This window comes from Vicia villosa, unplaced genomic scaffold (assembly GCF_029867415.1).
Source record: "Vicia villosa cultivar HV-30 ecotype Madison, WI unplaced genomic scaffold, Vvil1.0 ctg.003228F_1_1, whole genome shotgun sequence".
NCBI lineage: Eukaryota > Viridiplantae > Streptophyta > Magnoliopsida > Fabales > Fabaceae > Vicia > Vicia villosa.
This window is the reverse complement of record NW_026706146.1, coordinates 82,257-154,345: the sequence shown is the minus strand read 5'-3', so window position 1 is coordinate 154,345 and position 72,089 is coordinate 82,257. Positions and strand designations below refer to the sequence as shown.

At 33.8% G+C, this 72,089-nt stretch overlaps 1 long non-coding RNA gene across 1 annotated transcript; it reads left to right on the top strand.

The window, feature by feature from the left end:
- The first annotated feature begins 18,124 nt into the window (after nt 1–18,124).
- On the top strand, nt 18,125–56,281 carry LOC131640611 (uncharacterized). Its single transcript, XR_009295288.1, has 3 exons — nt 18,125–18,529; nt 18,858–19,092; nt 50,342–56,281. It is a non-coding gene; the product is annotated as an uncharacterized LOC131640611 (long non-coding RNA).
- The last annotated feature ends 15,808 nt before the right edge of the window (nt 56,282–72,089 follow it).

Below are 72,089 nucleotides of genomic sequence, written 5' to 3'. Positions count from 1 at the left end.
TTGTTTTTGTATAGATTTTAAAGAGATAAGTTTTTTATTAGATTTATTAGGTATATTCTTTAATAGATTTATTAGGTATGTTTGTTGAAATAGATTATTTTTGTATGTTTGTTGATATTTTTGTATGTTTGTTGAAGTAGATTATTTTTGTATGTTGAAATAGATTTATTTGATATGTTTGTTGAAATCTATATATGTTTGTTGAAATAGATTTAACTAATTTTTTATTTAATATTTTACAATATATAAAATAGATTATTATAAATATTAATATAATTTTAAAACGAATATAATAGTTATATATATTATAAAGTTTTCATTTTTAAGAATATAATATGGATATATATTATAAAGTTCTCAGTTTAAAAAATAGATTATTATAACTTAAACAAATTTAATATATTCAAAACTAATATAATAGTTATATATATTATAAAGTTTTCATTTTAAATTTTTATCATATATATTATTTATTATAATGAGTAATATTATACTATATTATAAAAAAAATAGAATATATATTATATTTATATATTTTTAAAAGAATTTTTGCATATATAGAAATTAAATTTTTTATGTTTATAATAAAAAGATAATAATTTTATATTATGAATTATGAAAATAAAATATTAAAAAGAGAATATTTTTATACATATAAGTTATGAATTTTTTATGTTTATATAAAATAAGTTATTTTTTTGAAAAGTAGAAATATAAACAAACTATAATTAAAAATACATCATTTTTGTATATATTTGATAAAAATAGTTTTATTAAAAAAATTCTAATAGAATATGTTTTATATGTAATATATATTATATTTAAAATAGTATAGAAGTTATGTTTACAAAATGTTATTAATATTTAATGAATGTTGAAGTTATGTTTACAAAATATTAAAAATATTTAATCTTAATGAATGTAGAAGTTATGTTTACAAACTATAATTAAAACTATACATATTAAAAATAATATACATATTAATCTTAATGAATGTAGAAGTTATGTTTACAAAATATTATTAATATTTAAAATAGTAAATATTTAATAGTAGTATTTTTATATGTTACATATTTAATATGAGTAGTACTTTTTAATATGTAATATATATTTATATGGTACATGTTTAATAGTTGAATCAAAAATAAGATTTTTAATAATAGTAAATATTTAATAGTAGTATTTTTATTAAATAATATTTTCAATATGTGTAGTTTAAAATGTGTAGTTACTAAAATAGTAACTTTATGGTTAACATATATTCAATATAACATATGTTATATTAACTAGTATACGTCTAAGAATAATATTAAGTTGATTAATATTACTAACTCAAAATGACAATGATTGTATAAATATGCAGTATGAAATATTATCGGTATTATCGTAGTTGGATGTACGATAGAACATTTCCAGGAAGAATGGGACTTAAACCCAATTTTATAGTTGGAGTTGAAGGGTTTATCAGTTGGGCGTTTGCTCAGGAATTATGTCGAAGCGAAAGAGGAGTTAGGTGTCCCTGTCTTAAATGTGAATGTAGACCAATAATTAGTGACCCACAGGAAATAACATCTCATTTGCATAGAAGGGGTTTCATTGCAAATTATTGAGTTTGAACGTTTAACGGTGAAGAACTGCCTAGTAACGTACCAGAGATTAGCAACTCTCATGCTTCAAGTAGTCGGTCGCCTATGGAATATGAGGAAAACTTTAATCTGATTGGTGACATGGTTGAGGATGCTTTTGGTGTGAACGTGACCTATGATGAACCTGAAGATTTTGGTGGGGAAGAGTTGCCGAATGAGGAAGCGCAAAAATTTTATCAGTTGTTGAATGAGATGAATACGCCGTTGTTTGATGGATCGTCTGACTCAAAGTTATCAATGTGTGTGAGATTGTTGGCCGCCAAGGCAAATTGGAATGTTCCTGATCAGTGTTTGGAATTCTTCGTAAAAATGATGTTGGACTCAACTGCAATGAAAGACAACTTGCCTACAACATTTTATGAAGCAAAGAAGTTGGTGTCGAAGTTGGGCTTAAGAGTAAGAAAGATTGATTGTTGCATTAATGGTTGTATGTTGTTTTACGACAATGAGTTTGGTACTCAAGATGGGTTGTTGGAGGAATGTAAGTTTTGTATGAGTCCAAGATATAAAGTTCCCAGTAGAGCCGTTAACACTAATCAAGACCGTGTAGCAGTAAAGTCCATGTTTTATCTTCCGATAATACCAAGGTTAAAAAGAATGTTTGCTTCAATGCACAGTGCAAGTCAAATGACATGGCATCACACAAATAAAACAAGTCCAGGCACTATGCGGCATCCATCTGATGGCGAGGCATGGAAGCATTTTGATCGAATACCGCAGAACCTAGAAATGTCAGGCTTGGATTATGCTCAGATAGTTTTACTCCTTATGTTCAAGCGTCGGGAAGTATGTATTCTTGTTGGCCAGTTATTGTAACCCCTTACAACCTCCCTCCTGAGATGTGCATGACAAAACCATACATGTTTTTGACGTGCGTCATTCCAGGACCTTCGAGTCCAAAAGCAAGAATTGATGTGTATTTACAACCTTTAATTGATGATTTGAAGAGATTGTGGATTGGAGAATGGACTTATGATATATCACGTAAAGAAAACTTTACAATGCGAGCTTCCTTGATGTGGACCATCAACGACTTTCCAGCATATGGCATGTTGTCTGGTTGGGGTACGCATGGCAAAATGGGTTGTTCGCATTGCATGGGAAACAACAAAGGGTTCACGTTGGATAAAGGTGGGAAAAGCTCGTGGTTTGACTGCCACCGCAGATTCCTACCACGAAATCACTCCTATAGAAGAAACATGACAAACTTTAAAAAAGATGTACGAGTGAAAGATTTGCCTCCGCCTCGATTGTCACCATGGGCTATACGGGAACAAGTTAGTGAGCTACCAAAATTTACAGATACTGGCAAAGAATTCCGAATTGAAGGATACGGAGTCACGCACAATTGGACAAAAAGAAGTATATTTTGGGACCTCCCATATTGGAAAGATAACTTATTGCGCCATAATCTAGATGTTATGCATATTGAGAAGAAATTTTTTTGATAATGTATTTAACACAGTGATGGATGTGAAAGGCAAAACAAAAGATAATGAAAAGGCCAGACAAGACATGGAAAAATGGTGTAACAGAAGAGAGTTGGAGTTGAAGCCTCTACCGAATGGAAAGTTATTAAAACCCAAGACTTGTTTCACTCTGACTTCCCAAGAAGCTAAAGCTGTTTGTTGATGGCTAAAAGATTTGAGAATGCCCGATGGATATTCATCAAATTTATCAAGGTGTGCTGACCCTAACACTGGGAAGTTGCATGGAATGAAAAGTCACGATTGTCACATTTTTATGGAACAATTGTTACCAATTGCATTTGGCTCGCTACCCAAACATGTTCTTGATCCACTAACTGAAATTAGTCAGTTTTTTAGAGATATTTGTGCGTCAGCTTTAAAAAAGGAAGACATCATGAAGTTGGACCAAAACATTGCAATCATTCTTTGTAAGTTGGAGCAAGTATTTCCGCCTGGTTTCTTTGACTCCATGGAACATTTACCTGTGCATCTTGCATATGAAGCTTTTCTTGGTGGACCAGTTCAATATAGGTGGATGTATCCGTTTGAAAGGTTCATGGGTGATTCAAAGCGGTCAGTGAAAAATAAAGTAAGTTGAAGGTTCTATATGTGCACATTACCTGCATCGAGAAACATCACATTTTTGCAGTCATTATTTCAATCACTTGATGTTAACTCCTAGAACCATACGGAATCCGGTAAATGTCAACCAGAGGAGTCAATTCACCTTATCAGTATTCGGTCTTCCAGGTCGACCTTCTGGAAAGAAGAGTGTGCATTGGTTGACCCTGAAAGAAATGCAATCCGCACATAGAGGGCATTATGAAGAAGCAAGCTGAGATGGAGGAGCAGATGAGACGGTTTATGCAAGGAGGTGGAAATTACAGTAACGCTCCTGCTCAAGAGCCGGAGGATGACGGAGTGACTGATGATTTTAATCCGGATAATTATTTTCCGGATGATGCCTCTTAAAAACATTTTGTATTTTATTTGTTTTTAATTTATTTTTATGTAAATTATTCTACATTTTAATTCATTAAAATATTAGTTTTAAATTTTTAGTTTTATTTAATTGAATTTATTATATAAAGTTTATTATATGAATTTATTTTTTAAAATTTTATTATATAAATTTTATTATATAAATTATATTTTATAGACTTTATTATATAAATTTTATTTTATAGATTTAATTATATAAATTTTATTATATAAATTTTATTATATAAATTTTATTATATATATTTTATTATATATTAATTAATTATATAAAACCAATAAAACAAATCACATCCTGCGTGATTAAATTTAAAAAAAAAGCATTTAATGTAGCGAAGTGGAAACCACGTCGCTACATTGGTCAACTTCACACTTTTCCACACCTGCCACACCTGTTGTGTGTGCAGGTAGCTGTTTCTCATGTAATCCTGTTGCGACGTTGGAGTCACGTCGCTACTTTCTGACGTGGTCTCCACGTCGCTACATAGTTGTCACTTTAGCTCCTGCGACATGTTGGCCCACGTCGCTATTTTTTTGTTGCCACGTGATGTTGCATGTTGCGACGTGCTATCCATGTCGCTGCAGAGCATTTTTTTTGTAGTGAATTAAATAGTAAAAAAAATCATATAACACGAAAAGCTAAATAATAAAATAATTATTTCAATTTTCATTTTTAAAAAAACATTGAATGCATGTGCACAATCTTTTATCTATTAATTTAATAAAAATGATTAATATAATTTGTCAATTTCATAATATTTAATACATTTGAATTATATATTATATTTATTCGTAAAATTACTCATATAAAAGCTTTAAACATATTTCATATTAGTGTAACCTTTTAAATTTTATATATTTTTATTTATTAGAACTTGTAATAATAACTCATTTGACTATTTAGTAGATATTTGATTCATAATACATATAAGAAGAGATTAGTTAACATTTAAAATCTCCACTTATTGTTTAGTCTATAATTTAGATAAATAAAAAAATAACTTTAATTTATATGATGAATATCACTTACAAATTATACTGTCAATTCAAAACAAAACAAAACATAGGCTTTTCTTTTTATGTTTTTCATTTATTGTAAGATACTATTCTATTGTTTTTTAATACGTATTTATTTATATATGCAACAGTTGCACGTGTCCTTTATCTTTTTATTGTGGTAATATATTATGCATTTATAAATTTAAAATGAGAGTAGAAGCTAATTAGTTTTCATCAATTAAAAATAAAACGAATTACTAATTAAAAATATTAATTAAGATAGTTAAATGGGAAATAAAAACCTATTTTAAAATAATTAAGTATTCTTCCAATTAGTAATGATGTTTTAAAATAATTAAGCATTATTATATTGTTTAAATAATACATAATGAACATTATGATATTAACCATCCATCAGCCTCAATTGTTTTCTCTTTTGTAAATAAAAATTAAAAAACTTAACTCAATTTTTAAAATTTATAAATATTGTATACAAAATTAAATATAATTAAAATTGATATTTTAAGCTGTTATTCAACCACAATATTAATTTTATTAATGAATTATATATGTATTTTCTTAAAAGTAGTCTATCATTCTAACTTTGTACTCAATAAATTTTTTTGGTATATAAACACTCAATAATAAAAATTGTAAATGATTAATTTATTAGTTAAAATTTTCTTAATATAATTAATGAGCTAATAATGTTAAATTGGGTATGCTGAAATTGACAAGTGGTATCCTTGATGAGATTAGAGTGAGTCAGCAATCTGATTTTGGTTTAGTCGATCGATTGACTTTGATCAACCAAGGCAAAAGAGGTGACTTCCGAATTGATGAGAACTGTATAATGAAGTTTGGTGATCGAGTCTATGTTCCTGATGTTACTGAGCTTAGGAAGAGTATTCATTCTTGAATAAGGACACCGTAATGGATTAAGTATTCATCCTGGAGCTACCAAGATGTATCACGATTTGAAAAAGTTGTTTTGGTGGCCAGGAATGAAGAAGGAAATTGTTGAGTTTGCTTATTCTTGTTTGACTTGCCAGAAGTCAAAGATCGAGCATCAGAAGCCATATGGAGTTATGCAACCGTTGTTTATTCCTGAGTGGAAATGGGACAACATATCTATGGATTTTGTTTCTGGTTTACCGATGACAGTAAAGTTTTGTGAAGCTATTTGGGTTATTGTGGACAGGTTGACAAAGTTTGCTCACTTTATACCGATGAGAATGGATTATCCGATGGAGAAGTTAGTTCAGTTGTATATTGAGAAGATAGTTAGTCTACATGGTATTCCTTCGAGTATTGTGTCCGATAGAGATTCAAGATTTACATCTAAGTTCTGGGAAGATTTCCAGAAGGCTTTGGGTACTAAGTTGAGATTGAGTTCTACTTATCATCCGCAGACTGATGGTTAGACAGAGAGGACAATTCAGTCGTTAGAAGATCTATTGCATGCGTGTGTGTTAGAGAAAGGTGGTGCTTGGGATAGTTATCTACCTTTAATTGAGTTTAATTGCAATAATAGTTTTGATTCGAGTATTGGTATGGCTCCGTTTGAGGCTTTGTATGGTAGGAGGTGTAGGACGTCATTATGCTGGAATGAATCTGGTAGTGTTGTGATTGGACAGGAGATTGTTCAACGAACTACATAAAATATTAAGATGATTCAAGAAAAGATGAAAGCTTCTCAGAGTCGTTAGAAGAGTTACTATGATAAGAGGAGGAGAACACTTGATTTTCGAGAGGGAGATCATGTGTTTCTGCAAGTTACTTCTATAACTGGTGTTGATGTCAAAGAAGTTGACGCCGCATTTTATTGGTCCGTTTCAGATTACGGAAAGAGTAGGAGAGGTGGCATATCGTATTGCTTTATCGTCGACGCTTGCGAATTTGCACGATGTGTTTCATGTGTCAGTTGAGGAAATACATTGCGGATCCTTCTCATGTAATCCAAGTGGATGATGTACATGTGAGAGACAACCTGATGGTTGAGACAATGCCCCTGAGGATTGAAGATCGGGAGTTGAAGCAGCTGCAGGGTAAAGAGATAGCATTGGTCAAGGTAGCATGGGGAGGACCTGTAACAACCCGAATTTTATTAATTGGCTAATTAAATTAAATAAGGATTTATTTACTTAATTTGGACGAAGTTTGATAATTAATTAGATCATCGATGTTATTGAGAAACGTGTTCGGATTATTAAGTGAAGTTGGAATTTATTCGGTTAATCGAAGAATTAATAAAGTGGAATATGTAGAGAAATAATATTAGAAATAATATTATTATTGGATTTTTATTTATTTGAGATAAAGTCGGATTTAATTGGGTTAATCAGAAAGTAATACTAAGGGTAATAATATTATTTGTTGGAGCATAATTATTTATTTGACTACTCTATTTTATCAATTGGGCCTAATTAGTTAGGAAGTAGAATTATATGGGTTAAGCCCAATATGAATAATATAGTAAGGGTTTGGGAAGAGTAGAGGTATCATAACTTTGGCTCATTTTGGAGAGGAGGAAGAGGAAGAAAGGGGAAGAACAACAAGGGGCAAAAGCTAGGGTTTGAAGCACATTGAAGAGGTAAGGGGGAGAATCCCTATTATTATGGGCTAGTATGATGGGTTAATGGGTAGATTAACATGTTTAGGTTTATTGTTTTGTTGAATCTATAAAAATGTTAGTTTGATTTTCGTAGTATACTGTGTTCATAAATTTGGAAATTGATTTTGGTTTGAAATATAAATTATCGACGGTACCACCCAGGCCTTGACGGCCGTCACCATGCCCATTTGAAGGAATTGTCGAATGACAATGGGTGAGGGGAGGCAAGTGCCGATCGGCACACCCCATTGATTCTATATAGTTGCATTTTTAGCACTGAGCACCGTTTTGCTTCGCTTCTGTTCCACGTATATACGTATATTGTGACATGCTATGATGGAAATGAAACAACTACTTGAGTCACTATTTTTGTTCACATGCTGTTGCAATTGTGTCCTGTTTTCTTGTTTTCATCTGCTGTGTGATATTCTATTTTCATGTCTCTTAATATTACTTAAGGAACATATATAATTTTCATGTCTCTTAAAATTACTTAGGGATCATATATAATTCCATATTAACATGAATATGAACCATAAATTATGAGATGATAAATTGGAAATAGTAAGGTAATGAATCTTGGCATCTTACGTATTTAAACAGTAGGATATTATAATTCATAAATGTAATTCGAAATGGTCTCGTTTGTCCGAATAGCGGAATTAAGCAATATAATTAATTGTCCGGAATTTAATGCAAATTTATATGGTAGCTAAATTTAATTAGTAGATTAACATGATAGTGTTATTTTGTTGAAATGATGATGTTTTACGAACCGACCAAAATTAGGTAAATTTGAATATTGCTTATATTAAATATTGGTTTTGTAATAGAAAATAATAGAGTAAATAGGAACTAATGTAATATAATTATTAATTAGTTGATTTAATTAATAGTTGAATTAATTTCAATGAGTTTAATTGATTGGAATAAATTTGGAATTAGATCAATTATTCGGTTTTGTCGGTAGAATACGGTATCTTGAGAATTTATACCGTAATTGTATTTTTGGCCAAATACTAATGAATTGATACTTGGTTTGGAAGTATATTCTTATATTTTGTTGGAAATATGAATTAACATGAGATAGTATGAGTTACTAGGGTTAATTGTATTTTGTGAATTAAAAATTGAATATTGTTTCTATTATGTGGATTAATATCAATGTGTTGTGAATGTTGTGTACAATTTGATATATAATTCATAGAGTTGAATTATTATGGGTATGCGGTAAGTTAAGATTGATGAGATAATCTTAATTGCATAGTTGGTTGGTAATTGTACATTCATTCATGGCATAGTCGGCTTTATTGTGAAAGCGGTGAAACTGTGGGTTCACATGGTAATAGACGGTGATCCTTGAATGGAAATAGACGTAGAATACGTTTATCCTTAATTGGAAACATACGTGGTGGCTTTGATCTTGTCCGGATCGGAAGCGTGGCTTGGATTCTAGATATTGAATCGGAAAGCGGTGAAACGTTGGGTTCACATTGCGGTACCACATGCATAGCGTCACATATCTTGCATTGAGTCACATTAGAATTATGCGATAATTGAATATGTGAAGTTGATGTAGTTCTGATATGTGTATGAGCTTGATAATCGAAATGAGTGTTGTTTGAATACATATTTGATTAAATGTCTGAATATGTGATAATTATGGTTGTGTGCGTAATTGAGAATATAATATTGGAATTGAAATATTATACTCTTTATACTTGTTATATACTTGATAACATGTGAAATATAGATCGATTATTATTATCTACATGGTTATACATAGTGATTAATTACTTGAATTGTTGATTTAACCATTGTATCTTATTATACTTCCTTCATGATGATTCGTATTCTCACCTTTCTGTTTTAATGTTGCCCTCGTTTGGCGACATGCAGGTTCTATCGTTAGTAACTAATGCGTGATCTAACCGGAGTTTTATTCCGTGTTTGTTGAAGATTAGGTAGTGAGTCGATGCTCTGGTCATGTAACACTGGGTAGACTAGTTATTTGAACTCATGTTTCTATTCAGTTATGTATTATGTTTGATTTAAGAACTTGTTATTTTTCTACTTACTGTTTGAGAGGCTTTAAGCCCAATATTCTGTATTATGTTTTAGTTTATGTTGAGATGATTATTGAGACTTGATCATGGTATGGGACATGAATCATTTTATGAAACACATGAGTATTAAGTAGTTTCCGCTGTGAATGCATATTCTGGATAAAGTATGATTAATTGAGAGGTGTTATTTTAAAAAACTTTTAGTTTTTGAAAACGTCGATGTAACGCCCTTTTGTATATATGCATGCTTATTCTCTGATTATATGCTTATTTATTTTGGGGTATAAAAGGGGTGTTACAGGACCAGCAGGTGATAATGTTACCTGAGAGGTGGACAGTCAAATGAATGACTCTTATCCTGAGCTCTTTACTTGAGGTATGTTTTCGAGGACGAAAACTCTTTTAGTGGGGGGATTGTAACACCTCATAATTTCCATTATTTGACTTAATTGGAATTTAAATTATTAATTGGATTATTTGGAAGTTTTAGTGATTTATTAGAAAATTATGAAAAATAAAGTAATTGGGCCAGTGTGATAGTTAGTAAAGGAGGGGTGTATGAAGGATAGAAAAACACTTAGAAAGGGGGGGGGGGGGGTTGAATAAGTGTATCTTTAAAACTCTTAAGATAAAAACAATTTGCACAATGATTTTTATCCTGGTTCGTTGTTAACTAAACTACTCCAGTCCACCCCCTTGGAGTGATTTACCTCACCTGAGGATTTAATCCACTAATCACACAAGAATACAATGGTTTTCCACTTAGATAACCTCTAAGTCTTCTAGAGTATTCTGATTACAACCTGATCACTCTAGGAACACAATGCTTAGATACCCTCTAAGACTATCTAGAGAATCCGATCACAACTTGATCTCCTCTAGTTCTTTACAAATGAATGTAAACAAATTCTTACAAGAGTATTACAACGCTTCTTAAAAGCTATAATCACAACTGTGATATTTCTCTTAAAGTTTAAGCTTAATCTCACTAAGATATTACGACAGTAATGAAGTGAGGTTGAAGATGAAGTTTGAGAGCTTTTTGAATTTGACAGCGTTTCTGTATGTTTGCGCAAAGTGTTGTATTCAGCTTCTCATCAGAACTTCTATTTATAGGCGTTTGAGAAGATGACCGTTGGGAGCATTTAATGCGTTGTGTGATCCGTACAGCATTGCATTTAATGTTTCACTCTTTTGTTAACTACCTCGAGCCTTGCTTATCTTGCTTTAACTGACGTTGCCTTTAATAGCTTCTAACGTTCCTTTTGTCAGTCAGCGTAGCCTGCCATCTTGTACTTGCTTCTGATCTGATGTTTGTATAAACAACGTTTGAATATAATCAGAGTCAAACAGCTTGGTGCAGAGCATCTTCTTGTCTTCTGACCTTGAAGTGCTTCTAGCGTGATACCATGAGAACTTCAGTGCTTTTGCTTCTGATCTCAAGTTCTTCTGATGCTTCAATAGACCATGTTCTGATTCTGCTTGACCATCTTCTGATGTCTTGCGAGAGCATGTTCTGATGTTGCATACTTGAACCTTCTGAGTCAGTGCTTCTTGCGCTGATTTTGTGCATACTCTTTATATATTTCCTGAAATGAAAATTGCATAGGATTAGAGTACCACATTATCTCAAGCAAAATTCATATACATTGTTATCATCAAAACTAAGAATATTGATCAGAACAAATCTTGTTCCAACAGTGTAAACTAGAATTCTTACCAAGATTGTTATCAAGATGACATGTGGCTAGGGTTGCCATCATGACTTATTTGAATCTATATTAAGTAGATTATTATTATTATTAGCTATATATTATATTATTATTATTATTATTATTATTAGTGGTGGTTCAATATTATTATATTATTATTATTATTTATTTTAATATAGAGTTTGTATAATTAGGAGTTGTAATTAAATTTTTTATCAAGATGACATGTGGCTAGGATTGTTATCAAGATGACATGTGGCTAGGATTGCCATCATGACTTCTTTAGATTTATATTAAAGTAGATAGATTAAGGGTGTGTTTGGAATGGCGGTGGTCAGAATTGATTCTAAGAAAATTGAGTTTGGTAGAATTGATTTTAACAGAATTGAGTTTAGAAGAATTGATTTATGTTTGGATACAATGATATAGAAGTGATTGTTATCGATCAATGTTGTTTGGATAGTTTTAACAAAATTGATTTTGACTTGTATAAATACCAAAATGGTAATGAATTCTAGTAGAAATAAAAAAGAAAAGAAATAATTGATGAAAATTAAAGAGGATAAAGTAGGAAAATTTAAAAGAGTTGTAATAAATAATATATAATAAATGTAGAATTGATTCTACTAAACTTAAAAGCTAGGAATTGTAGCTTCTACTAGAATTGCTTTTGGAGGAAGAGAATTGATTTTGAAAAAGTATCCAAACAAGAAAAAAAACCAATTTTCTAAGTTAAAGTAGATTAGAAGTGCTTTTGGGATTTGTAGAAGCCAATCCAAACATGCACTAAGACTAAGATTAAATAAGAATTTTTTGATCTCCCTCCGGTGCCCTTTGTGCCTATATGGGAAGTTACCGTAGAAACATCTACCAGAGGGACTTACGCATAAAAATATCAATAAATATCGAATCAGTTAAATGTGTGTTTTAGCTATAATTAATTATACCACAACCAACGGCAGATAGCTAAGTAAAATAGAGAATTGACCAAGAACTTCAGTGATATAGAAAAATGAACAAAAATGAAATCTCGATTTTCATGGTATGTATGTATATTATTATTATTCCTACCTAACAAAAGTTAAATTCTCTAACGAAGTTTTAAAGATTAATTATTGTTTTTAACTTCTGTAAGATGAACAAAATTAAAAGTACACATATTATATTTTTTAAGAACTTTAATATTTTTTAGTCAAGTTATAATCTGTTTCTAACAATCTCAGAAGTACTTATACTGAAAAATGGTTTATGATACAATCTGTTTTCAGCAACACTCGACAACACTTTAGTAAGATATCAAGCGAAAGCACAAGTATACACTCAAAATTAAGAACTATTTTTCGTAATCCATCTTTTATTAACAAAAGAGTTATAAGTTTGTGACATTTCACTTCTAGCTTCTTACATGTTTATTTTCTTGCAGAGTAACAGAATATTGGAAATTCGGAGAGATAGGAGAATTGTACGCAGTTTCAAAGGATCTTGCTACATATATTTCAACAAACAATTAACCATTTTTCCTCTAACTTATGTTATAAAAAGTAAAATTGCAGTGAAACTAATATTTTTTGAGTTTATCTTGAAGTTGTGCCAATTCTACCATAGTTGCAAGTCATCCAAAACACCAAGATCTCTTAAAAATATGTTTCTGTCTGTTGCTTTTACTTTACTATCTTTTAATTGTTTGAAATTGTGTGTAGTTAATTTTGAAATTCAACTTTCACATTGCTGAATCATTCACAACACCAAGATCTCCTTTGTTTTGATGCTCATAATGAAATAGTTATAGCTGACATGGTATCAAAAATAGTATTGAAAACCCGTACAACCGGCGAGGAAAAAATTGCTGAAAGAACCCGTGCAACGTTTAACAGTGATTTACAATTTGTTGTCTCAGAAGTACTTATACCAGAAAATGGTTTATGTTACAATCTGTTTTCAACGAAACTTTAGTAAGACATAAAGCGAAACCACGAGTATACCTCCGATGCATGAAATCTGGACCTGTTCTTTCTCAAAAGTATGAACTATTTTCCTAAGTCCATCTTTTCTTTAACAGAAGAGTTGTCAGTTTTTTCTTTCATATGTAACTTTGAAATTCTTCAAAGCACATCATGCATTTTCGTACTTGAATTAATTTCTCATGACACTTAAATGTTGTGGACATTGGTGCTCAATTGGTAAATATACTCTAAGTTGGTCATGGCTTCCAGCTGAAGGGTATTGATTTCTCATGGCACTGGAATGTTAGAGAGAATGTTACTCATTTGGTAACTCAACTCGAAGTTGGTCATGGCTTCTAGAAGATGAGTATTGGGTTTTTATATCACTTAAATGATGTGGCAAGCTTGTAACAGATTGGTGTTGAAGTTTAGGCTCAGCTATACTAGAATATTGTGACAAAGAATGTTCATACTGAGTCTTTATTTCACTTGTGGCAAGCTTGTAACAGATTGGTGCGAAAGTTTAGGCGCAGCTACACTAGAATATTGTGGCAAAGATTGCTCATGAATGGTTTTAAAAGGGTGTTATGGTATATGTCCAGTTGGGAATACTGTTTTAAATTGAACATGGCTACCAGTAGAAGAGTATACAGATTCTACTGCGCCAGAATATGGTGGCAGATGTGTGTAATGGCTTGTAGCAGAAGGGTATCGAGATTCCGGTGGTAGATATTGGCCATGGCATGTGACAGAAGAGTATTAAAATTTAGGCTCAGTTGGTAGCAAGTTTGATGTAATTTTTGTTGCATTGGAATATTCAAGTAAACTTTGGTCATGACTTGTTTCAAAATGGTGTTAGAGTTTTATGTTCAGTTGATAGTAAGTAGTAACTGTGTTGTCAAATGAACTTGGCATGTAACAGAACTTTACTCATACACATATTCTCCAAAGTCACAATATTCATATAGTCTTTAATTATCTATGGAAACTTTCATGATATATAGGAATTTCAAAATCTATTTTCTAGCCTCTATAATTTTCTCTATGTAGTTTGTATTTATGATTTTTCCTTTAATACTTTATTATATAGCGTTTGCTTTTTTGTCTGCATGGATGGGAATGAAGAGACTAGAATAATTGAATTTGTAATTTTATATCTATAAATTTAATTTTAAATATTATACTAAAATTAATCATTTAAGATATTGAATTAAGTGTATGGTAAAATACAAAATGGAATTTATAAGTGAAAAGCATGGGAGTGAAATAACCTGTATTGTGGTGACTTGGTTTAGTTGGTTTTAATCTTGTTAGAAATAAATCACATAATAATGTAATTGTAATTGGCCAAATAGTCTAATAATCATTTCCTTTCCATTTATAGAGTAATACACTAATATTTTATCTTTTCATCTCACTCAGTACATAACCTACTTTTTTTAATAAATGAATATTTTTTATTTGAGAAATCAAATTCTTATCTTTTAAAAATCAAAATTTTCTTTTTTACTCAATCTTGCATGTTCTTTTTTTTTATCATAATTTTTTTTATATTTATTTAATAATTAAATAATTCATTTTAAATTTTTATTTTTATGTGTGTTTATATATATGTTTTATACCGTAATAAATTAGATAATACTCATTAATTGTACAGACAATTAACTTTCTATTTTACGGGTCACTATCAGTACAATACATATTTAACATAATTGAATTTATATGATTATTTTATAGATTTCCATCCTACATATTTTTTTATTTATTTTGTATGATTATTTAACATAATTGAATTTTTATGATTATTGTAATTTTACCAACTCCTGCGAATTTTATCACTGAAACTCAATATTTTCACAAGTCACTATCACTATAATACCTTTTTTATTTTAATCAACAAACTATTTGTAAATACTCCCTCCATTCCTTGTTATTAGCACAATTTCACTTTTTAGATACATTGAATAATTAATCTATCTAGACTATATATAGTCATAATACATCAATTATTCAATGTATATAAAAAGTGAAGTTTTGCTTATAATAAGAAATGGAGAGAGTATTTAATGTTATTAGTGATATTAATAAATATTTATAGTTATTAGATATATTGAATTTATCAGGTTGGTGATTTGTTACATATTCATTTTTAAATATTTTTAATTATTAGTGATTTTATAATAACAATTATATATCAACAACAATTAAGTCTTATCAAATGATATAAGTTATGAATGAGTGCGGACGCATGGGTCTTCTACTAGTTCATGGTATGTATGTATATTATTATTATTCCTACCTAACAAAAGTCAAATTCTCTAACGAAGTTTTAAAAATTAATTATTGTTTTTAACTTCTGTAAGATGAACAAAATTAAAAGTACACATATTATATTTTTTAAGAACTAAAAAATTGTATTATTTTAGATACTAAGTTACCAACAATGGAAATACACTTCACATAAAACTAAAACTAAATTTCTATGCAATAACATATAAACTAATCTTCTCAACTCTTAAACAAAATAATCACAATAAAAAATGGTATTGATCGTGTGTAACACGGTGGGAGAATTGATTTTTTGAAATGTTGCGGATAGCAAGAGTCGCCACCGACTTTTATTTTATCCAATTTAATAAAAAGGCTAAAAGAACAGAAAAAGACCTTTTAAAGAAACTTTGAGTTTGGGGGTAAGTTATACAAAGGGAAGGTTTAAAGCACCCTTTGTATCCATGGTTATCCATGGGGTCTTAACTGCTTAGCTCACTTGTTTGTTTGAATTGTTTATAATGTGAATAAGAAAAGATTTTGAAGAAGAACTTTAGCTTGTAAATAAGCGTAGTCTTTTTGAATTTGATTTTGAAAAGAGTGGGAAAAAGATTTTGAATTTAGAGCAAGCAATTAGTAGCAACTACCCTAAGTTCTGAAATTTGTTCTTTTAGCTTTTCAAGGCGAAAGGGTCTATCCATACCATGAGAGGGCAGGAAGTCTTTCAATTGGATGTTAAGGGTCATCGAGGTTTATCGTTCGCCCCAAAACTGTCCCTGCCATAAAGAGGGTAGGTATTCTAAGTGAAGGATATAATAGTCATTTAATATTTTTAGGCATCATGCGAGGATACCTTAGCAATTGGGACAATCATGTTTTACCGAGGCAACTTCGAGGGACTAGACGATTTTCAATCTCTTTAGGAAACTTTGCTTTAGGTATCCTCGGAATCGAGGGACTTGACTATTATTTAGTATAATTAGAGGCAACAAAATCATAAGGCAATAGGCAACAAAGGCAACAAGGCAACAAGAGGAATTACCCTAAAGGTGTGTGTGTGGCACAATCAAGTGATTCAATTCAGTTATATTATCTTGTAACTAGTTATCCTAATTCAATTCAAGGTTGCACTCCCTAGAATTACTAACCACGCAGTTATAATGTAAAGCAATACAATTTAAGTGCCTTTAAGGCCAAGCAATACAAACCAGGAGCAGTTACAAAATATATAGCCATGTGGAAGGGGTAGAAGCAATAATATAACCCAAATAAAACAATAGGTTAAACACAAGTAATAATATCGGAAGAATGAGTTTAGGGTTACCGAAGGTTTGAGCTTTAATTCGGTTGATCAACCCTGAAAATTAATGAAGGAAAAAATAACAAGGGGTGAGTGTATGAGAGATTCATTGACTATTTGAGACAAACCCTATCTTTAGGCAAAAAGGCAAAGTAAAATAAAAATGATATTTAAACAAGAAAAGAACTAGAAACTTAGCTTTTCGATTGGTATGGCGCGTGGCTGAAGGATCTTTGACTAACCCTGAAAATTTGCACAAAGAAAGGAAATTTTTAGTGTATGGATGATCTAACGACAAACCTCGCAAACCCTGATTTAGGGCACAAGTTAACCATGGTTAATAAAATAATAAAAACCAAATTAATTAATTATTGGTTTTCAACCTAATTAATTAAATCGGCAAAAATAAATTTTCGATTAAATTGTCTAACCCTAATAAGTATTTTAATCAATTAATAAAAATATTAACCTAATTAAATATTTAAACAATTAATTTAGTCATTTAATCAAATAAAAGATATTATTAAATCAAATTAATTATTTAATTATAAAATAAATATTTTCAAAATAAATGATTTTATGAAAAAAAGAAAATTATTAGTATAATAAAAATAAAATAAATAAAAACTATAATAGAAAAAAGAAATAACAAAAAAAATAGAAGCATTTGTGTAATTAAATAAATAAAAAAATTTGGAAGACTTAGCGTATAATCTGGTGTGGGCAAGCGCTGGAGGTCCTTGGTACACCTACATGCTGAAGAGCGTAGGATCTGGAGGTTTGATGATCTAACGATGGAGAGAAGCAAGTGTACCGTACGCGTGTATTGATCTGGGACATTGAATCTGTGTGTCATACCCCAAAATTTGCCCGATCAAATCCACATCTTTTAATTCATCAGAGGGCAAAATTAAGAGTCATGGGGTTTGACGTTCCTATTGTCAAACCCACCCTCTTATAAAATACCCTGAGTTAAAAGGAGGTGAAATTAACAGGTATCCTAGGCCCAGTCATTTGGCCCATCTATCTTTTTTGGGGATTTTAGTCGTTATAATTTATTTTTATATTTACTCATTTTATTCAACTTACCATTTACTTTTTTATCATTATTATTAGAATTATTAGTTTTGTAATTTTACTAACTATTGTTATTCATTTTGGTTATTAGTAATCGGGTTATTATTCAATTAAGGGTATTGGGTTTAATTAATTATTTAGAATTATTTTTATTAATATTAGGATTATTAGATTTAGTTATTAGTTATTTAGGTAATAAGCCCATTAGGTGTAGAAAACCCTGATTCAACTAATATAAATAGACAATTTTCATACGTATTAGGAGAGGCCAACTCCATTCACAAAACCCTACTTTCAGCCTTTCATTCTCACGCACATAATTTCTTAGTTTTGTACATACAACTAACGAATCCTAACTAACCTATTGATTTTCTCTATTCATGATACATTGTGAATAAGCTATAGAGATTAATTCCACAGTTTTCTACTCTCTCACGTAAACACCCTCCTTTCATATGTACATACACACACCACCACCATACACCATCAACGTTTTTTTACTAATACATTCTCCCCTCTCACGTTGTTTCCTGAAGAATGAAAACTAGTAATATCTACAACATTTTCATCACTACACAAATAAACCAAACTTCATACCCTTTTTTTTTCACAAATCCATTAAAGGCCTAACACTAACAAATTCACAGTAACAAAAACAATAACAAATTGTACAAATCTATACCATTGACACTAATCCAAACAAATTCAATAGTTGTCATCACTTTTTAAAGCAACAAATATTTTCTATTATTCTTGTTTTACAGGTTGAGAAAAGAACAAAGAAGAAGATCCATATCCAACAACAACAACAACTCGGCTTCCGTTTTCAACCCGTTCAGAATCCATCCCGGCACCGATCTAGATCCGAAGTTTAACGAGGTTTCTGATCGCACCAACCACGATCCCAACCATCTCCGCGAACAGTGCTGCTACCGCTCGCAAATCTCCACCATCGATCACCACACGGCCGCAATCCGACGCACATCACGACTTTAATCGGTAATTTTTCCATTGTTGTTTGACTTTGATGGTTTCAAATGTGAGCTTTTTTTTTATATATATAATGTTCATTGCTATGGTGAGATTGGTTTTGTTTCAAACTGAGATTTTTGAGAGAGGAAGAGATTTGCCTGTTGCTGTTATTTCACGTGTGAAGAGAAACAAGTCTCACTGGTGTTAAGACCATATATTTTGTTAATTTCTTTTTTTTTGTTTTATTCAACGCCACGTGTCACCACCGTAGTGGTTTATAGGGTTAGATTTAGTTAAGAGGAAGATGGGAGGACCGAATCATGTTGCTGTATCTATACTTATTCACCATTTTTTTATTTTTGTTTTAAGAAAAAACTATCAATTATTTAATTAATTATTCAAATAGGGTTAGGATAATTAAATTAGGATTAGGGCTATATTAGGTTTTAGGATTTATTTTCCGATTATTCCGATTACTCGATTTAATTTAGTTTAATCATTTTTAATTATAAAATCACAAAAAATCTAGGAAGATTATCAATGCATTAGGGTTTGCCCAATCCCAATACCATTTGGCAAAGAAAACATTAACATTAATTCTCTCCTCGACCCGACTAAAGCTATTAGTCGCATTAGAGGAGAGATAAACAAATATATAATTTAAAATACAGTTAATTTGCTGCCCACGATGATTGAATTTATCGATCTCAGTAACCAGCAATGCCCCATTAATCCGTTAACTATAATGATCAAACCTATTGATCACTGCAACTAACGGTGCCATATCAAATCAGGGTTGTACGCCCAAAACATCTAAAAAAACACTAAACCACGATACTACGGATTTTCATCCTTTTCCATCAGGCAATTCAAAATGCCTTTCAAATCACAACTTCCAAAACTACGACAGGCCATTCAAAAAGCCTTCAAACCTCAATTCAAATTCAAAGGCGTACAACTCTGTGCCCGAACTACGTTGACTCTGATTCTCCCTAAGGAGATACGTAGGCACTTGGATAACCAAGGCGAGTCCCCCTCCCTAAAATCTCAAATTTTCCCTATTCAATTCCTCAGCTATTAACCTTAACTTTTAACCATAAAACTTGACCCTTAGACTCAAAGCCAATAGGAAAGGGTTGAGGGTGCCTAACACCTTCCCTCAACCTGATTATAATAACTTACCCAGATCTTTATACTGCGTAGGGTTTCCTATTCGCCCTTCAGAATAGGTGACAACTCTAAACCTTTTAAATTTTTAGGCAGGTTGCTACAGCTGGCGACTCTGCTGGGGATTTCTATAATGGTGAACTATTATGCTCCTATAGGTTTTGGAAGGGTTTAGGTTTGACAAATTATTTAGGTTTGTAGTTAGCTATTAGGGTTTGACAAATTTGTCAAAATTAGGGTTTTGGAGTAGGGTTTAGGTTTTATTTCTTTTCTTTTTATATTTAAATATTTAAATATTTATTTATATATTTATTTGCAATTTCTAGGATTTAGGGTTTTTTCTTTTATATTTAAATTTTTAAATTTTTGTTTATATATTTATTTGCAATGTCCAGGGTTTATGGTTTATATAAATATTTAAATTTTTAATTTTATTTATTTATTTATTTGCAATTTAATTTATTTATAGCAATTTAATTAATGTTTGATTATGTGAATAATTGCGGTTTTATTGCATTTCGGGTTATATAAATTGTATTAAACCTAAGCGTGGGGATTATATTTAAGACCAGAGGGGGATTACATCGCCTACGAGTCTTATTATAATTCCACTCAGAGTGGGTTGAATATCCGGGAATGTATGATACGAGGCTTGACCTTGTTGAGGGCTGGACTTGGTATTTGGCTGATCTCTCTGGGAACCTACCCCTAAAACTCGAACCTCATGGATAAATGAGTTGTTCTAAAATCCAAAGAGACAAAAAGTCTCGGCGGCTACGAACGACCCCATGAGACCTTCTAGAACATACCAATGGGAAGGGTAGGCACCCTAAGCCGTTACGTCGAACCTATGAACCTAGGGCATATGTGCTTACGTGCTTATTATATATGTGCAATTTATATACTACGAATGCCTTGCGTTTTAATTTTTGCAGGTATTCCTACGCGTTCCCTGGCCTGCAGGGACTCTATTTCTAAGACCATGTCCTTCCTACGAAGGACACTTTTGTTTATGCACGTTGATTGGCCTCTCGATGGCCATGAGACTTAGTGACTGTCATGAACGGTCACTCCACGCTTGCATCTACGCACTCCCTAACCTGTAGGGAGTTTCATTTTATATCTTTGTACTCTTACAACTATGTGTCCTTCCCACGAAGGACATATTCGTTTACGCACGTCAATTGGCCTCTCGATGGCCATGCGATCTAGTGATTGTCTTAAACGGTCACCCTGTGCTTACATCTTCGTGTTCCCAAGCCTATAGGGATTATATTTCTAAAATCTCATCCTTCGTATGAAGGACATCTTTGTTAGCATACGTCAATTGGCCTCTTGATGGCCATGCGATCTAGTGACTGTCCTGAACGGTCACCCTGTGCTTACATCTACGCGCTCCCTAGCCTGTAGGGACTTTCCTTTTATATCTTTGTTTTTTTACAACTACGAGTCCTTCCCACGAAGGACATCTTCATTTACGCACGTCAATTGGCCTCTCGATGGCCATGCGATTCAGTGAATGTCTAGAACGGTCACCTCGTGCTTGCTCCTACGAACGCCCTAGCCTGTAGGGATTTCCTTCTATGTCCATTTGTTTTTACAATGACTTCGTCCTTCCCCTGAAGGACACCTCATTAACGCACGTCTATTGGCCTCTCGATGGCCATGAGATCTAGTGATTGTCTTGAACGGTCATCCCGTGCTTACTCCTACATACTCCCTAGCCTGTAGGGATTTTCTTTTACATCCATGTGTTTTCACAACGACGCGTCCTTCCCCGAAGGACAACTTCATTAGCATGCGTTCGATTGGCCTCTCGATGGCTATGAGATCTAGTGATTGTCCTGAACGGTCACTCCATGCTTGTTTCCGTCACCCTCTAACTTGTAGGGTTTAGATTCCCATCTCTACGTCTTTCATCCCTAGCCTGTAGGGATTTCACTTCATCCGATATCGTCCTTATATAGGTTGTGTTCCGCATAGAGAACCTTCCCACCAAGGACAACTTCATTGACACACGTCGAACGGCCTCTCGATGGCCATGAGATTTGGTGACTGTCATGAACGGTCACCAGCCGCTACCTTCTGCATACTCCCTAATCTAAGGGATTTCCATTGGCGTGTCATAACATCTATCTTGCAAGGATTCCACGAGGGTCTTATGTCATCCCTAAATCCACATAGGCTATCCTTAAGGTTATATCTGTCACGCGTCTACATTGCATACAAGGAGTTATAATACAAGGAGTCTCTCGCATATCCATGCATTCGCATTTTCATGCAGTTATACATTCGCATTTACATTTGCATTTCTATCTTCACCCGTATCCGCACCTACCACGCTAGCCGATTTCTTGAGACTCACAAAAAAAATCAAAAGGATCATAAACTATGGAGAAAGGAGGATAAGATATCGAGAATGATCTTAGTCTTGCTAAGGAAAAGAGGATGTCTTTCACTATGCCAGCCGCATGTCCATGCCTTGTCGTAACAGGATCATAAATACAACAAAGGTCATCGTCGAGCAAGGATTAGTTCAACAAAAGAGTTCCCTCATAGATACACACAAGGGGTATCTAGTCATAAGGGGGTTCATCTGTGAACATAGCAAAACTTACATGGACGCTCTACGATAACCTGGGGGCGAGGGTTTGTCCAACTTGGGCAATACCCTAAACAAAGATGCCCATTTACAATGGAGGAAGACGTGTGTTAACTCCACACCAAGGGGCAAAAGGGTCATAGTTTCTCTCTATCAATCTACAAACCCTCGAGATTGCAAATGGTGTGATACTATCCTCGGGAAAAGCAAAAGAGGTTCAGTCTAAGGAAACTCATGAAGTTCCGAAACGACGAAAACCCAACGCTAACAATTTATTCCCGACAACTTTGACGTGCCCAAGGAGAATTCGAGGTTGCCCTTGCTTCTACAAGTCTAAGGAGCTAAGGAGTAAAACAAGGTCAAACGGATCTACAAAGGAGATTGTCCCTAGGATTAACAGGTTTTGACATGCTCAGAATTTCAACCCCTACGATCGCTAAGTGTTTCTCAGGATAAAAGTTGTACCTTCGGATTAGCAATTCTAATGGGATGACCATGCAGGTTTTGGAGTCAATACATTCGCTCACTACTACGACTCTCAATTTCAAATTTAGGGTTATTAACAAACTTAAGGGAGAATGACGAATACAAATAACTAAGTCCAGCTAAACATATGCTTTCAAGGTAAGACCGAACCGACGATGTACAGGCATTGTTTCAATCCCCAAACAGTGGAGATATAAGGATGTTAATCCCTTGTCACCCCCTCGAGCCAGGAGTTGGAGCTTGTTTCTACTTTTCAAAAAAACCCTTGATTTTAACCGGGGGCATGGTAGATTTCAATTAATTCAACGGTGTATTTTGGTTGTCAAGAGAATCAGTCAATCCAAGCAAGGATTCAAGCACAAGGGTCAAACAAAAGTTGAAGCAAAGGTTCAAGCATAAGGATCGAGCAAAGGTTCAAGCATATTTTCTTCCTCGTGTTCATCCAAGATTGAGGAAGCGATGGAGATAATATTCACAACATCTTCTTCCTCAACACACCATTCAAAGATCGAGGAAGTATCAAAGTCGAAGCTTACAAATCAAAGTCAACATTACAGTCACAACATTCAATATCCAAAGATCAAATTCCAAAAGGAGCTTTCAAAAGAAAAACGTCCGCTAAGTCAAAATGGAAAATTCCATAAAAGAAAACAAAAAAGACTTAGGCAAAATTTAGGGCATCCCGATGGATCAAATTCAAAGGAATTGGTTCATGCAAAAATAAGGGATACGAAATACCAAGGATAATCTAGTGACTGCTAATTCATCGAAGCTTACCATCAACGCTTGAATCTCTACATTTTTTATCTATGCTTGGATTCTTTGCAATATTTTTACCATCAATGCTTGGATCTCTACTAAGGCTTCTGCTCAAACATCGAAACTGAAACGATTCTCTTGCAAAACAAAGCACATTCATTGGATTAGGCGAACTTTTAGGATCTGGATAACATCAAGGAGAAAGGGGTGGGATAAATAAAATTTTGAGCCTTATATCCATTGTTTCTTAAACCACGAACCAGGCCAAGTTACAACTTTTAAAAGTCCTAATTGAGGCAAGGTTAACTAAGAAAGCATATAAGCAGGATCTTGTTATACGGACTCCTAAAGTTTGTTAAAACTATTTCTAATCACTACGCTTCTTCAAACATTCATTTCTAATCATCCAGTCCTAATCCATAACAGACTACGATTTCAAAACTTGCATACGCATTGCGTTGGAGTTACTTCTCAAAGGGTACAACATCATTTACGAACAAACCCTTAGCACTCAAGGAGATCTCGAAATTGGTTTAACCGAAGGCGATCATGTCTGACAAAGGCTCTTGAATGGGGTAACCGCGTCCAGAGGGTTTTCCTAAACAGGGGCAGACAATCAAACATCCTATTAACTAGGGGCATTCATCCTAAGGTTCAGTCGACCTGGGTCACATCTCGAAGCAATCTCAATCAGGGGCATGTCGAACATGGGAGAAATTAAAAAAAAAGGATAGAACATAATGGATAACCCTCCATATCCTGGAAATCAAGGGCATACCCTTCAATCTAAACGTCGAAGCATATGACAAGGTTATTTCCTGGGGCACTTCCCTCATAAGCATCTGTTTCCATGAAAATATTAGGGCAATGGATATCAAATCCATAAAATGCATAGCAAAAGGAAAAGGCGTCTTCATACTTTACAACCTCGAATCAATCTTCCTCCTAACTACGATCTTCAAAGTTCAAAGAAAACAGGTATTGGGAAATCGCGCTAACATCCAACAACCTTACAATATTAGCAAACTATATACGCCTTGGTTATCAACAACCTATCATTGGGGCATCATGCAAATACATATAAACCATGCATTACATACATTGGTTGATACATTACACCATGCCTTGTTGGGTAGTCTTCTTTAAGACGCTATTCTCTAAGAACCTTTTCATATAGTCTTCTTTAAGACGATCATCGTCATTTCCAAGAACCTTTTCATGTAGTCTTCTTCAAGATATTTCTTTTTCTAAGTACCTTTTCAGGTAGTCTTCTTCAAGACATTTCTTTTTCTAAGTACCTTTTCAGGTAGTCTTCTTCGAGACATTCTTGTTCTAAGTACCTTTTTAGGTAGTCTTTTTCAAAACAATTTGGCATCCTTTTCAGGAATCCCTTCAGGTAGTCTTCTCTAAGACATTCTACGAACCTTCCTAAGTAGTCCTTTCTAAGACATCCGTTATCCTTTCCAAGAACCTTGTTAGGTAGACTTTTAAGACATTTTTCCAGCCTTTTCAGGTAGTCACCCTTAAGACATTCCTCTTTCTTTAAAACCTTTTTAAGGTAGTCTTCTTTAAGACAAATGTTCATATCCATTCCAGAAACCTTTTCAGGTAGTCTCATAGAAGACATTACTTCGTTCCACTCGCCACATCAATCAAAACATCCAAGTCATCATAAATCATTGTCATGCATTAATCATGTCACTTCACTCCAGCATCAAACCACGCATATCATCTGGGGCATTCACATACTACATATCACAGAGGTCCAATTTTCATTAGCACTCCAAATCATTTCAAAGTCCAGTTCTTGTCCTGGCAAGTCATTTAAACGTCCAGTTCCCGTCCTGGAAAATCATTTCAAAGTGCAATTCTTGCCCTAAAAAGTCACATCAAAGTCCAGTTCTCGTCCTGGCAAATCATTACAAAGTCCAGTTCTCGTCCTGGCAAATCATTACAAAATCCAATTCTCGTTTGGTAGTCAGTTTCCGTCTGACTGTTACATCAAATCCAATTCTCGTTTGGTAGTCAGTTCCCGTCTGACTGTTACATTAAATCCAATTCTCGTTTGGTAGTCAGTTCCTGTCTGACTGTTACATTAAATCCAGTTCCCGTCTGACTGTTACAATAAATCCAATTCTCGTTTGGTAGTCAGTTCCCGTCTGACTATTACATCAAATCCAATTCTCGTTGGTAGTCAGTTCCCGTCTGACTGTTACATTAAATCCAATTCTCGTTTGGTAGTCAGTTCCTGTCTGACTGTTACATTAAATCCAGTTCCCGTCTGGTAGTCAGTTCCCGTCTGGTAGTCAGTTCCCGTCTGGTAGTCAGTTCCCGGCTGCCTGTTACATCAAAATCCAAATCCTATTCCAATTCCTATTCCAAATCCCAATTCAAATCCTATTCCAAATCCTATTTCAAATCCTATTTCCCAACTCCTATTTTTCAAATCCTGTTTGAAATCCTATTCCAATCCTATTTCAATTTCAATCCAAATCGTGACCTATTGCGTTACGTCTTATCACGCTAGTCCCTTGGTAGTGATATGGCACCGAGTTCTTTGGTACGTTAGTCCCTTGTCAGTAACCAAGACTCATTTCAATTTCAATTTTAATCCAAATCGTGACCTATTGCGTTACGTCTTATCACGCTAGTCCCTTGGCAGTGATATGGCACCGAGTTCTTTGGTACGTTAGTCCCTTGGCAGTAACCAAAACTCATTTCAATTTCAATTTCAATTTCAATCCAAATCATGACTTATTGCGTTAGTCCATGAGCAGCAATAAGTTATGTCTTATCACGTTAGTCCCTTGGCAGTGATATGACACTAAGTCTATTTGGTACGTTAGTCCCTTGGCAGTAACCGAGACTCAATCGTATTTCAAATCCTATTCCAATTCAAATCATGACTTATTGCGTTAGTCCCTGAGCAGCAATAAGTTATGTCTTATTACGTTAGTCCCTTGGCAGTGATATGACGCTACGTTTCTTTGGTACATTAGTCCCCCGGTGTAAACTCGGTTTTTTGAGGCGAACTGACTCCTTGCTCTTTTTTGTCTTTGATATTTTTTTATTTTTTTGCAAGAGTCGCCACCGACTTTTATTTTATCCAACATTTAGGAAAGGCATAAAAGAACAGGAAAGACCTTTTGACAGATTTTGGGTTCGGGGGGTTGGTTATACAAAGGGAAGGTTTTAAGCACCCTTTGTATCCATGGGCTCTTAATTGCTTAGCTCACTTTTGTTTAAATGCTTTATTGATTTGAAAATAGAAGAAGTGAAGATGGACAATAGGTCAAGTGGACAAAGAAAAAATAACAGAAATATAAATAATATGTCCAAGTGGACAAAGAAAAAATAACAGAAATATAAATAATATGTCCAAATGGACAAAGAAAAAATAACAGAAACATAAATAATATGTCCAAGTGGACAAAGAAAAAATAACAGAAATATAAATAATATGTCCAAATGGACAAAGAAAAAATAACAGAAACATAAATAATATGTCCAAATGGACAAAGAAAAAATAACAGAAATATAAATAATATGTCCAAGTGGACAAAGAAAAAATAACAGAAATATAAATAATATGTCCAAATGGACAAAGAAAAAATAACAGAAACATAAATAATAAATAATAAAATAAAGCATAAAGCAAGAAATATAAAGGACAATATAATAAAATGCGGAAATTAAAGTCAATTGTTAGTATGTTAGCACGTGAATCATCTTGAAGCTAGTCAAGTATATTCACGATGTTAGTGAAGATCGATGGTGAGTGAATGATGATCTCGGATTTAAAGTTAATGAAAATTTATCAGAAGCTTGATAGAATCATAGCGACTACACGATAAATTTCCAAAAAAAAGTCTTAAATCAACTGCATACAATCTCTGTCATATTTGATCTTTTATTCTGATTCGGGACAAAGGAAAAAGATAAGAAATAATATCAAATAATATACAAAAATAAATATAAAACAAATTAAACTTAACTCATTCTTTTTGTGATTTTTTTGGAATTGATTTTACGTTAATTAACAAGCTAATTAAACATATAATTATATAAATAATTAAACTTAACAAGAAAAATAAATCCAGTTATGTATAAAATTAGTATATGATATATAAACCTAAATTAACAAAATAAAATATTTTTTTTTCGAATTTTTTGATAGGTTAGAAATAATTAACAAAAAGCAAATATATACATAATTACTAATTAATTAAGCAAAATAAATTAACTATGAATAAAAATAAAATATTTTTATGTCAAATATAAGATTATAAAAATATAAACCTAAATCTAAAAGGAAAATATTTTTGGAGTTTTTGGATTGGTTGAAAATAATTAAAAAGCAATATTTACATAATTACTAATTAATTAAGCAAAATAAATTAATTATGAAAAGAAATAAAATATTTTTATGTTAAAAATTAAATAAACATTTTATCAACTTAAAACTAAAATTAAAACATTTTTTTTGAGAAATTGAAAATATGCATAAATATGGAGTTTTTAATTCATGAACTCCTAACACTACTACATATTAAAAATTACATTGTACTTACTCTATGATGTCCCAAGAGTGGAATAGAGTGATTGAAATTGATTGAAAGTGGCTATTTGAATGAGCCTTGATTTTTACAAGTTTCTTGAAACTTTTGCAAAAATATAAACTTAAGCTATGACTTTGTGGTGATTGTTGTTGTTCTTTGTGTTCCTCCCCCTTTTTTTCCTCTTCTTGAATGAAGAAAATGAAGTTCTATTTATAAGCAAATGATTTGATATGGAAGCCTTGTAGAGAATTGAATTTCCTTGAGAATGAGCTTTGGTTGGAATTTTTCTGATAAATTATGAGAGAGTTATGGTCGGTCAAAGTTTAGTTGACTTTTAGGTAAAAAACTCTAATTTTGCAATTTTGAGTTTTATCGATTTCTGAACTTTTCTTGATGAATTATGATCAACCATTGATCACATGATGAATCTTTTGACAAAATATGGATGTTGACAAAAAATTGAATTTTTGACTGTCTGTTGACTTTTTGGTCAAACTGGTCGTCTGTTGACTGTTTGAGCTGTTGACTGTGCGTCCGAGCGAATCGAAGTTTGAAAATTTGTCTGGTGGTACTTTGAGACATATGGAGATCCATGAAATCCATTTGAGGTATCAAAAACTCGTTCTCCTAAAAAAAAACAAAAAACCTAGTTAGGGACTGTTTGTGTAGGAGACAGTTAGGCGTACCTGATTTTTGTGCAGTGTTGAGTCTCTGTTGATCACGTGATTATCAGAAGACTTCTAGAACAAAATCTTGGAAATTTGAAGTGCGAAAAATTGATTTGACTGATGGTACAAACACGGAGAATTGCGCTGATAGCGGGTTTGACTGGTAACTAGCTGTTCGGGTATTAACGTAACAGTTAAAGTGAAAACTTAACAGTTAAAGTCAATTTTTTCTTTTTGTTTTTTGTTGTGTTAATGGTGAGAAATTATTTACATGATTTGTTAGAAAAACACAAATATAATAAATAACTAAAATACACTGTACGCGAACAAAATTACCGTCAATAATAAGATTGAAAGGGATTTAATGCATAGAAAAATAAATATTTAACTAGCAATAAACACACATAATATTATCTTACTAGTTAAACGACGGTATAATAAATAGTGTAATAATTAATACTGACAGTACAAATATTACCTAAACAAAACGTAGCGAACAGTACGGTAAACATAAAGAACGGTACATTCTAAAAAACAAACGATACGACAAACTTTACATATGACGATTAATAATCCATGCTATGAACAACAGAAAATAGATGATCGGAAGTGTAACCATCGCAGGTCCGCATTTTTCAGGACTATGCAGACAGACGAAGGACATGATCACCGTAAAAATAGTGATGACTATAAGAAAAAGTGTATCCATCCACTTTGCCATGTTTGCCGGGGAAGAAGAGAAAATAATTATGAGATAGAAGTTTGAGAAATTTGGGAGATGAGTGAAATTTGATGTGAGAATTTATGGAAAAAATGAGGAGTATTTATAGAGTGAAAAGAGAGAGATAGAGACGTTGGGAATGGAGTGGTACTGTAACACCCTTCTAAACCCCCGAGAAAATTATAATAAAATCAGAGTAATAACACATCAAGGATGCTACAATTATTAAAATGAATCAAAATACCAATGTCGTTCGTCATGCTTTATTAAGATTAAACCAAACTCCAAACATGTGTTCATCACAGCGGAAACTTATTTTTAACAATGCAAGGAACATATCCAAACAGTTCAACAATACATAATCCATAATCAAAATAGCAACAATCTCAAGTAACGCTAAGACTAATCGATCCCAGTGTTACAATCAGAGCATGACTCGACACGAACTACGGGCTAGCCTACAAGCTATCTTCACCCAAACAAGACGCCGCTACATCCTTAATCTGAAATCATCAAAGTAAGGGTGAGTTTCATTCGAATTAATAACCATTATACAATCATAAGAAATAAAATATCATAGCAATTATCATCCACTCCAACATACATGTAAGTGGAATTTATCACAACAAGCAAGCATCAGTACACAAGTATCATCTCACATACCATACAATTATTCAGTTATAAAATAGTATAATGCAATGAATGGACTGACACTAATGCATGTGGTACCATCCATGGGATAAACCCATCCAACTGATCTTTTCATCACCGAGATACAGTTTTAACCAGCACAAATTCCACACAATGGGAATTATGCCCACCAATTTGATCCATTTCATCACCGGGATCCATCACCGAAAATGTATGCCAATGAATGCAACATATAACATGCTTACAACATCACCAAATCCGATGTAACACATTGTTTCATTATCATCACCAAATCATCACCGATAAGCATGTATATATTCTTAGCATTCAATACAAACATATCAACCGCATACACGAAAGTCATCACCCAATAAATAACATAATCACAAATAAACAAATTGGACTTTACGTCCATACCACCTATTCATTATATAGGCCATTAACTCAGCTTCACAATGCTCAAAACGGCACATAAATCGGATACTCTGATCAAAAGTTATGGGATTTTAAAGATAAAACATTTTCAGAAAAATGCTGCAGAACCCGGGTTGTCCCTACATGGGAACCGGTTCCTGGCAGCTTAAAAAATCCCGTCTCTGGTTTTTACTATGGGGAACCGGGTTGTCCCTACATGGGAACCGGTTCCCAGAAACCCAGAATTCACACTTCTCTGTTTTTATAAGGGGGAACCGGTTCGTCCCACATGGGAACCGGTTCCTACGTACCTGCACAGCAAAATTCATCATTTTGACAGCATTTGCCCTATCCCATTTCCCCAATTTCAGGTACATACGAACATACACACAATTATCATTGATTTTCACACAATTACACATTTCAAACAAGTTATTGACATGTATTAACATCATATATCACAAGTATCAACAGAATCATGTCAATTCATACTAGATTATCAAAACCTAACAAAATTCCCAACCCGACACGTACGATTGAATTACACAATAATCCTAATCAACCTTACCACCTACAACCGCATAAGGATCACTAACCCGAAGAATCCCCCCTTACCTCAGAGTCGAATCTTCGAAGTTCTCCTTCCCTTCAGGCTCTTCTCACTTTCACGTGTTCTTCAGTTCCAAAATCTGCTTCTACTGCTTCTCCTTCTTTTTCCCCAATTTCTTTATTTTATGAAAAATAAAATAAAATATTCTTAATGGGCTTGCTTAGTTAACACCCCCCCTTCTACTAACTATCACACTCAGCCCAACACCATATTTTATCATTTTTTTCCAAATAATTCCCACAAATTACTAATTCTTATAATTTAATTAAAGAAAAATAATTAAATTAATAACAAGAATTAACGGGGTGTTACAGGTACCGTTTGAATAGTAGTAGGATTTGAAAAAAAGTATGGTAGGTTTTGAAAAGAAAAGGGGTATAGAATAAAGCTAGGATTTGATTTGAAAGAAAGAGATTTGAAAAGAAAGGAAGATATTTGAAAAGAAAGAAAGAGATTTTGAAAAAAAATAATATAGTATAAAAAATAAAAATTAGTGGGAAATAAAACCAATAATAATTTAATTGTTACTAGTATAATCTGAAACCCGGACTCCGCGCCTGCAAAATTTTAATTCTGTACCAACTGCGTCAGCATTATTTATCTGAAAATAAATCTGAAATAAATAGTGTATGAAGTGATAAACAGTATTTGGCGTTTATGTAAGAATAAATTTAACAGCGAACCAAAATACTGTATAGAAAATTCTAAAAATTGAGTATTCATAAAATCAGGATATTTATGAAATAAAAATCCAAGATTGTATAAAACTCCAAATTTTTAGACAGAAGTCTGTTGACTTCTCTTTGAAAAAAAACGCGGGCAAAATTTGGGGTATAACAATAATGATCATAACACTTAGAAAATGATGGGATCTCAGAGGTCAAAAATTGGGGTGCAACAGATGCCCCTATTTAAGTTTCTTCTATCCGGAGATGTGAAGATTGTAAATCTTCGTTTCGACGTTATTGAAGAGACTTAAATATATATAAAAACACATTTTTTGAACCTGAGATGCAATGTAATGCTTATGATTATGAATGTATATGATTTCCACGAAATGGAAACAGGACATCACAGGGGAGAAGTAAACAGACTCCATTGGGGAAAAGGTATAAGTCATCCAGGAATAGAATCGGACTTCACAAAAGAAAGAAACAGTCGACAGAAGCTTTCACGAGTAAAACGTGAAAGGAACTTTGGACAGGAAATTAACAGAGACGTTCAGAAAGAAAAATCTCTGGAACCCACATCAGAAATAATTCAAGAGTAAAACATGAATGAATTTGGAAAGGAGTATAAATTGACAGAGGAATTCAAGAGTAAAACATGATTGAACATCATCACAGGCAATCAAGACTAAAACATGATTGAATAGTATCAAAAGCAATCAAGAGTAAACCATGATTGGATAACATCATAGGCAATCAAGACTAAAACATGATTGAATAGTATCAAAAGCAATCAAGAGTAAACCATGATTGGATAACATCATAGGCAATCAAGACTAAAACATGATTGAACTTCATCAAAGACAATCAAGAGTAAAACATGATTGGACAATATCAAAGGTCATCAAGAGTAAAACATGATTGAACAACATCAAGGGTAAAACATGATTGAGACACCAACCGAGAGTAAAGCACGATCAAACAACATCAAGAGTAAAACATGATTGAATATAAATAAAGATCAATCAAGAGTAAAGCGTGATTGAATAATATTAAAGGTCAATGCCAAGTAAGTTGGACTTTGATCTCAAGGTAAGATGTTGATAACAACAAGACTTGGAAAAATATAAATGAGCATGAATTTGTTTCTATGCATGATGTTGAATTTTTTTCTGTGCATGATGAATGCTCAATGCAATGTAGTTATTTATGACAACTGGGATTGACTCTTTTGTGAGGCAAGATTGGAGCTTTGATTCCTCAACACGGGAATTCTACCAACTCTGCTTCGGAAGATGCTTGAATAAACTTCTTGTCACACTGATAACTGTATTAAACAAATGATCCTTTGAGAAGGACTGATAAACTATGCTTGAGGATTGCTGAAGAAGATTGCCCCTGATTGAATAATTGTTGCAAGTTAACTGATCATGGCTTCAATTGAACTATGTTAGGGATGAACTGATCACATATTCAATTCTTGAAATGAATGTTGGGAAGACTTGCCATAGTATACATATTGAAGAGGATATTCTGATCAACAAATCTTGATTAAACATATGAACAACAGGATCTTAAAGTAACGTGCCCCTGACAGGATCACTGACCAAGTTTCTCGACTGTTTGAACTTCCTAGAAGATGAGTGCTTACTTGCAAATAAAATGTTCATTCAAGAATGGTAATTTTAATGCAATGCTCAAAATATATTTTTGAAATCAAAGTCACTTTGTAAAGAAAATGGAATCACTGTTCAAAACATAAAGGTTAAAACAATCAACGTGAAAGATAAAGCAAAGATATGGTATCAACATAAATGATTGGTAAATCTCTTGGGAGTCAGCTTACGCAACCTTGTTGTAGTATGCTTTCAAAATAAACCTTGCTTCAATTAGGGCTTTTGAAGGTTGTAACGTGGTCAGGTTCACGGTTTAAAAAATAAAAGGTATAAGGCTCAAAATTTTTGTAACCCACCCCATCTTCGTGATGATCTTCAGTCTTAAACTCAGTTAATTCAAAATATGCATTCAGGTTCTAAGAGACTTCTGTAATTTTATCTAATGTAATGATGATAGTTCACAAGCCAAGAAAACTTAGTGATGGCAGTAACTTCTTCCTTTTGATAGTCACAACATTTTGTGGTTCAAGAATTTATTGACTTATCTCCATTTTCTTTCTTTTGATATCCTTAACTTTTGCCTGAACTGTTTATTTTGAACTTACAGTCAGCGGGATGCCTTAATTTTTGCCTAAGTCATTTTTTTGATTTTGACTTAGCAGGCTTTTCTTTGATTTTCTTTTTTTGATACTTTTTTTGAAAGATAGTGACTATCCTGCTTAATGATTATAATGAACCATTATCAGCTTTTGATTGGCATCTCCAGCACTTCTTTGATGTATGCAGAGGAAAGCTTGTGATTAAAACACTTGTTGAAAGGTGCATTGAATGGTTCTCTTAAAATAGAATGCACAACCAAATTAACTGGGAACTACCCTGCCCCGGGTTAAAATGTGGGTTATTTCGTACAGAAAGAAACACCAACTTCTAGGCTCAAAGGGGTTGACGAGGGATTAACTTCCTTATTTCTCTAGTGTTTGGGAATTGAAACAATGCCTGTACATCGTCAGCAAAGTTTTATTTGAAAGCATACAGTTCAACAACCTGGGTATTTCGTTGTCATCATCCTCCCTCCAATCTTTGCATAAAACACAAGTTTGATAGAGAAAGCAAAATAGAATTTTTTTTTTTGTAAAAGAAGCATAAACAAAGACATAGTAGATGAAAATGAATTCAAACATACGATGCTCATTTCATTAAAACTAACATTCAGGAATGAAAAAATTTTAAAAGCAAACAATACAACTGAGGAAATGCAAACAGTAGGGAAACATCTTCTAAATCATGGCCCGCTGCCCCTTGACGGAAAGGACAATAAAGATCAGACCGAAAACCTTCTGGAAGAGGATTCCGAGGAGGTAGAATCAGCTTGATGGCAGACAGATAACTTCGAAGATGGAGACAGACAAGGATAAGTTACATGGATAACTTGGATGTATGTATGCAAAAGATGCAATTGTTGTTTATATTTTTTTTTTTAGTTTCAAAAAACTTAAGATATTAATTTGCAAACATTCAAGCATTGGATTAAAGCATTGATCAAGTTATCATCAAAATCAATCATCCATTTTGGTGGATTAGAGTTTTCACCCCATCAACACCCAAGATCCATTGAGTTTGATGAAACTTACGATGTTTACAAAAAAATACCTCTGAGTTCATTGGAAATCAAAGGAAAAGATTTTTATGAATGTATGAATGCATGAATGCCACATATACAGAAATGGTAACACAAACATGGTGCACATAAGGTAGGTTCCAAAGTTCAACGTCACGAGCATGAGGTTAAAGAACCAAACATGGGATAGTACTAAGGGTTAATCACCTGCACAACATGTTCTACTGATACGTCAGAGTCCACATTCTTCTTTCGGATATTACCGGCTTGCACAACTGAACTTGTGAGCTAGCAATATTCTCAAGAAAAACTCGTCTGAGTGTGGCTCTCCGCATGACAACTAATCCAAGTCTTCACCTGAATAGTTTCTGCGCCACAACCTAATAAGGCCAGGATGGGTTGGGGTTCTACGGCCAACTCAGCTTCTACAGTTCAATGAAAGCAATAATGTCTTCGCTACGAAACATGCTAAACATATATTACCAACAAGGAACCTCCACTGAGCGGAAGGATTCTCATGCCAGCTTTTTAAGGACTGAACTCCTTGTATGCCATACATGACTATACCCTCCACCTAATTCTTATGTGTACTTAATCCGGGTTAGGATTTGTCCATAATGTATCTCAAGTGACGGAACCACACATATATCAAGAATAGCATGAAATAACAAGTATGTACAAAATAACCAAGTATAAGCAAATATTAAAGTGATCAAAAACTCTAAGGTAACCCCTCTTTTAAAAGATTTTTCAAATCCCCAACAGAGTCGCCAGTTCTGTAAACTCGGTTTTTTGAGGCGAACTGACTCCTTGCTCTTTTTTGTCTTTGATATTTTTTTATTTTTTTTGCAAGAGTCGCCACCGAATTTTATTTTATCCAACATTTAGGAAAGGCATAAAAGAACAAGAAAGACCTTTTGACAGATTTTGGGTTCGGGGGGTTGGTTATACAAAGGGAAGGTTTTAAGCACCCTTTGTATTCATGGTTATCCATGGGCTCTTAATTGCTTAGCTCACTTTTGATTTAAAAATAGAAGAAGTGAAGATGACGGAAACATAAACAATGCGTCCAAATGGACAAAGAAAAAATAGCGGAAGCATAAATAATATGTCCAAATGGACAAAGAGAAAATAGCGGAAACATAAATAATATGTCCAAATGGACAAAGAAAAAATAGCGGAAACATAAATAATATGTCCAAATGGACAAAGAGAAAATAGCGGAAACATAAATAATATGTCCTAATGGACAAAGAAAAAATAGCAGAAATATAAATAATATGTCCAAATGGACAAAGAAAAAATAGCAGAAATATAAATAATATGTCCAAATGAACAAAGAAAAAAAGCAGAAATATAAATAATATGTCCAAATGGACAAAGAAAAAATGACATAAACATAAATAATATGTCCAAATGGACAAAGAAAAAATAACAGAAATATAAATAATATGTCCAAGTGGACAAAGAAAAACTAACAGAAATATAAATAATATGTCCAAATGGACAAAGAAAAAATAACAGAAACATAAATAATATGTCCAAGTGGACAAAGAAAAAATAACAGAAATATAAATAATATGTCCAAATGGACAAAGAAAAAATAACAGAAACATAAATAATATGTCCAAATGGACAAAGAAAAAATAACAGAAATATAAATAATATGTCCAAGTGGACAAAGAAAAAATAAAAGAAATATAAATAATATGTCCAAATGGACAAAGAAAAAATAACAGAAACATAAATAATAAATAATAAAATAAAGCATAAAGCAAGAAATATAAAGGACAATATAATAAAATGCGGAAATTAAAGTCAATTGTTAGTATGTTAGCACGTGAATCATCTTGAAGCTAGTCAAGTATATTCACGATGTAAGTGAAGATCGATGGTGACTGAATGATGATCTCGGATTTAAAGTTAATGAAAATTTATCAGAAGCTTGATAGAATCATAGCGACTACACGATAAATTTCCAAAAAAAAGTCTTAAATCAACTGCATACAATCTCTGCCATATTTGATCTTTTATTCTGATTCGGGACAAAGGAAAAAGATAAGAAATAATATCAAATAATATACAAAAATAAATATAAAACAAATTAAACTTAACTCATTCTTTTTGTGATTTTTTTGGAATTGATTTTACGTTAATTAACAAGCTAATTAAACAAATAATTATATAAATAATTAAACTTAACAAGAAAAATAAATCCAGTTATGTATAAAATTAGTATATGATATATAAACCTAATTTAACAAAATAAAATATTTTTTTTTCGAATTTTTTGATAGGTTAGAAATAATTAAAAAAAAGCAAATATATACATAATTACTAATTAATTAAACAAAATAAATTAACTATGAATAAAAATAAAATATTTTTATGTCAAATATAAGATTATAAAAATATAAACCTAAATCTAAAAGGAAAATATTTTTGGAGTTTTTGGATTGGTTGAAAATAATTAAAAAGCAATATTTACATAATTACTAATTAATTAAGTAAAATAAATTAATTATGAAAAGAAATAAAATATTTTTATGTTAAAAATTAAATAAACATTTTATCAACTTAAAACTAAAATTAAAACATTTTTTTTGAGAAATTGAAAATATGCATAAATATGGAGTTTTTAATTCATGAACTCCTAACACTACTACATATTAAAAATTACATTGTACTTACTCTATGATGTCCCAAGAGTGGAATAGAGTGATTGAAATTGATTGAAAGTGGCTATTTGAATGAGCCTTGATTTTTACAAGTTTCTTGAAACTTTTGCAAAAATATAAAGTTAAGCTATGACTTTGTGGTGATTGTTGTTGTTCTTTGTGTTCCTCCCCCTTTTTTTCCTCTTCTTGAATGAAGAAAATGAAGTTCTATTTATAGGCAAATGATTTGATATGGAAGCCTTGCAAGCTGGAATTGCCATGATTAATTTTGTGGAAAAAGAATGGAATATTCTTTCAATGAGTGCATTTCTTTAACCATGGTTAAAACACTCAAGTGTTATTCTCTTCAATCTTGCAATAATATCTTTAAGCATCTTGAATTGGTCTTGATTGGCAACCATAAGCATCTTTGATAATATCTTTGAATTATCTCACTTTAATTAAACTTTAAATGAATAAAATTTAATTAAAATGAAATAAAAATGTCATGAATCATGGATAGGTCGTGGATGCCCTTTAGACATATGGGAATCAAGATTGAATCAAAAAAGAATTGGCCTTTTTGAAAAAAAATCAAATTTTGGTCATTACTTGTTTTATGCATTTTCCCAAAAAAGGTCAACTTCATCAAGGCATATATCCCTCAATTTTGATCCTATGAAAGTGTTCTTGTACTTTTTGGAAAGCCCAAGATGTCCTCTACAAGCCACTTTGGAAGTGTTTTTGCATTTGGAGAAGTTAACTTGATGATATGGGCTTTGACAAAAAACTGCTTTTTGTTGACTTTGAAAATGACCTGCAATGTTTTGGCTTATATCTCTTAGGCGGAAGCATTTCTTGACCTTGGTCCCAACATCAAAGTTGTAGAGAATTGAATTTCCTTGAGAATGAGCTTTGGTTGGAATTTTTCTGATAAATTATGAGAGAGTTATGGTCGGTCAAAGTTTAGTTGACTTTTAGGTAAAAAACTCTAATTTTGCAATTTTGAGTTTTATCGATTTCTGAACTTTTCTTGATGAATTATGATCAACCATTGATCACATGATGAATCTTTTGACAAAATATGGATGTTGACAAAAAATTGAATTTTTGACTGTCTGTTGACTTTTTGGTCAAACTGGTCGTCTGTTGACTGTTTGAGCTGTTGACTGTGCGCCCGAGCGAATCGAAGTTTGAAAATTTGTCTGGTGGTACTTTGAGACATATGGAGATCCATGAAATCCATTTGAGGTCTCAAAAACTCGTTCTCCTGAAAAAAAACAAAAAAACCTAGTTAGGGACTGTTTGTGTAGGAGACAGTTAGGCGTACCTGATTTTTGTGCAGTGTTGAGTCTCTGTTGATCACGTGATTATCAGAAGACTTCTAGAACAAAATCTTGGAAATTTGAAGTGCGAAAAATTGATTTGACTGATGGTACAAACACGGAGAATTGCGTTGATAGCGGGTTTAACTGGTAACTAGCTGTCCGGGTATTAACGTAACAGTTAAAGTGAAAACTTAACAGTTAAAGTCAATTTTTTCTTTTTGTTTTTTGTTGTGTTAATGGTGAGAAATTATTTACATGATTTGTTAGAAAAACACAAATATAATAAATAACTAAAATACACTGTACGCGAACAAAATTACCGTCAATAATAAGATTGAAAGGGATTTAATGCATAGAAAAATAAATATTTAACTAACAATAAACACACATAATATTATCTTACTAGTTAAACGACGGTATAATAAATAGTGTAATAATTAATACTGACAGTACAAATATTACCTAAACAAAACGTAGCGAACAGTACGGTAAACATAAAGAACGGTACATTCTAAAAAACAGACGATACGACAAACTTTACATATGACGATTAATAATCCATGCTATGAACAACAGAAAATAGATGATCGGAAGTGTAACCATCGCAGGTCCGCATTTTTCAGGACTATGCAGACAGAAGAAGGACATGATCACCGTAAAAATAGTGATGACTATAAGAAAAAGTGTATCCATCCACTTTGCCATTTTTGCCGGGGAAGAAGAGAAAATAATTATGAGATAGAAGTTTGAGAAATTTGGGAGATGAGTGAAATTTGATGTGAGAATTTATGGAAAAAATGAGGAGTATTTATAGAGTGAAAAGAGAGAGATAGAGACGTTGGGAATGGAGTGGTACCGTTTGAATAGTAGTAGGATTTGAAAAAAAGTATGGTAGGTTTTGAAAAGAAAAGGGGTATAGAATAAAGCTAGGATTTGATTTGAAAGAAAGAGATTTGAAAAGAAAGGAAGATATTTGAAAAGAAAGAAAGAGATTTTGAAAAAAATAATATAGTATAAAAAATAAAAATTAGTGGGAAATAAAACCAATAATAATTTAATTGTTACCAATATAATCTGAAACCCGGACTCCGCGCCTGCAAAATTTTAATTCTGTACCAACTGCGTCAGCATTATTTATCTGAAAATAAATCTGAAATAAATAGTGTATGAAGTGATAAACAGTATTTGGCGTTTATGTAAGAATAAATTTAACAGCGGACCAAAATACTGTATAAAAATTCTAAAAATTGAGTATTCATAAAATCAGGATATTTATGAAATAAAAATCCAAGATTGTATAAAACTCCAAATTTTTAGACAGAAGTCTGTTGACTTCTCTTTGAAAAAAAAAACGCGGGCAAAATTTGGGGTATAACAATAATGATCATAACACTTAGAAAATGATGGGATCTCAGAGGTCAAAAATTGGGGTGCAACAGATGCCCCTATTTAAGTTTCTTCTATCCGGAGATGTGAAGATTGTAAATCTTCGTTTCGAAGTTATTGAAGAGACTTAAATATATATAAAAACACATTTTTTGAACCTGAGATGCAATGTAATGCTTATGATTATGAATGTATATGATTTCCACGAAATGGAAACAGGACATCACAGGGGAGAAGTAAACAGACTCCATTGGGGAAAAGGTATAAGTCATCCAGGAATAGAATCGGACTTCACAAAAGAAAGAAACAGTCGACAGAAGCTTTCACGAGTAAAACGTGAAAGGAACTTTGGACAGGAAATTAACAGAGACGTTCAGAAAGAAAAATCTCTGGAACCCACATCAGAAATAATTCAAGAGTAAAACATGAATGAATTTGGAAAGGAGTATAAATTGACAGAGGAATTCAAGAGTAAAACATGATTGAACATCATCACAGGCAATCAAGACTAAAACATGATTGAATAGTATCAAAAGCAATCAAGAGTAAACCATGATTGGATAACATCATAGGCAATCAAGACTAAAACATGATTGAATAGTATCAAAAGCAATCAAGAGTAAACCATGATTGGATAACATCATAGGCAATCAAGACTAAAACATGATTGAACTTCATCAAAGACAATCAAGAGTAAAACATGATTGGACAATATCAAAGGTCATCAAGAGTAAAACATGATTGAACAACATCAAGGGTAAAACATGATTGAGACACCAACCGAGAGTAAAGCACGATCAAACAACATCAAGAGTAAAACATGATTGAATATAAATAAAGATCAATCAAGAGTAAAGCGTGATTGAATAATATTAAAGGTCAATGCCAAGTAAGTTGGACTTTGATCTCAAGGTAAGATGTTGATAACAACAAGACTTGGAAAAATATAAATGAGCATGAATTTGTTTCTATGCATGATGTTGAATTTTTTTCTGTGCATGATGAATGCTCAATGCAATGTAGTTATTTATGACAACTGGGATTGACTCTTTTGTGAGGCAAGATTGGAGCTTTGATTCCTCAACACGGGAATTCTACCAACTCTGCTTCGGAAGATGCTTGAATAAACTTCTTGTCACACTGATAACTGTATTAAACAAATGATCCTTTGAGAAGGACTGATAAACTATGCTTGAGGATTGCTGAAGAAGATTGCCCCTGATTGAATAATTGTTGCAAGTTAACTGATCATGGCTTCAATTGAACTATGTTAGGGATGAACTGATCACATATTCAATTCTTGAAATGAATGTTGGGAAGACTTGCCATAGTATACATCTTGAAGAGGATATTCTGATCAACAAATCTTGATTAAACATATGAACAACAAGATCTTAAAGTAACGTGCCCCTGATAGGATCACTGACCACGTTTCTCGACTGTTTGAACTTCCTAGAAGATGAGTGCTTACTTGCAAATAAAATGTTCATTCAAGAATGGTAATTTTAATGCAATGCTCAAAATATATTTTTGAAATCAAAGTCACTTTGTAAAGAAAATGGAATCACTGTTCGAAACATAAAGGTTAAAACAATCAACGTGAAAGATAAAGCAAAGATATGGTATCAACATAAATGATTGGTAAATCTCTTGGGAGTCAGCTTACGCAACCTTGTTGTAGTATGCTTTCAAAATAAACCTTGCTTGAATTAGGGCTTTTGAAGGTTGTAACGTGGTCAGGTTCACGGTTTAAAAAATAAAAGGTATAAGGCTCAAAATTTTTGTAACCCACCCCATCTTCGTGATGATCTTCAGTCTTAAACTCAGTTAATTCAAAATATGCATTCAGGTTCTAAGAGACTTCTGTAATTTTATCTGTTGTAATGATGATAGTTCACAAGCCAAGAAAACTTAGTGATGGCAGTCACTTCTTCCTTTTGATAGTCACAACATTTTGTGGTTCAAGAATTTATTGACTTATCTCCATTTTCTTTCTTTTGAAATCCCTAACTTTTGCCTGAACTGTTTATTTTGAAATTACAGTCAGCGGGATGCCTTAATTTTTGCCTAAGTCATTTTTTTGATTTTGACTTAGCAGGCTTTTCTTTGATTTTCTTTTTTTGATACTTTTTTTTTGAAAGATAGTGACTATCCTGCTTAATGATTATAATGAACCATTATCAGCTTTTGATTGGCATCTCCAGCACTTCTTTGATGTATGCAGAGGAAAGCTTGTGATTAAAACACTTGTTGAAAGGTGCATTGAATGGTTCTCTTAAAATAGAATGCACAACCAAATTAACTGGGAACTACCCTGCCGCGGGTTAAAATGTGGGTTACTTCGTACAGAAAGAAACACCAACTTCTAGGCTCAAAGGGGTTGACGAGGGATTAACTTCCTTATTTCTCCAGTGTTTGGGAATTGAAACAATGCCTGTACATCGTCAGCAAAGTTTTATTTGAAAGCATACAGTTCAACAACCTGGATATTTCGTTGTCATCATCCTCCCTCCAATCTTTGCATAAAACACAAGTTTGATAGAGAAAGCAAAATAGAATTTCTTTTTTTTTGTAAAAGAAGCATAAACATAGACATAGTAGATGAAAATGAATTCAAACATACGATGCTCATTTCATTAAAACTAACATTCAGGAATGAAAATTTTTTAAAAGCAAACAATACAACTGAGGAAATGCAAACAGTAGGGAAACATCTTCTAAATCATGGCCCGCTGCCCCTTGATGGAAAGGACAATGAAGATCAGACCGAAAACCTTCTGGAAGAGGATTCCGAGGAGGAAGAATCAGCTTGATGGTAGACAGATAACTTTGAAGATGGAGACAGACAAGGATAAGTTACATGGATAACTTGGATGTATGTATGCAAAAGATGCAATTGTTGTTTATATTTTTTTTTTTTAGTTTCAAAAAACTTAAGATATTAATTTGCAAACATTCAAGCATTGGATTAAAGCATTGATCAAGTTATCATCAAAATCAATCATCCATTTTGGTGGATTAGAGTTTTCACCCCATCAACACCCAAGATCCATTGAGTTTGATGAAACTTACGATGTTTACAAAAAAATACCTCTGAGTTCATTGGAAATCAAAGGAAAAGATTTTTATGAATGTATGAATGCATGAATGCCACATATACAGAAATGGTAACACAAACATGGTGCACATAAGGTAGGTTCCAAAGTTCAACGTCACGAGCATGAGGTTAAAGAACCAAACATGGGATAGTACTAAGGGTTAATCACCTGCACAACATGTTCTACTGATACGTCAGAGTCCACATTCTTCTTTCGGATATTACCGGCTTGCACAACTGAACTTGTGAGCTAGCAATATTCTCAAGAAAAACTCGTCTGAGTGTGGCTCTCCGCATGACAACTAATCCAAGTCTTCACCTGAATAGTTTCTGCGCCACAACCTAATAAGGCCAGGATGGGTTGGGGTTCTACGGCCAACTCAGCTTCTACAGTTCAATGAAAGCAATAATGTCTTCGCTACGAAACATGCTAAACATATATTACCAACAAGGAACCTCCACTGAGCGGAAGGATTCTCATGCCAGCTTTTTAAGGACTGAACTCCTTGTATGCCATACATGACTATACCCTCCACCTAATTCTTATGTGTACTTAATCCGGGTTAGGATTTGTCCATAATGTATCTCAAGTGACGGAACCACACATATATCAAGAATAGCATGAAATAACAAGTATGTACAAAATAACCAAGTATAAGCAAATATTAAAGTGATCAAAAACTCTAAGGTAACCCCTCTTTTAAAAGATTTTTCAAATCCCCAGCAGAGTCGCCAGTTCTGTAAACTCGGTTTTTTGAGGCGAACTGACTCCTTGCTCTTTTTTGTCTTTGATATTTTTTTATTTTTTTGCAAGAGTCGCCACCGACTTTTATTTTATCCAACATTTAGGAAAGGCATAAAAGAACAGGAAAGACCTTTTGACAGATTTTGGGTTCGGGGGGTTGGTTATACAAAGGGAAGGTTTTAAGCACCCTATGTATCCATGGTTATCCATGGGCTCTTAATTGCTTAGCTCACTTTTGATTTAAAAATAGAAGAAGTGAAGATGACGGAAACATAAACAATGCGTCCAAATGGACAAAGAAAAAATAGCGGAAGCATAAATAATATGTCCAAATGGACAAAGAGAAAATAGCGGAAACATAAATAATATGTCCAAATGGACAAAGAGAAAATAGGGGAAACATAAATAATATGTCCAAATGGACAAAGAGAAAATAGCGGAAACATAAATAATATGTCCTAATGGACAAAGAAAAAATAGCAGAAATATAAATAATATGTCCAAATGGACAAAGAAAAAATAGCAGAAATATAAATAATATATCCAAATGGACAAAGAAAAAAAGCAGAAGTATAAATAATATGTCCAAGTGGACAAAGAAAAAATGACAGAAACATAAATAATATGTCCAAATGGACAAAGAAAAAATAACAGAAATATAAATAATATGTCCAAGTGGACAAAGAAAAAATAACAGAAATATAAATAATATGTCCAAATGGACAAAGAAAAAATAACAGAAACATAAATAATATGTCCAAGTGGACAAAGAAAAAATAACAGAAATATAAATAATATGTTCAAATGGACAAAGAAAAAATAACAGAAACATAAATAATATGTCCAAATGGACAAAGAAAAAATAACAGAAATATAAATAATATGTCCAAGTGGACAAAGAAAAAATAACAGAAATATAAATAATATGTCCAAATGGACAAAGAAAAAATAACAGAAACATAAATAATAAATAATAAAATAAAGCATAAAGCAAGAAATATAAAGGACAATATAATAAAATGCGGAAATTAAAGTCAATTGTTAGTATGTTAGCACGTGAATCATCTTGAAGCTAGTCAAGTATATTCACGATGTTAGTGAAGATCGATGGTGAGTGAATGATGATCTCGGATTTAAAGTTAATGAAAATTTATCAGAAGCTTGATAGAATCATAGCGACTACACGATAAATTTCCAAAAAAAAGTCTTAAATCAACTGCATACAATCTCTGCCATATTTGATCTTTTATTCTGATTCGGGACAAAGGAAAAAGATAAGAAATAATATCAAATAATATACAAAAATAAATATAAAACAAATTAAACTTAACTCATTCTTTTTGTGATTTTTTTGGAATTGATTTTACGTTAATTAACAAGCTAATTAAACAAATAACCTGTATTGTGGTGACTTGGTTTAGTTGGTTTTAATCTTGTTAGAAATAAATCACATTATAATGTAATTGTAATTGGCCAAATAGTCTAATAATAATTTCCTTTCCATTTATAGAGTAATACACTAATATTTTATCTTTTCATCTCACTCAGTACATAACCTACTTTTTTTAATAAATGAATATTTTTTATTTGAGAAATCAAATTCTTATCTTTTAAAAATCAAAATTTTCTTTTTTACTCAATCTTGCATGTTCTTTTTTTTTATCATAATTTTTTTATATTTATTTAATAATTAAATAATTCATTTTAAATTTTTATTTTTATGTGTGTTTATATATATGTTTTATACCGTAATAAATTAGATAATACTCATTAATTGTACAGACAATTAACTTTCTATTTTACGGGTCACTATCAGTACAATACATATTTAACATAATTGAATTTATATGATTATTTTATAGATTTCCATCCTACATATTTTTTTATTTATTTTGTATGATTATTTAACATAATTGAATTTTTATGATTATTGTAATTTTACCAACTCCTGCGAATTTTATCACTGAAACTCAATATTTTCACAAGTCACTATCACTACAATACCTTTTTTATTTTAATCAACAAACTATTTGTAAATACTCCCTCCATTCCTTGTTATTAGCACAATTTCACTTTTTAGATACATTGAATAATTAATCTATCTAGACTATATATAGTCATAATACATCAATTATTCAATGTATATAAAAAGTGAAGTTTTGCTTATAATAAGAAATGGAGAGAGTATTTAATGTTATTAGTGATATTAATAAATATTTATAGTTATTAGATATATTGAATTTATCAGGTTGGTGATTTGTTACATATTCATTTTTAAATATTTTTAATTATTAGTGATTTTATAATAACAATTATATATCAACAACAATTAAGTCTTATCAAATGATATAAGTTATGAATGAGTGCGGACGCATGGGTCTTCTACTAGTTCATGGTATGTATGTATATTATTATTATTATTCCTACCTAACAAAAGTCAAATTCTCTAACGAAGTTTTAAAAATTAATTATTGTTTTTAACTTCTGTAAGATGAACAAAATTAAAAGTACACATATTATATTTTTTAAGAACTAAAAAATTGTATTATTTTAGATACTACGTTACCAACAATGGAAATACACTTCACATAAAACTAAAACTAAACTTCTATGCAATAACATATAAACTAATCTTCTCAACTCTTAAACAAAATCATCACAATAAAAAATGGTATTGATCGTGTGTAACACGGTGGGAGAATTGATTTTTTGAAATGTTGCGGATAGCAAGAGTCGCCACCGACTTTTATTTTATCCAATTTAATAAAAAGGCTAAAAGAACAGAAAAAGACCTTTTAAAGAGACTTTGAGTTTGGGGGTAAGTTATACAAAGGGAAGGTTTAAAGCACCCTTTGTATCCATGGTTATCCAGGGGGTCTTAACTGCTTAGCTCACTTGTTTGTTTGAATTGTTTATAATGTGAATAAGAAAAGATTTTGAAGAAGAACTTTAGCTGGTAAATAAGCGTAGTCTTTTTGAATTTGATTTTGAAAAGAGTGGGAAAAAGATTTTGAATTTAGAGCAAGCAATTAGTAGCAATTACCCTAAGTTCTGAAATTTGTTCTTTTAGCTTTTCAAGGCGAAAGGGTCTATCCATACCATGAGAGGGCCGGAAGTCTTTCAATTGGATGTTAAGGGTCATCGAGGTTTATCGTTCGCCCCAAAACTGTCCCTGCCATAAAGAGGGTAGGTAGTCTAAGGGAAGGATATAATAGTCATTTAATATTTTTAGGCATCATGCGAGGATACCTTAGCAATTGGGACAATCATGTTTTACCGAGGCAACTTCGAGGGACTAGACGATTTTCAATCTCTTTAGGCAACTTTGCTTTAGGTATCCTCGGAATCGAGGGACTTGACTATTATTTAGTATAATTAGAGGCAACAAAATCATAAGGCAATAGGCAACAAAGGCAACAAGGCAACAAGAGGAATTACCCTAAAGGTGTGTGTGTGGCACAATCAAGTGATATTATCTTGTAACTAGTTATCCTAATTCATTTCAAGGTTGCACTCCCTAGAATTACTAACCACGCAGTTATAATGTAAAGCAATACAATTTAAGTGCCTTTAAGGCCAAGCAATACAAACCAGGAGCAGTTACAAAATATATAGCCATGTGGAAGGGGTAGAAGCAATAATATAACCCAAATAAAACAATAGGTTAAACACAAGTAATAATATCGGAAGAATGAGTTTAGGGTTACCGAAGGTTTGAGCTTTAATTTGGTTGATCAACCCTGAAAATTAATGAAGGAAAAAATAACAAGGGGTGAGTGTATGAGAGATTCATTGACTATTTGAGACAAACCCTATCTTTAGGCAAAAAGGCAAAGTAAAATAAAAATGATATTTAAACAAGAAAAGAACTAGAAACTTAGCTTTTCGATTGGTATGGCGCGTGGCTGAAGGATCTTTGACTAACCCTGAAAATTTGCACAAAGAAAGGAAATTTTTAGTGTATGGATGATCTAACGACAAACCTCGCAAACCCTGATTTAGGGCACAAGTTAACCATGGTTAATAAAATAATAAAAACCAAATTAATTAATTATTGGTTTTCTACCTAATTAATTAAATCGGCAAAAATAAATTTTCGATTAAATTGTCTAACCCTAATAAGTATTTTAATCAATTAATAAAAATATTAACCTAATTAAATATTTAAACAATTAATTTAGTCATTTAATCAAATAAAAGATATTATTAAATCAAATTAATTATTTAATTATAAAATCAATATTTTCAAAATAAATGATTTTATGAAAAAAAGAAAATTATTAGTATAATAAAAATAAAATAAATAAAAACTATAATAGAAAAAAGAAATAACAAAAAAAATAGAAGCATTTGTGTAATTAAATAAATAAAAATTTTTGGAAGACTTAGCGTATAATCTGGTGTGGGCAAGCGCTGGAGGTCCTTGGTACACCTACATGCTGAAGAGCGTAGGATCTGGAGGTTTGATGATCTAACGATGGAGAGAAGCAAGTGTACCGTACGCGTGTATTGATCTGGGACATTGAATCTGTGTGTCATACCCCAAAATTTCCCCGATCAAATCCACATCTTTTAATTCATCAGAGGGCAAAATTAAGAGTCATGGGGTTTGACGTTCCTATTGTCAAACCCACCCTCTTATAAAATACCCTGAGTTAAAAGGAGGTGAAATTAACAGGTATCCTGGGCCCAGTCATTTGGCCCATCTATCTTTTTTGGGGATTTTAGTCGTTATAATTTATTTTTATATTTACTCATTTTATTCAACTTACCATTTACTTTTTTATCATTATTATTAGAATTATTAGTTTTGTAATTTTACTAACTATTGTTATTCATTTTGGTTATTAGTAATCGGGTTATTATTCAATTAAGGGTATTAGGTTTAATTAATTATTTAGAATTATTTTTATTAATATTAGGATTATTAGATTTAGTTATTAGTTATTTAGGTAATAAGCCCATTAGGTGTAGAAAACTCTGGTTCAACTAATATAAATAGACAATTTTCATACGTATTAGGAGAGGCCAACTCCATTCACAAAACCCTACTTTCAGCCTTTCATTCTCACGCACATAATTTCTTATTTTTGTACATACAACTAACGAATCCTAACTAACCTATTGATTTTCTCTATTCATGATACATTGTGAATAAGCTATAGAGATTAATTCCACAGTTTTCTACTCTCTCACGTAAACACCCTCCTTTCATATGTACATACACACACCACCACCATACACCATCAACGTTTTTTTACTAATACATTCTCCCCTCACACGTTGTTTCCTGAAGAATGCAAACTAGTAATATCTACAACATTTTCATCACTACACAAATAAACCAAACTTCATACCCCTTTTTTTTCACAAATCCATTAAAGGCCTAACACTAACAAATTCACAGTAACAAAAACAATAACAAGTTGTACAAATCTATACCATTGACACTAATCCAAACAAATTCAATAGTTGTCATCACTTTTTAAAGCAACAAATATTTTCTATTATTCTTGTTTTACAGGTTGAGAAAAGAACAAAGAAGAAGATCCAGATCCAACAACAACAACAACTCGGCTTCCGTTTTCAACCCGTTCAGAATCCATCCCAGCACCGATCTAGATCCGAAGTTTAACGAGGTTTCCGATCGCACCAACCACGATCCCAACCATCTCCGCGAACAGTGCTGCTACCGCTCGCAAATCTCCACCATCGATCACCACACGGCCGCAATCCGACGCACATCACGGCTTTAATCGGTAATTTTTCCATTGTTGTTTGACTTTGATGGTTTCAAATGTGAGCTTTTTTTTTATATATAATGTTCATTGCTATGGTGAGATTGGTTTTGTTTCAAACTGAGATTTTTGAGAGGAAGAGATTTGCCTGTTGCTGTTATTTCACGTGTGAAGAGAAACAAGTCTCACTGGTGTTAAGACCATATATTTTGTTAATTTCATTTTTTTTGTTTTATTCAACACCACGTGTCACCACCGTAGTGGTTTATAGGGTTAGATTTAGTTAAGAGGAAGATGGGAGGACCGAATCATGTTGCTGTATCTATACTTATTCACCATTTTTTTATTTTTGTTTTAAAAAAAAACTATCAATTATTTAATTAATTATTCAAATAGGGTTAGGATAATTAAATTAGGATTAGGGCTATATTAGGTTTTAGGATTTATTTTCCGATTATTCCGATTACTCGATTTAATTTAGTTTAATCATTTTTAATTATAAAATCACAAAAAATCTAGGAAGATTATCAATGCATTAGGGTTTGCCCAATCCCAATACCATTTGGCAAAGAAAACATTAACATTAATTCTCTCCTCGACCCGACTAAAGCTATTAGTCGCATTAGACGAGAGATAAACAAATATATAATTTAAAATACAGTTAATTTGCTGCCCACGATGATTGAATTTATCGATCTGAGTAACCAGCAATGCCCCATTAATCCGTTAACTATAATGATCAAACCTATTGATCACTGCAACTAACGGTGCCATATCAAATCAGGGTTGTACGCCCAAAACATCTAAAAAAACACTAAACCACGATACTACGGATTTTCATCCTTTTCCATCAGGCAATTCAAAATGCCTTTCAAATCTCAACTTCCAAAACTACGACAGGCCATTCAAAAAGCCTTCAAACCTCAATTCAAATTCAAAGGCGTACAACCCTGTGCCCGAACTACGTTGACTCTGATTCTCCCTAAGGAGATACGTAGGCACTTGGATAACCAAGGCGAGTCCCCCTCCCTAAAATCTCAAATTTTCCCCTATTCAATTCCTCAGCTATTAACCTTAACTTTTAACCATAAAACTTGACCCTTAGACTCAAAGCCAATAGGAAAGGGTTGAGGGTGCCTAACACCTTCCCTCAACCTGATTATAATAACTTACCCAGATCTTTATACTGCGTAGGGTTTCCTATTCGCCCTTCAGAATAGGTGGCGACTCTAAACCTTTTAAATTTTTAGGCAGGTTGCTACACTGTAATCAAAGAGAACTAAAGAAAATATTAGAAAAATATGTGCAGGAGGCAGGGATCGAACCCATGCCCCTGTGTACTATGACCTTAAGACACTCCCTCTTGCCACCAAGCCACTTTCGATTCGCTGTTAACATAACAAACCCTAAACAAAATATTTAAAACAAAAACAGCTCAAATTTCAAAACTGGATTCGCGCGCCCTGCATGTCTCCTTCTTCCTTGTTGGGCCTGGTTTTTGGCTACGAACCAGCTACGGTTCTGCTACGATAATGGTTGTAGCTAACACACCTGCAACTCTCAAAATCAACAATATGCAATAGAAATTCCAGGGAATGTCATGGTTCGATTGGAATTTGTGTTTCGTTTTCAATGGTGCCATCGATTCGGCCCAATTTTGCCTAGAACATGGGATCCCAATTGGAGTTTTCCAAACCCTAACAATGGAATCATGGTATTCATGCATCAAAACTTAAATCAATCTGCCCAGAAAGCTTGCACACATCATTCTAATCATGAAAATACAATCAAAATATTGTCATATCCCAAAATTTGCCCACCATATTTTCATGCTAAAGCTCATTTGAATATCAAAGTCTCAATACTTGATTGAATATACACTATCCTAAACAACATCTCTCCGACTAGGGTTTTGCCTTTCTCAAAGAAAAGTCAGGTTCTTATACCTCAAGAAGATCCCATGGCCTATCATATGATCCAAAGAATCCCTATGCCAGTTTTCAAGCCCTAACTCCCAAGATTGCACAGTCAACTGCTTAAAAGATCAACAGTCGACCAATTTGACCTAAAAGTCAATTGTGGTCAAAGTACAGTCAAAACTCCTGATTTTTTGTCAACATCCTCATTTTAAAGTATCATTCATCATTTGATCAAGGGTTGATCATGATTCATCAAGAAAAGCTCCAAAATCATCAAAAACCTAAGTTTCTAAATTAGGGTTTTTAAGGAGAAAGTCAACCCAACTTTGACCAGCCATAACTTTCACATGGAACATCAAAAATTTTCCATCCAAAGCTCAATTTGAAGGAAATTGAATTCTTTACAAATTTGTATCTCACAAGCCAAGGCAAAAAATGCATCATTTAAGAGATATGGGTCAAAAGATTAGAGGTCCTCCAAGAAGTCAACAAAAACACCTTTTGGGTCAAAGCTCATAACTTGCAAATGGAAAAATCAATTGAGATGAAACCAAAAGGGTAAATTAGAGGACATCTTGGGATTTCTAAAAATCCTAGAACATGGTCATATGATAAGAATTGAAGGAGATACGAGGTTCAGAAGTTGGTCGAATTTCAAGAAATACACTAAACCTTAATTGACCAATCTTGGACTTATAAGTTAATAGGTCTAGGTTTTGGACTTCAAACATGATTATGACTTCACATAGGACCCATAAATTTATTCTCATGTTTTTGTGACTATTATTTAATTTATTTAGATTTTTATTCCATAAAAAATCAAATTAATTAAGTAAAAACACAAGAATTATGAAACAAATTAAGGAGGTTTATTTTCAAATCATATGGAGGCTCAAATAATATCACAATAAGGTCCAAATTTCGTTTGCATGGGCATGGAAAGAAATTATCCAAATTTAGAAAGAAAATACATGGTTTTTTTTTTTATGAAATTTTCTTTCTCTTCATAACCTAAGGTCCAAGCCCACAAGTTGCCCTAATACAATCATATATATATGCCTAACACGTTCAGACTAGGGGAGGACGAAAATTGAAGGAGAAAAATAAGGGTTTCTAAAAGTTCCAACTTTGATAAAGAAGGAGCCTATTTTCGGGTGCTCCAACAAAACAATTTCAGAGCCTCCAGTTCGTTCCATTCTCCTCTTTAGGTATCAAAATACTGGTATGGATCATCATATTTATTTAAAATAGCTTGAAATCCATGCATCGCATCTTTCATGATTCATATATATGTGACTTTCGTTTTTTACTATTTGCCATGATTTAATGAGAACTAACCATGCTGATGAAGTATTGGGCATGTATAGAACAGATTCAACGTATAACATGGAAGGTTTGAGCCTTAAATCGTTACCTGCCATTGCTAGGGCATAAGTGATGAAAGCTTTCGTTTTTGAGGATGCAAGGTGTCTTCGACCAAAACAATGACGTATTTGAACTCAGGGCCTGTCTTTGTGTGGATCTGGGTTGATAGTCTATGTTGTTTCGTTGTGTTTTTAGTGTTTCCAATTTGCAGGTTGAAGATGAGAAAATACGAAGGAAATTCCGCAGGAAATTCCATAGAAGAATCCGCTGGAATTTCCGCAGGTAAGAGGAAGAAGACAATGAACAGTTGTCTTGGACTTTTGACCACGCGTGGGGACTCGTGAGTGGGTGGTCAGCATGTCAATTATCTCCCTTCAATCTGATTGGCCGGTCAATCAATCTATGGGGCCACGCGCGCAGGTGTTGACTTCCATAGACTTATTATTTTATTAAGTTTTTGCTTCACTTTAATTTCAACAAATGCAGATGGTTCAGTTGGCCAGCACATGGGTTTGGATAGTATGCAAACCTGGGTTCGAACCTAGGGTTTGCAACTATTTTATTTGCATTTTCTTGATCACAGATTCGATGCTGCGCGCCTAGGAGTGACTACGATGCATCCCCAGACACGCCACCATCAGATCTTCATCAAATCCAGATCTGAAGGCCTAGAAGATAGTCCCCACCATGGACCATCAAGCTTCCTCCACACTGAATCCCAGCTAAGTATTTTTTAATTTTTATTTTTAATTACATAAACAATTTCATGTTCCTTTTCTTTCTTTATTTTTATTATAACTCTTTTTATTTATATTTTTTATTTTAATAAATTATTTTTATAGTAAAATTATAACTATTGATTATTTAATCGAAAACCCGAATTTTCTTATTATATTAAAAATAATCATTTTTTTCAAGCTAATAATTATGTTAGGGTAATAATTTAATTTTGGGCTAATAAATTTTATGCCTTAAACCCTGATTTTATCATGATCACTAATCACTGTTATTGGTAGGTGTTGTCCATTAACCCTAGTCTATGTTTTTTTACCTGTTTCTTCTGTTAACCATAATTAATTTCTGTCCCTTTCGGGGTTTGCCTTTTGCCACGCCCTTTTTATTTATTTGCTTAAATTATTACCATTTTAATTTTTGATCTGTTACATTATAACTGTTGAGATCTTTAATGCACTAACATTCCTCTTCTTTGTGCCCAATTTTCAGGGTTAATCAGAGATCTTTCAGCCACACGCCCCGCCATACCAAAAAAGCTAAGTTTCTATTTAACATCATTTTATTTTTATTTTGCCTTTTGAATTAAAATAGGGTTTGCCTCCATAGTTAATGAACCTGTAATACACTAATCTTTATTTATTTTCCTTTTAATTTTCAGAGTCGATTGAGAGTTCGAGAAAGATCAAGGCGTTCAAGGGTTTATATTAATTATTCATCCCTCTTATTTTTGCTTTTAATTTCCCCCATCCCCGCAGGTGTTTATTGTAATAGCGTAGGACTTATTTTTCTGCCTTTAATTTCTGCATTTTTAAACTCTGTGGTTAGCAAAATAGGGAGTGCAACCATGAATTGAACATAGATCACTAATTTACAAGATAAATATCATCGAAATTAACCACGTGATTGTGCACCCACACACCTTTAGGGTAACCCTTCTTGTTGCCTGTTGCCTTATCACTTGCTGCCTTGTTGCCTTAATTTTGATGCCTAAAAATAGTCAAGTCCCTCGGTTCCGAGGATACCTAAAGCAAGGTTGCCTAAAGAGATTAAAAATCATCTAGTCCCTCGAAGTTGCCTCGGTAAAGCATGATGATTGTCCCAATTGCTAAGGTATCCTTGCATGATGCCTTAAAAGACTATTCTATCCTTCCCTTAGACTACCTGCCTTCTTTATGGCAAGGGACAGTCTTATGGCGAACGATAACTCGATGACCCTTCAAATATCCAATAGAAAGACTTCCTGCCCTCTCATGGTATGGATAGATCCTTTCACCCGAAAGACTAAAAGAACAAATTTCTAAACTTAGGGTAGTTGCTATTAATTGCTTGCTCTTTTTCAAATTCAAATTCAAAATCTTTTTCCCACTTCTTTTCAAAGAAACTTTTCAAAAAGACTACGCTTATTTACAAGCTAAAGTTCTTATTCGAATTTCTATTCACACCCTACTTTTCAAACAATTCAAACATTTTGAAAACAAAGTGAGCTAAGCAATTAAGAGCAAATGGTAAGTCCCTTTGAGATAACGAATGGCAGCCTTCTTCAAGAAGACAGTTCGTTTTGCTTAAAGATTCCTCAGCAAAGTCAGCAAATGGTAAGTCCCTTCATCAGAAGTGACAGTTTGCATCCAGTTCCTTTTCTCAAGCCATGTCCTTGAAGAAGTTGATCCCTATTCTTAGCGGCAACTTATTGTTCTCAGCAGCTTATCGTCAACCATTGAGGCGATAAATCAATTTTCTTCTACCTTCAACTATTGAGTTGGTAGCTTATCGTCAACCATTGAGGCGGTTATTCAATTTGTCTCTACCTTCAACTATTGAGTTGGTAGCTTTTCGTCAACTATTGAGGCGGTGATTCGATTTTCTTCTATTGAGTTGGTAGCATACCTTCAGTGGAACGTTGGTATATGTTATCGTCAGTATTACGGCGATACATCTCTTCATATCATCAGTGGTACGATGGTGTGTTTTCTGTTAAACGGAAGATTGGCATTCTGATTCAGGGTACATATTTTCTCATCCCCAGTGAAAGAGGATGCCCCCTTTCTCATCTCCAGCGAAAGGTGATGCTTTAAACCTCTCTGGTGCGAAATGTTTTCCCCAGAGAAGTTTCTTTTCCCACCAAAGTTTCGTCTTGCCAACAAAGTTTTGTCTTCCCCAGTGGAGTTTTTCCCGCAAGACATTTGTTTTCCCTAGTGGATTTCCTTTTCCTCCCCAGTGGTGTCCTGTTTCCCTCTTGTGGAAATCATATGCATTCATAATCATTGCATGGCATCGCAGGGTCAAAAATTGTGTATTTTGTATTTAAGTCTCTTCAATCACGTCGAGACGAAGATTTACAATCTTCATATCTCCGGATAGAAGAAACTTAAATAGGGGCATCTGTCATACCCCAATTTTTGACCCGCTTTTATGTGTCTATTCGCATTTCATCTAAAAAATAAAAAAATATATGTATGCGTTCATTTTGCGTGCTTTATTAGAGTTTCTTATTTAATAGCATTTTCCATTGATTTTTATTAACACTTTTAGATTTATAATTTTAATTCTTAATTCATTTTAAGTTTAATTTGAATTTTGAATTAAAATTAATAAATCATTTTTTTATCATATTATTTTGTTATTTGTTTGTTTTAATAGGTGCAATATTAAAAGGGAGGTTCACTTGGGTCCAATTAATTCTAGTTTGCAAAAGCCCATTTATTATTGGTCCAAGATCCATTCCATACTTGTGTCCAAGTCCAAGCTTTGAAGTCAAGCTTTGAAGTCTCCAAGCCATTTTGAATATGTTTACTTGAAGCCATGAGCCATGAGCCATGAGCCAAGTTGAGATTGTAGGGACCCCACCAACAAAGTCTCACACGAAAAACTCAGCAACACAAAAATCAGTACAATACACAGTCAATACATTCCATATACGCTTCTAGAATCTCCAAAATCAGTCACGCTTTCATCACCATATCACCAGCTCATCATTCTTCACGTTTGCTTCCCACGAGTTTCCCTTGATCCTCACTCAAATCTCTATTCTACCCTCACTCAATCTCTCCTATAAATAAGACCTTGATCTACACAGAAAAGGGGAGGAAGAAAATTGTATCGTTACTCTGCCAAATTGGTTTGAAACTTCCTCCAAATATCAAATCACACAAACTTTAACCAGCACTGTGTAAATCACCATCACCACAAACTGAACTCACCGCTCCATACACTAACCATCCAAACCTTCAAATCTTCTTCACCGAACCAAACAACCATCTCCAAACTCTCTTCCTTCATCGCACAACCTTTTAACCAAATTTCTTCACTGAAACTTCTCAATCAATCATCAATTCATCACTTATGAACCTTCAACAGCTTCATATAACATCAATTTTCATCAAAACCAACCTTCAATCCATCAATAAACCTGCAAAACCATAACACATCTTCAAAAAAAAAACTGACGCCACCTTCAATAATCAATCAACTCGCAGACAAATCCAAATCGAAACCGATTTACTCACCATATGCAACCTTCAGTTCATTAGCATCATCACTAATTCATCCGATCCTTCATCACTCACAAATCTGAACTGACCTTCAAAACCTTACACAACCAAAATCACCACAATATCACCGAATTTGCATCGCGATGGCACTGATTCTTCGCACATAATCATCACCGTCGAAAATCTGCAGATCCGCGGCTTTAATCTTTACGGTGTTTCTGTTTTGTTCGATGGAAGAACCGAGGAAGCATCGAGAGAGGCGGGTCATCATTGTTGTTGTTTGAAGAACAGAGTATTTTGAAAAGAGAGTATTATCGTTGAATAGAAGCCGAGGAAGAAGAATTTGAGTGTGATATCAGAAAGATAGAGGCCGACCATGTTCTCATCATCTTTTAGGTTTTGTGGTTTTAATGAGCTTTGGGCTTGGAGCAAAATTAGCCCAATCCGATTTCTCCTTGCACCCTATCTACCATCAGCACCTCCCTTGGCAATCTCAATGTGGTTTTGGGCCTGCAAACAATTGGTAGCCTAGCATCTTTTTAATTGTTTTAAGCTCATTTTCTTTCAATATCTTCCATTTGATTTTCTCTTTTTTAGTTTCTTTCAAATATATTCAAAAATACAAAAACATAAATTTATTAGTATTAGTTTTTTATTATATACCAAAATACCAAAAATATGTTTTAATTTTCTTTTTGATTTAATGCTTGATGAACCATTTGGTGAAAGTTTGTGATTATTTTGCATATATCTCTCTTCTTCTACTCCATTCATATTTTTCTTTGAATCATAAATTAGAGGCCTAATTCCTCTTTAATATCAATGGACTTAGGGCGTCGATAGGATGAAAATCCGAATCCGCAATATTAAGTGATTGAACTTAGAGATGGAAGGAGCTTTTGAATGTGGTTCCATCTTTTATTTCTTTTTTTCTTTTGATCGATGAAAGTCTTAATACTTTGAGAGTTCTTATGGATTCTTAGTAAAGACTAGATCGTTACCTATTTTCTTTTCGTGCGGTATTGCTTTCGGAGAATGATCTACATATCATTTCTCTCGCATGCATTAGCACATAAAGTTTTGACCGGCCTCGTTGTAGGGTGATTTCTACATAAATCACTTGGCGATCTGCTTAACATAGCGCAATATTTCGTGTCCCGAATAAAAAGATCAAACATGGAAGAGAATTGTATGCGGTTGATTTAAGACTTATGGAAATTTATCGTGTAGTCGCTATGATTTTATCAAGCTTCTGATAAATGTTCATTGAATTTAAATCCGAGTACATCCTCCACTCACCATCGATCTTTATTACTAACTTTGATAACATACTTGACAAGTTTCAAGATGGTTATCTTTAACATTTAACAATTGACTTTAATTTTCGTACTTCTATTATATTGCTCTTTATATTTCTCACTTTATCACTTTAATCTATCATTTCATCATATTTACATTCCGCTATTTTTCCTTTGTCCATTTGGACGTTTATATTCCGCTATTTTCTCTTTGTCCACTTGGACATATGTTTATGTTTCTGCTATTTTTCTTTTGTCCACTTGGACCATACTTTACTTTTATGCTAAAACACTAATAAACAACAAAAATCTAAAAAACACTTAAGGCTCTCTTTCGGACTATTGGTTACTATCCTGAGCATTTTGGAGATTCGGACTTATGGACTTAGGACCTCTGGACCCTTACTCTGTTGTTACTCTGCTGTTATTCTGTCTGTCTGGCATTGGATTGTTGTCTGTTTATTTGTGCAGGTATTTCCTTGAAAGCCCTTGATGGTTAATTCCAAGGCATTGATATAAGGATTTTACCCGAAAACAGCCGTTACTCTGCCCGATGTCCGTCAGAATTTTAATGTGCTTAATGCGAAATGGTGCTAAGATAATAAGTTCATCTGGATCCCCAAGTGATAATGTTGGTTTAGTATTGATATTCCAAAGGATGGGAAATCTACCTTGACTCACAATGTCAAGTGTTGGCTTCTTATTTCGGTTAGACCGTTTCTTTCCTTAGCTTTTATTTTACGCAGTAGGATAGCCTCTTCATCTCCTCCCATTCTTAAATTTTCAAAATCTTCTCCCTTTTTCAAAAACTTTCTTATGTTTGCAAACCTTTTCAAAGCCTTTTTCTTAAAAAATATCTTTTGCCCTTAGTGGCCTTTTCCTCTTTTTCTTCAAAAGTTTAGATACTGTTAATTGTCGAAACGAGTGGTTATACCCCACGATTTTGAAATTGATTGATATAATGAGATCTTTTCCGCGTGAGAGAGCTAGTGGCATACTCGTCGATTTTATCCGAGTTGGAGCCCTTCTTTCATTAGCGATGCAAAGAACTCGTTTGTTCTCATGCTCAAGATCAATGGCTGAGTATTTCTCTCCAACGACGATAAAGTGTTTATTCGTTTTAAAAATGTTTTCCCTTTTAAGCGGAACTACATTAGCTCTGACTTCTCCATTGCACCGAGGAGGTATGTAGGCCTAAGGCTTAACGTCTTGCCGAGCTTATTTTAAAAATAAAACAAACCCTTTTTTAGCACACACGACACAGATTTTCAAAAAGGTTACTGTGGAGTACCACAGATATGAGGGGTGCTTAAAACCTTCCCCTTATATAATCAACACCCGTACCTGAGATCTCTTTCTTGTTTTAAAAACAAAACTTTGGGTTTTTCGTTCTTTTCCCTTTTCCTTTGAAAAAATAAAGCGCGGTGGCGATTTCAAACGGAATATTGATTCGAGTCAATCCCATGGCTTCGATATCAGATTTTCCCCGCTACAGAAAAATGGCGACTTCACTGGGGATCCAGTTTTTAAGTGTGTTAAGCCTATTTTTGTTTATCTGTGTGTTTTTATCTGTATATATTATTGTGTGCTTTGTTTGTTTATCTTCTTTTTTCTTTTTGGTGCTCGATGGTTCCTCTGTGATGAGATAAAGTTCTAACCCGGACTTTGGTGAGTAACTTGAGATAGGAGGTGGTAAGACCAATAGTCGCATGTCAGGAGCAATCCTTAGCATGAGCGTCATATGGTGGAACCCCAATCAGTGGAGGCCTCATGGAAGGTAGTAGAGTTTGTTACGAACCATCGTGATAATGCTATTACTTTCAATAGTGAGTGTCCGTAGAAGCTGAATGGCCTAGAACCTTTTTAACACATCTAAGCCTTTTTAGGATGTAGTGCAGAAACAAGATCAAGTACCAATTTTAGCTTGTTGTCATGCGATACTACGCTCAGACGAGGTCTTTTTAGGCATATTATTGGCGCCCATGAGCAATTGTGCGTGCCGGTAATATCCGATAGAAGATTGAAAACTCTGCGAACCTTTGTAGAACCCGATTGGTAGGTACAAAATTCCCTAGATCATACCTTTTGGGATGGTTAGACCCATGGCTCCATGCTCGTGACGTCGAACCTTTGAACTATGATCTTATGCGACCTAGCATGCTCTTGATTGTGATTGATGCATAAACCATGCATTCATGCATTCATAAAAATGTCTTTCACAATTGGTTTTCAAGGAACTTAGAGGTCTTTCCTTGTAAACATCATAAGTTTCATCAAACTCAATGGATCTTGGGTGTTGATGGGGTGAAAACTCTAATCCACCAAAATGGATGATTGATTTTGATGATAACTTAATCAAAGATTTAGTCTAATGTTTGAGTGTTTACAAGTTAATATCTTAAGTTCCTTGAAACTCAAATAATAATTAAAAAAAAACAAATCATTGCATTTCATGCATCATTCTGCATTTGGTCCTACTTTCTAAAGAAGTTTTCCAGAGCCTTATTTCCTTTCTCCTGATATCATCAGTACAACGCTCGTGCTAAGAAGAAATGGAAAGCATCAAGCAAGAGATTCGTGAACTCCGTGAAGAGGTGATTACTCTGAAGGCTGGTATGGAGCATCTGACTACTCTGGTTGAGGCTCTAGTTGCTGCCCAAGTCAATCCTCCTATGATGGAAGAAAAGATGGCAAAGGTCTTTCTTGAAACTCTGAACTCGTTCTTTTCCAAGGGGACAGTAGTTAGTACACCTGCTGACTTCCACAGAGAGGTGGATATGAAAGCGCTTCTAGAAAAGGATGTCCCAAAGGAATGTTTGTTTGAAGAAGGTTGAAGGATAGAAAAACACTTAGAAAGGGGGGGTTTGAATAAGTGTAGCTTTAAAAACTTGACAGATAAAAATAAATTGCACAGTTATTTTTATCCTGGTTCGTTGTTAACTAAACTACTCCAGTCCACCCCCGCAGAGATGATTTACCTCAACTGAGGATTTAATCCACTAATCGCACGGATTACAATGGTTCTCCACTTAGTCAGCAACTAAGTCTTCCAGAGTCTTCTGATCACACACTGATCACTCCAGGAACAACTGCTTAGATACCCTCTAAGACTTTTCTAGAGTATACTGATCCACACGATCACTCTAGTTACAATCTGCTTAGATAACTTCTAAGACTTCCTAGAGTATTCTGATCCACACGATCACTCTAGTTCCTTACAACTTAATGTAATCAATTCTAAGAGTATTACAAATGCTTCTTAAAAGCGATAATCACAAACTGTGATATTTCTCTTAATCGTTTAAGCTTAATCTCACTAATATATTACAACAGCAATGTAGTGAGCTTTGATGAAGATGAAGATTCTGAGCTTTGAATTTGAACAGCGTTTCAGCAAGTTTAATATGAGTTGTTTTGGTGCAGAATCGTTAACCTTGCTTCTCATCAGAACTTCATATTTATAGGCGTTGGAGAAGATGACCGTTGAGTGCATTTAATGCTTTGCGTGTTCCGTACAGCATCGCATTTAATGTTATACGCTTTTGTCAACTACCTCGAGCCTTGTTCACGCTGTGTCTACTGACGTAGCCTTTAGTAGCTTTTAACGTTCCTTTTGTCAGTCAGCGTAGCTTGCCACTTGTACTTTCTTCTGATCTGATGTTTGTGAATACAACGTTTGAATATCATCAGAGTCAAACAGCTTGGTGCATAGCATCTTCTGATCTTCTGACCTTGAAGTGCTTCTGAGCGTGATACCATCAGAACTTCAGTGCTTCTGTTCTCTTGTTCTTCTGATGCTTCCATAGACCCATGTTCTGATTCTGCTTCGACCATCTTCTGATGTCTTGCCAGACCATGTTCTGATGTTGCATGCTGAACCCTTTGAGACAAAGCTTCTGAGCGCTGAATTATGCGTACTCCTTATATATTTCCTGAAAGGGAAATTGCATTGGATTAGAGTACCATATTATCTTGAGCAAAATTCATATTATTGTTATCATCAAAACTAAGATAATTGATCAGAACAAATCTTGTTCTAACAATCTCCCCCTTTTTGATGATGACAAAAACATATATAAATGATATGAATTTGCGATCAGAAAGAACAGACGGCAAAAGACAAATTACACAGCTATAGCATAAGCATATGAATATGTCTCCCCATGAGATTAACAATCTCCCCCTGAGATAAATAATCTCCCCCTGAAATAAATACTCGAAGAACTTTAATAAAGGACTTCCCTGATTATTTCGGTAGAGACGATCATATAAGCTTCTGTCTTTAGAGAATTCATAGCTTCTGACTTCTGCTTCCATTGGACAGCTTCAGAACTAGAATTTCCTTAGATCCCTAGAACACTCACAGCTTCTGATTCCTGCTTCCATCTAGGACAGCTTCAGAACTTGAATTTCTTTGATCTTCTGAACATTCACAGCTTCTGACTTCTGCTTCCATCTAGGACAGCTTCAGAACTTGAATTTCTTTGATCTTCAGAACATTCACAGCTTCCGATTTCTGCTTCCATTTAGGACAGCTTCAGAACTTGAGTTTTCTGGATCTTTAGAACATTCGCAGCTTCTGATTTCTGCTTCCCTCGGATAGCTTCAGAGCTTTGAATTTCTACCAACATCACTTCATGCTAGATTTGTATCAGAACATTGTTGAATGTACCAGAGCATCATCAGAGCATCTCTACATCCTGAAATGTTACAGAACAAAAACTAAACGACAAAAGTCAGCATGAACGAGTTAGAACATAAAATATATATTCGAACACATTATATGTATCAGAGCCATATAGGCTAAAAGAATGTATCAGAGCAAATAGAATTTTGTCAGATCAAATAGACAAATATGGATCAAATTCTATTATCAGTGCTTCTGATTCATTCTTCTTTCTTGCTTCTGATCTCTGAAGCTTGACAGCACTCAGCTTGCTTCAGTTTCCATGGTTTTGCTTCTTGTGTTTGCTTTGAAGATTCTCTTCACTACTTTATACCTGCAAAACACTTAAACCATAGAACTTGCAGTTCTTGTTAGTGAATGTGTGGGAGCTTTACCCAGCAACTGATAGATTAATCAAATCATTTATCATTATCATTTATCTTCTCCCCCTTTTTGTCATAACATCAAAAAGAATATTTCAAAAGATTCAGATGAATAAAACGACAAATAAAATCACTGGAATGTAAAAACAAAGAAACTTTTCATTGATAATCAAAAGATATTACAAAAGGTTCCTATGTTTAACAAGATGAGAAACATTCCTAGCAAATACATAAAAAGTCATCCCAAGAGGAAATGACTACAAAAATTAAAAACAGCACCCTAGCAGGACACACTCTGTGTCAACCCATCAAGAATCCCTGTGGACTCTTGTCTTCCAGACTAGAACCTCCACTGTAGGAGAGATCCAAGTGACCAAAGAGGAAGAGAGGGACAGTTCACAGACAGAGAGCTAATGTTGCAAACGGGGCTTTCCCTTAACATAGAAGTTAAGAATATCATTCTTAACCTCCTCCCATAACTCAAGAAAGTCTTCTGTCTTTGGGTGAAAGTTGATAACAACATCAAAGAAGAGGTCTGACTTGAGAGGTATTAGGAGAGCCATCCCGAGATATGCAGAGATCTGTCGCCTTTGAGTCATAGATCTTCAACAGGCTTAGGGTGAACGCTAGGTTTGAGCTAGGATTTTTAAAAGAAAGAAAAAGCTTGTTTGAGTAAGAGACGAAAACGGAAGAGAGAGAGAGAGAAAAAACTTGATGAGGAATGCAAAGAGATAGGGAAAGAGAACACAGATAGAGTGTAAAAAAGAGAACATATACGAGGGAAGGAGAAGCGTTTGAAGAGTATTTAAAAAAATGAAACGAATGATGAATAGCATTTAATGTTACGTGACATGAGGAGAGATAATAAAGACAAATGAGGTGACTAGCACAGTTACCTATGGTCGGCGTCCCTTCAACTGCACGCGCGCTTATCCATGAATAGTAACGACAGGTTTACCATCCCGAGATAAAACGTTACAGCTGTTTTGCTTTAAAAGAGGTTCTGAATCAACTTAGACAATGAAACGTTAGTAATAACAGAATCATAATTTCTAAAAGATTTCAATCAGAACTTCTGATTTAAAAAATAGTCCATTTTCATTTCAGAAGATACTCATACATAAGAACTTCTCATCTTCTCATTCTGGGCATAAATCCATACTGATGTTCTTCAGAATGAACTTAAACCTATCTTCAGCCAGGGGTTTTGTAAAGATATCAGCCCATTGATGGTCTGTATCCACAAAGTTTAAAGATAAAACACCCTTCTGAACATAGTCCCTTATGAAATGATGTTTAATCTCAATATGTTTAGCCTTTGAATGAAGAATAGGATTCTTAGATAAACATATAGCAGAAGTATTATCACAGAATATAGGAATGTTACTCTCAAATATCTGATAATCTTCCAGCTGACTCTTCATCCAGAGCATCTGTGTACTGCAACCAACAGCAGCGACATATTCTGCTTCTGTCGTTGATAGAGCAATAGTTGCTTGCTTCTTGCTATACCAGGAGATCAAGTGACTTCCAAGAAATTGGCAACTTCCTGAAGTACTCTTTCTTTCAATTCTGTCTCCAGCATAGTCAGCATCGCAGAATCCTACTAAGTTGTATTCTTTAGATTTTCTGTAAACTAAACCAACATTAGTAGTACCTTTCAGATACCTTAGAATTCTCTTAACAGCAGTTAAATGAGATTCTCTAGGATCTGATTGGAATCTAGCACACAAACAAACACTGAACAGAATGTCAGGTCTAGAAGCAGTCAGATATAGAAGAGATCCAATCATACCTCTGTATAACTTCTGATCTACCTTCTTACTTACCTCATCCTTACCTAGGATGCATGTTGGATGCATAGGAGTTTTGGCTTCTTTGCAGTCTAGAAGATTAAACTTCTTCAGAAGTTCCTTCACATACTTGGTTTGGTGAACATACGTTCCTTCTGATGTTTGATTTATTTGTATTCCAAGGAAATACTTGAGTTCTCCCATCATGCTCATTTCAAACTCAGCCTGCATAGACTCAGCAAACTCCTTTCCAAGTGTAGCATTAGATGTTCCAAAAATAATATCATCTACATATATTTGACAAATTAAAATATCCCTTTTAAAGGTTTTACAAAAGAGAGTAGTGTCCACTTTTCCTCTAGTGAAACCATTATCCAGAAGGAAAGAACTTAAGCGTTCATACCAAGCTCTGGGAGCCTGTTTCAATCCATACAATGATTTCTTTAGTTTAAAAACATGATTAGGAGACAGAGAGTCTTCAAAACCAGGAGGTTGATGGACATAAACTTCTTCATCTATATAACCATTTAAGAAGGCACTCTTAACATCCATTTGATAGAGAGTGATGTTATGTTGAGTGGCAAATGAAATTAATAGACGAATAGATTCTAACCTGGCCACTGGTGCAAAGGTTTCTGTATAGTCAATCCCTTCTTGCTGACTATAACCCTGAGCCACCAGTCTGGCTTTGTTCCTTACCACTTCACCTTTCTCACTGAGCTTGTTTCTGAAGACCCATTTTGTACCGATTATATTGAATCCATCTGGTCTAGGAACAAGATCCCAAACATCATTCCTTGTAAACTGATTCAGTTCTTCTTGCATAGCAATTATCCAGTCTGGATCTTCTAGAGCATGATCAACAGAAGTTGGCTCGATCAAAGATACAAGACCTAATTGACAGTCTGCATTGTTCTTAAGGAATGCTCTTGTTCTGATTGGATCATCCTTCTTTCCAAGAATGACATCTTCTGAATGACCAGAGATGAGTCTGGATGATCTTCTGACAGATGGTTCTTCAGAAATGCTTAGATCCTCCAGAGAAGCTGATACTTGATCTTCAGATTCTTTGCTTCTGAGAAGCTCTGCTTCTGATGCGTTGCTTCTTGGCTCAACAACTTCTGATATATCAATATCCCAATCTGCAAAATTATCAAACTGCTTTGGTTTTTCAGAACCAAGCTTATCATCAAACCTGATATTGATTGATTCTTCTACAATCAATGTTTCAGTATTGTATACTCTGTAGCCTTTTGAGCGTTCAGAATATCCAAGAAGGAAACATTTTTGTGCTTTGGAATCAAACTTACCAAGATGATCTTTAGTGTTCAGAATAAAGCATACACATCCAAAAGGATGGAAATATGAAATGTTGGGCTTTCTATTCTTCCACAATTCATAAGGAGTCTTATTTAGAATAGGTCTGATAGAGATTCTATTCTGAATATAGCATGCGGTGTTTATTGCTTCTGCCCAGAAATGCTTAGCCATATTGGTTTCATTGATCATGGTTCTGGCCATTTCTTGCAGAGTCCTATTCTTTCGTTCTACAACTCCATTTTGCTGTGGAGTTCTAGGACAAGAGAAATCATGGGCAATACCATTTTCTTTGAAGAATTCTTCAAAGGATCTGTTCTCAAATTCACCACCATGATCACTTCTGACCTTTATGATTTTACACTCTTTTTCAGATTGAATCTGAATGCAGAAATCAAAGAACACTGAATGAGTCTCATCCTTGTGTTTCAAGAATTTTACCCACGTCCAGCGGCTATAATCATCTACGATGACTAATCCATATTTCTTCCCTCTGACAGATGCTGTTTTGACTGGGCCAAACAGATCAATGTGCAAGAGTTCTAATGGCCTTGAGGTAGAAACAACATTCTTGGACTTGAATGCAGGTTTGGAGAACTTGCCCTTCTGACATGCTTCACAAAGAGCATCTGATTTGAATTTCAGATTAGGGAGTCCTCTGACCAGATTCAGTTTGTTAATCTGAGAAATCTTTCTCAAACTAGCATGACTTAATCTTCTGTGCCAGACCCACTGCTCTTCAGAAACAGACATAAGACAAGTCACCTTCTGACTCATAAGATCTTGCAGATCTGTCTTATAAATGTTGTTCTTCCTCTTGCCTGTAAATAGGATTGAGCCATCCTTCTGATTTACAGCCTTGCAAGACTCTTGATTAAATATTATATCATAACCATTGTCACTCAATTGACTAATAGATAAGAGGTTATGTGTTAATCCTTCTACAAGAAGTACATTAGAAATGGAAGGAGAGTTACCAGACTTTATAGTTCCAGAGCCAATTATCTTGCCCTTCTGATCTCCTCCAAACTTGACTTCTCCTCCAGACTTAAGCACCAGGTCTTGGAACATAGACCTTCTTCCTGTCATGTGTCGTGAGCATCCAGAGTCCAGGTACCATGACATGTTGTGCTTTGTCCTTTTTGCAGTCAAGGATATCTGCAATAGGAATAATCTTATCCTTAGGTACCCACATTTTCTTGGGTCCTTTCTTGTTAGTTCTCCTCAAGTTCTGATTGAACTTAGGTTTAACATTGTAAGCAATAGGAGGAACAACATGATAATTTTTAATGTGAGTTTCATGATATTTCCTAGGTTGTGTCACATGCCTTTTGGTGTGTGTTATGTGAAAACTTTGAGCATGTGAAGTGTGCCTAATATCATGGGAGTGGCCATACTTGGACTGATCATACAATGGCTTGTATGTGAATTTCATTTCATCAACAGGTTCAAGTTTGTATGGGGTTTCACCCTCAAAACCAATGCCAACTCTTTTGTTTCCAGACACAGCATATATCATAGAAGCTAGCTGACTTCTGCCAATACTTCTAGATAAGAACTTCCTGAAACTTAAATCATATTCTTTCAGAATATGGTTTAGACTAGGAGTGGATTTTTCTGAATCAGAAGGAGATCCAACATTATTGGATAATTTTAAAAGTTTTTCTTTTAATTCAGAATTCTCCAACTCAAGCTTCTTTGTTTCAAATTCAAATAGCTTTTTCAGCTTTTTGTATTTGAGACTAATCTGAGACTTGAGTTCCAGAAGTTCAGTTAAACCGGAAACTAACTCATCTCTAGTAAGTTCAGAAAATACCTCTTCAGAATCTGATTCTGATGTAGATTCTGATCCGTCATCTTCTGTCGCCATCAGCGCACAGTTAGCCTGCTCATCTTCAGAGTCTGAATCATCTTCTGACTCATCCCAGGTTGCCATAAGACCTTTCTTCTTATGAAACTTCTTCTTGGGATTTTCCTTCTGAAGTTTTGGACATTCATTCTTGAAGTGTCCAGGCTCATTGCATTCATAGCACATGACCTTCTTCTTGTCAAATCTTCTGTCATCAGAAGATTCTCCACGTTCAAATTTCTTTGAACTTCTGAAGCCTCTGAACTTCCTTTGCTTGGTCTTCCAGAGTTGATTTAGCCTTCTGGAGATCAGGGACAGTTCATCTTCTTCTTCAGATTCTGATTCTTCAGGATCTTCTTCTCTAGCCTGAAAAACGTTAGTGCATTTCTTGATATTGGATTTTAATGCAATAGACTTACCTTTCTTTTGAGGCTCATTTGCGTCCAGCTCTATTTCATGACTTCTCAAGGCACTGATAAGCTCTTCCAGAGAAACTTCATTCAGATTCTTTGCAATCTTGAATGCAGTCACCATAGGACCCCATCTTCTGGGTAAGCTTCTGATGATCTTCTTTACGTGATCAGCCTTGGTGTATCCCTTGTCAAGAACTCTCAATCCAGCAGTAAGAGTTTGAAATCTTGAAAACATCTTTTCAATGTCTTCATCATCCTCCATCTTGAAGGCTTCATACTTCTGGATTAAAGCTAGAGCTTTAGTCTCCTTGACTTGAGCATTTCCTTCATGAGTCATTTTCAAGGACTCATATATGTCATAGGCCGTTTCCCTGTTAGATATCTTCTCATACTCAGCATGAGAGATAGCATTCAGCAAAACAGTTCTGCATTTATGATGATTCCTGAAAAGCTTTTTCTGATCATCATTCATTTCTTGCCTTGTCAGCTTTACGCCTCTGGTATTCACTGGATGTTTGTAACCATCCATCAGAAGATCCCATAGATCACCATCTAGACCAAGAAAGTAACTTTCCAGTTTATCTTTCCAGTATTCAAAGTTTTCACCATCAAATACCGGCGGTCTAGTATAACCATTGTTACCGTTGTATTGCTCAGCAGAGCCAGATGTAGATGCAGGTGTAGACTTTTCACTTTCATCAACCATCTTTTACTGAAGCGTTTTTCTCTTCCTGAATCTTTTCTAAACACGGTTAAGTGCTTGCACCTTAGAACCGGCGCTCTGATGCCAATTGAAGGATAGAAAAACACTTAGAAAGGGGGGGTTTGAATAAGTGTAGCTTTAAAAACTTGACAGATAAAAATAAATTGCACAGTTATTTTTATCCTGGTTCGTTGTTAACTAAACTACTCCAGTCCACCCCCGCAGAGATGATTTACCTCAACTGAGGATTTAATCCACTAATCGCACGGATTACAATGGTTCTCCACTTAGTCAGCAACTAAGTCTTCCAGAGTCTTCTGATCACACACTGATCACTCCAGGAACAACTGCTTAGATACCCTCTAAGACTTTTCTAGAGTATACTGATCCACACGATCACTCTAGTTACAATCTGCTTAGATAACTTCTAAGACTTCCTAGAGTATTCTGATCCACACGATCACTCTAGTTCCTTACAACTTAATGTAATCAATTCTAAGAGTATTACAAATGCTTCTTAAAAGCGATAATCACAAACTGTGATATTTCTCTTAATCGTTTAAGCTTAATCTCACTAATATATTACAACAGCAATGTAGTGAGCTTTGATGAAGATGAAGATTCTGAGCTTTGAATTTGAACAGCGTTTCAGCAAGTTTAATATGAGTTGTTTTGGTGCAGAATCGTTAACCTTGCTTCTCATCAGAACTTCATATTTATAGGCGTTGGAGAAGATGACCGTTGAGTGCATTTAATGCTTTGCGTGTTCCGTACAGCATCGCATTTAATGTTATACGCTTTTGTCAACTACCTCGAGCCTTGTTCACGCTGTGTCTACTGACGTAGCCTTTAGTAGCTTTTAACGTTCCTTTTGTCAGTCAGCGTAGCTTGCCACTTGTACTTTCTTCTGATCTGATGTTTGTGAATACAACGTTTGAATATCATCAGAGTCAAACAGCTTGGTGCATAGCATCTTCTGATCTTCTGACCTTGAAGTGCTTCTGAGCGTGATACCATCAGAACTTCAGTGCTTCTGTTCTCTTGTTCTTCTGATGCTTCCATAGACCCATGTTCTGATTCTGCTTCGACCATCTTCTGATGTCTTGCCAGACCATGTTCTGATGTTGCATGCTGAACCCTTTGAGACAAAGCTTCTGAGCGCTGAATTATGCGTACTCCTTATATATTTCCTGAAAGGGAAATTGCATTGGATTAGAGTACCATATTATCTTGAGCAAAATTCATATTATTGTTATCATCAAAACTAAGATAATTGATCAGAACAAATCTTGTTCTAACAAAGGTAACTCAGCTGGTAGTGTGAAGAAGTTTGGTAATGACTTTTCAAAGAAGAGAATCAGGGGATGAAACAATCATCACCAACATCAGCATGTTTCCTATGTCATTCCTGTATCCAATTCAGTTCATGCAATCCCAGATTATCAGCAGAGTACTCGTCAACAAGATTCTCCACCGAACGAGCAAAATCAACCTCAAAAGGGGAATTTCGATCCTATCCCCATGACTTACGCAGAATTGTTCCCTGCTCTAATTCATAAGAATTTGGTTCAGACAAGGTCACCACCTCCAATTCCAGAGAAGATT